Below are 72,089 nucleotides of genomic sequence, written 5' to 3'. Positions count from 1 at the left end.
ACCTTCGCCATGCAGGGTAAGATTTGCAATGTCCTCTCCTCTTGTATTCTCTAGGAGAATAGTCATAGCTTTCATCGGTAGAGGAGGAAGGTGAAGAAGAACGAGAAGAGGGTGACCTCTTTCTTGCCCTTTTCTTTCTTTGTTTCCTCTCTTCCCTTTTGGAGTGACGAGGAGAAGGACTATGGGTTAACCGTTTCCTCTTGGGAGGAGTAGGCAATCGTTTAGTCTGCCTTATTCGTGGAGCCAAATCTTCGGAGGAACTTAGGGATCCATTACTTTCTTGATCTTTGGATTCCTCCTCTCGTATGGGAGAGAGTCTTCTTTGGGGGTCTCATCAAGAGGCCTCCTAATCTCTCTCTCTCTCTCCTCTTGGAGACGAAACCCATAAGCACAAAGTTATTGAGTAACTTCGGCTTGCAAAGCGGAGTTGCCCATATCTTGTTGCAACCAAGATAATTAACAAACATGGGGGCATCATCATTAGACCTTCATGTGCAAAATCAAAGTTATCAATGTTCATTCTACTCTCTTGGTTATTGTCATCCATGTTAATTAAACTTATGTGTTTACTTAGTGTATGCTTTGGCAATTCAAAACCTTAGTTGCTACTCCTCTTAGCCTTTGAAAATAGGCACTTAAGTATCTACACCCATGGCTCGAATTGGTTAATTATAGAGAGTGGTAGAGTGGGTCTAACATAGCGAAGTTGTCGAGGGATAGCTCCTTTTGGACTTCTTATGGCTCAATAATGGTAAGCTGTAGGCAAGTCTAAGAAGACTCCATTATTAAGACCAAAGCTCCCGAGGTGTGCACCATATCCCACACAGTGGGCTCAACAAAACCGATAATAGATCCCAGTCCCACTTACCCTAATATAATTAACAAAATCAACCATTAATAGGCTACTTAAGGAACTCTCTTCTTAAGCAAGAAAAGAAAAAACCAAATGCTCTGATACCAATGTAATGTAAATCACCTATGAACTTTGAGAATAGGGGAATCAAGAGAATTAGAGTGAGCATTTTTGTGAGATTACTTTGAGAACTTGGAGGGTGAACTTAATTGATGATAGCAACATAAACGTAATACTTAATTAACTTGGCATGAACAATACTTTTGCAAGAGAGAGAGTATTAGAGAACATGACAATAGATGAGGACCGGATTTACTTGGAGCCGGTCCCCCCTCCAAAAGGCGTTTGTATTATAGATTCTCCCATCAAGAGAGACTTTGTTACAATACAATCTTTGTGTTCCTTGTGACCTTGGTGATGCTATGAAGATGGAAAGCTTCATGCATCACGAGCTTAACATAAACTTTGCAAAAATAATTAACTATCCCAAGCCTCAGTCCCAAAGCCTCAAACACCTTCGAAGGTTGAGAGAGCTAGCAGGGAATGAGGGAGGGTAGGGAAGAGGAAGAAGAAACATTCCATAGAAGAAAGAAATAGTTCCTCACTTATCATCACGCTTCTTGCTTAGCACAGCATAATAGCATAGTAATGAAGATGAAGAAGATGGCAAGATTAAGCATTGAAGCATGGCTCTTGATTGGATTTGCATTCCATAGCCAAGAGTGTTGGTGTAGGCTCTCCACTTCTCAACAAACTTGGAGAAGGAGATGGAGCTCTTGCATTTTGCACTCCACACGATGAGAGAATGTGTGTGTGTGTGTGGGGGGGGGGGGGGGGGAGAGTATACCCTCCCTCTCATGCTTGGTCCACCTCTCTCTCTCTCTCTCTCTCTCTCTCTTTTATTATTTTATTATTTCATTTGGACATGTGTCCTCTTTTTCCACTTTGAGAGAAAGAACTTAATTATTTATTTTTATGTATATAAATTCTCATTGAACCCCTTTAAAACCTAACCAATAGCATTCAAACACATCATGAGGGTCACATGTGGAGGATCATTTGAACGTGTATCGTTGTGCTTAATAAGTCATTTGGTTGAATGGAATACTTCAAGGCCTTAATCAATCAAGCATGGCACGTTCATGTCTCTTGAGATTTATCTTTGAATTGAATACTTCAAGAACTTTAATCATTTAAGCATGTGAGAAACACCTCAAGCTTTTGGGTAAAGTTCCCATTAAAACTTAGCAAGCCAACAAGCACCTCATGCTTGGGTAGAATTTCCACCTCAAGGTCGGTCCTAGCTTGTTGCCTAAGGTTAAAGGACTTTTAAACACTAACTTTTGGAGGTCTTTAATGAAGCTAACTCTATGGTTTTTAAGCTCCATTAGGTAGCATTTCTCTTTGATAGACCATCTCTCATTTGGACCCCTTTGTCATTGGCCCCGTGTTGAGATAGATCCATAAGCACATGTCTATATTCTAACCCTTGTTCCCATTTATTATCCCACATTGAATGATCAGTTTAATATGAGAAAATCATTTGGGTTGGTTAGATATTAGATTTTATGACATTTCAGAGCGGGTTTTTCCCTCGAGCACGCTTAGCTCTTGGATAGTGCTTTCCAATTGACGTGTTTACCAATCGATGAGGTAGTGTATGTTAGTTTTCTAGCGGTTTTTCTCAAAGGTTGCATAGTCTTTGCAGTACAACTTATGCGGCACATGTAGTGCTCATGTACAACCATGTTGAGCATTATAGAGAGCTTGTTTGCATAGTTTGGTGTAGTTTCATGCTATGTATGCATTATGCGGACACAATTTGAGCTAGTCATAGCTCACAGGTAGCAGGTTTGCACGTTTATATGTGTTTTTGGATAGGTATACGTCCATAGAGACACTTGATCAAGAGTGATCTCTTTTGCCAGGGTTTTGATAGTGCTATGTATGCCATTCGTGGATTTTTCTATTGAGACACTGAGTGTCTATTGTCATGCGTATTATTTCGTCAGATTTTTGGGTTTTTGCTCAGTTCTCAATGAAACTCTGTCGGATTTCTCCCAAACTCTCGCCATGGTCTATGCGTATTTGCAATTTACTCTCTAATTGTTTAGTGGTCGAGTTGACTCCCACTCCGGTAGTTATCTGCAATTTTTTGGCTTGCGGATTGCGTTGAGTTTTGACTCATTTTGCAAAGGAAATTCTGTTTGTTTTTCTGCATCTTCTCACCATAAACATTTGCAGTGTTATGCCATCTTGTATAGTGGTCGATATATTATTCCCACTTTGACAGTGATCAAGTGTTTACTCTCACTTTGATAGGTTTTGTCAGCTTGGACACAGTTTGGTTTTCTTGTACCCACTCTCGCTGGAGTGAGGATTACATATGCTTCGGTGGCTACAGACTTTGCTAGTCAAAAGTTTCATAGGTTTTTATAGATTTTTGCAAGTAATTTCTGTTGTGGGATGCGTTTGAGCTAGTTCACTCTCTACTTGCGTATATGGTTATATGCTTTATGCTCGGTTGAGTAGTTTGTCTCAGTTTATGCTTGCAGATAACATATTATGGAATTGTTTTATACGTATGTGAGAATCGATTTTGATGGGATTGGTCATGGTTTTCATGGTTTTGTAGTGGTCGAGTGATCTCCCACTTTGTTTCCATTTTGGCATTCATTTATGGTAGCAGACATGTGTGACAGTGAGAGACGATGGTCTCATTCTTGCCGATACGTACCTTGTTGGCATTGTAGTAACACAGGTCACATTAGGCGTATGAGACAATAGTGGAGATCTATGCATGGTGCACATGAGGTTTTGACACATGCTAGAGCAGTGGATTCATATGCCAATGGCAGTGATGTCACATTTTCCTTTAGTGTTCCTCTTGATTACATGTCTTTGAGCAGTGACACTTCTCCACGTTGGTTGCTAGATGAGGATGCACTTTTTTATGTCACACCGCATCGTGACTGGTTTGGCACATTCTCTAGTGGGAGTTTTGGTTGTCTAAACTTGGCCGATGGTTCGGTGTTTGACATTGCAAGTGCAAGAGATGTTTTTTTGTCTTTGCCGAGTGGTGCATCATACACGCTACGGCATGTGTGCTTTGTTCCTCAGTTGAGATAGAGCTTGATCTCAGTGAGACAGTTAGTAGACTTTGGTTGTCAGATACTACTTAGAAAGCAGTCTTTCTAGATGCATTGTGGTTCATTAGTGATTGCCAAAGAAGCCCGCAGCGGCCTGATATATCCTATACATGTGTCTGAGGTTCAAGACGGCGTAGTCTTGATTTTGTTGATGCATGCTTTGAGCGAGAGTCAAGACGTGTCTCCTTCACAGATGAGCTCCACCATACTCATGAGACAGAGCTTTAGTTGTGTAGGATGTACCTATAGACTCTATAGAGACAGAGATAGAGCGATAGTGCTCTAGTGAGACACACCAAAGGTTGTCAGAGTTTGTGCAGGCAGAGGTAGAGCAGGTCTGCTCCCTAGAGACACAGATAGAGCTGATAGATATGGAGTTCTTTGATATGTTCATGTTAGAGGCTGATGAGTTGGTACCAGGGACGCAAAATTTTGCCTATGGGCGAGAGGAAAGAAGCTTTCCCAGTGTCGGTGTTGACACATTCATGCGCAATGGGTAGTCCTTATGATGTAGTGATTGCAGATAATACAGGGGAGGAGAGTATAGCCAGGTTTGTGCAGATTTTGTCAACGTTCCGGTGTCTCATGTTCGACTTTTTAGTGTCAAGGCCCGACCTAGCAACTACAGTGGGAGCATTTGTAGCAAGGGTTGTCAGTCGTGTGATGATTGAAACTAGCATGATCCATAGTAGAGTTTTGCAGACCATACAGAGTAGTCTACGGGATTTACATGTAGACTCTAGGGTGGGTACACACGCTCACCTACCACTAGAGCCGATACGACTGCGTGTAGATAGACAGAGTGATCCAGTGGGCATAGGTTGAGAGAGTCTCTCACCTAGTTTCTTGTACATACTAGTAGTTTAGCTAGTAGGCCTCCTTTATCAATGCATCGCCTTTAAGTGGGAGTTTGTTGGGGTAAAGACGTTGCACCTTTGCCTGAGGTCAGACGTCCAGTGTTCGGCCACACATCCACGTGTGTACATACCCTTATTCATTGTATATGAAGAATAAGGAGCTCCTCACTCATAAGCTCCATAGGTTGCTCCACCCACACCATCTCGTGCTCCTCCCCTTCCCTGCACGCACTGCACCACGCATGCATGCATCTACGCGCACACACAATAATCTATGCCTTTTTGTTGTGCATAACCCTTTGCAACAAGTCGAGCCTTATAGAGATCAATCTCACCATTCGGCTTGCGTTTCAACTTGTAAACCCACTTTGTATCAATGGCCTTTTTTCCATGAGGCAAATCACATAAATTCCATGTGTCATTTTCTATAAGTGCATCATATTCTTATTGCATGGCAGCCTTTTGTGCTTCATCAAAAGATAGAGGTTCCTCAACATCACATAAGCTAGACACAACCAAAGCATAACAATCTGATGCATAAGATGCATGGCGAGAACCTGAACGAGAATGACTAGACAAAGGTGCAGCATCCAATTTACTATCACGCAAAGTATGCACCATCCATTTTGGCATACCTCTAGCCTGCTCATTCTCAGCCATTTCCTCATCAAGTACATCATGTACATCTGCATTAGTAATAGGCTGATCTGTAACATTCTCAGAAGCCCCCATAGGCTGTATGTTTGCCTCCTTGGAATTTACATTGGAACTTCCACCACTGAAAAGAGGCAACGAAGTGTCATAAATGTCTTGTGAGCTTACATTACTATCTCTAGAACATGACAGCAAGGGATAAACAGACTCTTCCACAAATACAACATCCCATGAGACCAAGATACGCTTTGTTTGGGGATGATACAACATGTAACCTTTTCTTTTAGCACTATAACCAACAAAAATATGGTTGATAGCTTTATCATCAAATTTCCTACGCTAAAGTTGTGGCACCAAAGCATATGCCAAACAACCAAAAACATGCATGTGCTCAATCAAATCTTTCTATCATGCCATGCTTCATATGGAGTCATTGACAGCAAAGCTTTTGTAGGACACCTGTTAAGTACATAAGTGGCATACATGATGGCCTCAAGCCAAAATGAATGGGGAAAAGCTTGACTTTTGACCATACATCTTTCCATTTTTGCAAGTGACTTGTTTTTTCTCTCAGCAATACCATTTTGTTGAGGTTTATACGGCACTGTGCATTGGTGTTTTATCCCACGACTAGCCAAAAATGCATTAAATTCATGAGACATATACTCCACCCCTCAATCAGAACGGAGAGTGCCCATAGTACATTTTGAGGCATTTTCAGCCATAGCCAAAAACTGTTTGAAGCACATAAATACTTTGGACTTATCTTTAAGCGAATACATTCAAGCATGCCTGGATTAATCATCAATGAAAGTCATGAAGTAAAGGTAATTGCCCAAGGACGGAGTTTGCATGGGTCCACAAAAATCACTATGCACAATCTGCAACTTGCATGTGGCCCTAACTGAACCATCCTTTGATAAATTTGAACGTTCCATCTTACCCAAAATACAGCCTTCACTAACATGTTTGACAGTGCTTCAAGAGGTCGCAATGAAGCAACCATATCAGATTTTTTGCAAATACAACAAACTGGCAAAATTCAAATGCCCAAAACGTGCATACCAAAGTTTTGCATTTGAAATAGCCTTAGAATCTACAACTGTATTTTCAAAATTCTGCCACACTTGTCGTACAAAGTGAGCTTATACAGCCCACGACATAAAAGCCAGATGCAACAATTTTATCTCACCAAAACTAAGATCATGTATTATACATCTGTCATCCACAAATTTGACTACAAGACCAAGTCTAGCAAGTGTAGGTACAAACAAAAGGTTCTTCTTGATCCCAGGTACGTACAATACATCAACAAGTGTGAAAGAACTATCATTTGCAGCATATAGCACAATTTTTTCAACTCCCTTCACTGGATAAGAGGCATCATTGGCACAAGTGACTGGATTCCCATGAGGGACATCCTTGAGAGAGGTAAAAAAGTCACGATGAGAGGTAATGTGCTTTGTAGCACCACTGTCAAAGTACCACACATGAGCATCTGTAGCAACTGACAAACATGAATCATGTACAGAAGGATCATAAGTGCACTCTACAGTAAAGTCCCATTTTGCATCAACACTAGCATCATAATTTCCTTTCATAGAAGACTCAACAATAGCTACATTTGTAGTGGAGCCAGTATTTGTAGTGAAACCGGCCTCTTTCTTCTTAGCCTCTTTTACCTTCAACTTAGGACATTGCTTGATCAAGTGATCATTAGCTTTACAATAATGGCAATGCATATTCTTTTTTCCCTTATCACTAGAATTCCCATACGAATTGTTGCCAACAGAAGCATTAGGAACATGTGATTTATCACTCACAAAAGAACCATGAGAAGTGGCTACATTGTTGTTACCACCTTTTCTTTGAGGAACAATAAAGGCATGTTCAACTGTAAGCTGTCTAGTCCTATTTTTTCTGTAAAGTGACTCTTGCAACATCAATGTGCATAATGCATCAAACTTGACAACTTCTGGATTTCCTTGAATCGTGAGTCTCCAAGTACTAGCAAAAGTCTGGTAAGAATCTGGCAAAGCATCAAGAACAGTCTGCACAAGGGAAATGTCTGAAATGACTTCACCTGCAAATACAAGTTGCTCACTTATATCCTTGACACCTACAAGGAAAGTGTTCATATCATCTTCCTCATGCATAATCTTTGACTCTAGCTCTTTACGCAACAATGAAATTTTTGCCTCATAGCGACTTGCATAAAGACCAGCCAGAATATCCCAAGCCTATTTTGCAGATTTTGATGAGCGAATGTGAGGAATAATAGTGCACTTCACAGACAATGCAATCAATTCATGAGCCTGCGCATCTTTTACATCCCAATAAGCTTGCTCAACCGTAGGTAAAGCACCTCTCGCAGCAACAATCCCACCACCAAAACCTGCAACATCCTCAACATCGCCTACATCCTCAGAACCAAGACGTACATCAATGCCCTGCACAATATTCTAGACACCCTTTGACACAAGGACATGTTGCATCATATAAGCCCACATAGGGTAATTGTCCCCATCCAATCCATCCTCACAACAGTAAACATTTTGAACACATCTGTGTTGTTGTCAGCCATGGCAAATGCTGCACCTGATGTGAAAACTGTCCGCAAAGAGGATAAACGAAGCAGGAACAACATGTTCTATATAGTACAAATCGTAGAAGACTGTAAGGGACTTGTTATACAGAAAAATGCACTGACAAAGATTTTGCACAAAATGACAAAATAGCATGCGCAATACTGTCTATAATGGAAACATAGGTTGAAATGAGCCCAAATCAAAAATCTGAGCAGACCGAGCTCTACAATCTCTCCCAAGTATTTGTCAACCTGTTGACGCTTGCCAAAGCTTACAAAAATCAAAAAAAAGTAAGCAGGCATGTGCTGGAGCTGTTGGCGACTAAGCCCAGGAGGGACGCAACCTGCTTCAATACCAATTTTTGGAATTAGGGTTGCAGGAAAACGTACACATCTTGGAGAAGACAAAGGAAGCTCAAGGCACACAATAGAGAGTGTCTTACTTAGTTTGCAGTGGAAAGATAAGACATCCCTAGAGTGATAGGCATATATACAATGCACGAGGGAAAAAACCTCCTAGTGAGGAAAAAAATGCCTCGGCGGTCCTAAGTGTGTTCACACACATCACTACCACATGTATATGGTAACACAAAAACCGCAAAGGAGACACAAAAAATCTCTTTTAATTGGCAAAGATTAATCCAAATCCAAGAAGTTTTTGGGAGTAGACTATTGACAATATATGTAACCAATAGGCCAAATTCCAGGTTTAGATCTGATGGAACATGGATCGTGATCCATGTACCTTTTCTGAGTTTTTGGACAAAAAGTATACCAGCTTGTAATAGAGGTCATAGTGACCGATACTTCCTAAAGCTAGGTAGCCAAAAGAGTTCAAAAAGTGACTCAAAAGAGGAAAAAACACCTAAAGACCAAAATCGCCAAGACAGACCTAGGGTTTGACTTCTGAGTAAATTAAACTAATCCAAACCACACAAAAAGCATATATCTAAGTTCAAGGTACCAAGGGCAAGTTGTGTGTCAAGTTTCATCACATTTTGTCATAAAGGTGCGTGATCATGATCCATGTTCCTTCGTCACAAATTGACACGACTAGATTTACACCACAACTAGAACTAGTCACAAAAAACCCATTGTTTTTTTCAAAATTGAATGTGGACTTGATTTGAGGATTTTGTCCGATTCCAGATCTTCACTAACAGAGTGGCTGTAAACTCATAGGCACCAAGTGTTTTTTGTGCAGATGGCAAGGGCTAGAGAGTCTAGCTTGTAGTGATTCCTATTCAGGGATTTGGAAGCAACCAAAGAGGTAACAAGTCAAGTTTTTGCAATAGTGTTTTTCTTGATGTATTTACGATCAAGCAGATTACATCAAAATAGAAACCCTGTTGTAGGAGACGAGGTTAGACACATTTCCACCTAAGAGAGTGTGAATCGGGGGCCATTGCCGACCTTAGAGTCAATTCTTGAGAAAAGCTTGTCTGAAACCTCTTCAGAGAGATCTTATACCTACATGACAAAGGGTTTCAAAGGTGTGAGTTTCAAAGAGGGAACCAATATAGGAGCATGACCATCCCAACCCGCACCAACCACGAAACTATTGCACTTGAATATCGATTTGAAAATAAACAGAGAACAAAAATTTACAAAGATGGTATGGATTGCTACTGCATAAAGTAAAAGAAAGACCTAGTGAGTTCAAGGACATAGTGTATGTGGAGTATAGTGGTGATCGATAGTTTGATGACAAGGGTGCAATATATCTTGTGCAAAATCCCTACATTGTGGACAAAATGGGATTGACAAGAACTAAAGATAAAGTTGACATAGAGCCTGAAGACGCGCCTCCAAAGCTGGATGTTCCTAATGCGAAGCTAAGGCATATGAACGAGATGACTCAAGTCAAAACGGATAACACTCATGTGGGGTTGTACAAGTACAACAATAGAGAGCAGATGCTCTATTATAAGTGCAACAAGCCCTACATTGGAGAGTTATCGGAGCAAAAAAGCTTGTATTGTTTAATATACATACAAGGTAGACATACCCATGTAATCATGCTTGATGAGTATGGGCGGAGATACTTTGTTGTAGACCGTAAAGAGCTAGAGAGATATACATACTTTGGAGGACCGCTGTCGTGCTGTGACACGTACATAGTGGGAACGCATGCTACAAGATCTATCTTGTATTTTTTTTAGATACATAATTATATTTCCTATAGTGTACATATGCATATTTAAGTATAATAATAAGCCTTCTATCTCATCCTATTATTTTTCTCAAGGGTAACATATCCTTACTTTACCATCAGAAAATACTATGGGAAAAGCATCAATAGCTCCGCCTCTTTAACTTGGGGCAAAAAGCATTGATTCTTTATTTCTACTATTTCATTATCATCTCACACCCTAGCTAGATCCTATATCTAGGGTAAACTCCAATATATATATATATTCTATGTATTTTTTATACTTTTCTTATATTTCTTTTTAAATAGCTACAAGGAGAGAATCAAATCCTAGTGGGACAATAGGTGGCATGATTTCAAAGATACACTTATTTCAATGCATTACTGCAAGCATGATTACAAAACTTTGTCAAGGAGCAATGTCATGCTTTCATATAGCATGAGGTGTCCTTTGGAATTAAATGAAAGTCTAGGCTAAGGAGACCACATGAAGACTTTTGCTGCCATAAATGGACCCTATTTTGGTGAATTTTTTACACAAGGTTCCAATCTGAATTGGAAAACAATTTTAAAATAAAAATCGTAGCTAATGAGCTGAAGTTTTTGCCCATATTTTTACTTTTTTATTTGGAGCCACGGTTGAGGAGATATGATCAAAATACTGGACCCCAGTCTGCCCACATCATGCAGGAACAGCTCATTTCCAACTTTTCCAATTTCTGTTCACATTGGCTCCTCTCTTCTTGTGTAAACCCTTGGGGGTTCCCTTCACCTATAAAAGGGGACCTCTTCTTCCTTGAAAGGAACTCAAGCATTCAAGCCATTGATGAGAGGAATTCTCGAGGGAGTGAGTAGTAATGCCTAATTGTACTTAGCCATTAACATAAGCCCAAGCCTACACTTTCTCCTAGAGGGAGACTAGCCATTCTTGCAACAAGCTAACCTTGGAAGATCAACTCTAATCAAAGAAGGTATTGCACTTGGTGTATCAATCAAAGTGGAATTATCCACTCTTCTTCTCTCTCCCATCAATAATGGTGCCGAAGGGTTTCAAGTAAGATGTGTTTTACATTGATGTTTTCTTGATTTCTTGTTGTTTTCATTTTCATCTCTAATCCAACATATATATATATATATATATATATATATATATATATATATATATATATATGTATCTAATCTCATCTCCTTAACCAAACCTATCTCTCTCATTCTTAGTAATTCAACCTCTCTAGGTTCTCTTTGCTACAGGTACATCTCTCCCCACAGTATCCTTATTGCCTACGGGCAAGAATAGGGCTTGGGAGGGAAACTTCTCATCTCTTCACTTCTCTCATATCTACATTTCTCACATACTATCCTAGATGAATAACCCACATGATGATCATTTCTATCACTTTCACTCTGTACGATCTATTAGAATTAACGTATGGATTAGCCGTAAAATACACTTTCAACAACGTATAGTGTTTCTCTTCGGCCCTGAAAGGCTCAATGAAATACTTCTATCACCGGATCCCATCATACTACCTCTCATAGACTATAATTTTTCTTTTGATGTAAGCGTAGTTATCTTGCTATGAACCAAGAGGATTTGTACACACAATTAATCCCAATCACTAGACAAAATATCTATATTATGGTAAGCACAAAACTACAATTCCAAAGAACAATTCGTAGCCTATTTGGTCAGCCAAGATTGAATGCCATTAACTCATCCATTAACCCTTTCATATTACCCATGATACGATATGACCATAGCCTTGATGTTTTCATCTTCGTATTGTTTTGACATTCTCTTTTGCGTTCTTTCTTTGTGTGTGTGTGAGTGCAAGAGAGAAAGAGTGAGTCTTCTTTGATTGCACTTCTTTCCAAACCCTAGTCTTCATGGCATCTATGGTTTAACTCCTTCATATAGTTTTTGTTGAGTTCTCTCACAAACTCTCACAGCCATAAGCCCGGTGCTTTCCTGGCAAGACCGCAAATTTCTCGACATATTTTTGGTGAACCCGACGCGAATCTGCTAGGGTGAGAGTTTGTGGGTAACCATGGGTGATCATGTTGAGCAACAGGGTATGCATTTTGACCCAGCAACAATGCAAATGTTTCAAGCATTTGCAATGTTCATGCAACAACAACATGCTACTGAAAGAAGGGAGATTTCAGCAACGAAGGCCATACAAGCGGTCGTCAACAGAATGGATCAGTTCAATGGCAAAGATGTAACCAAGTACTTACGCGAGTATGTGAAGGAGATGGAGCTGCATCGTGTGTCAGAAGGTGAGATGATTCAAAGCTTTGAGCTAGTTGTTGCTCCAAAAATTAGGGAGCATGTTAGGGCAATTAAAGATGGGCATGGGAGAAATTGGGAAGAACTCAAAGTAGCTTTAAAGGAGGAATATTTCATGGAGGACTCGGAGAGAGTGACCAAAAGAACATTCTTAGAATGGGTAGTCAAGCCAAAGCAAGGACTATCAATAACAGAGTTACTTAGGGAATTTGAGCAGCGCTATGCACAACTCACTAGGACAGAAAGGGCCACACTAGATGCAGAGAAGACAAATCTTTTCTTACAAGCTGCAGGTAAAGAGTTTCAAGAAAATTTGGAGCTTCTTCTTGAAGATAAAGATGCTGAGCAAGGACTAAAGACCGACTGGAATGAGGTTGAAGGTGCTGTTTCACTGCTTGCCAAACGACAAAGAAGAAGGGACAAGATGGTAGTAAACACTACAAGTCCTTCCACCTCAACTTCTGACAAAATGGTAAAGCCTACTTTTATCGCTCCTAAGTTTGATGAGTCCATGCTAGATGAGCTTGTGAAGGAATGCGTGACTTGAAGGTGAAGTTTGCAAAGCTTGAAGAAAAAGGCCAACCATCAGGGCCACTTCCTAGGCAAAGACAACAGCCCAAAGAAGGGTTTGTTAATAGATGTATTTGGTGTGATAGTACAGACCATGTAAGAAGGGATTGTGATGATTTTAGTGATGCTTTGTCAAAAGATGTTGTCTTTTTTAAGGATGGTAAAATCCACTTAAGAGAGACAGGTCTACCCTTGAGAACTAACTTTGGGAAGGGGGGAATGCAAACCTTAGTTGAAGATATGGCAACCAAGCATGCCACCTCTTCAGTTGAGGCAGCTACTTATGGAGTAAAAATTGAACATTTTTGTGATGAAGAGGTGAGTGACCATCATGGTCAAATTTGGCCAAATGTCATGCAATTAGCTAAAAAGGGAAAGCTTACAAAAGAGATTCTACATGAAGCAGGTGATTGCATACGTCTAGAAACAGGATGGAATGATCCAGTGGACTCATTGTCAGTGCATGCCTACATTACAAAATGCCAACAAAATGAGGCAATTGTAGAAGAGAAGCACAGACGTGAGAATGCTGATGAAGGACCATCAAAAAGAGCTTCTAGAAGTGGGGGAAGAAGCAACTCAATGCCTTCTCAAACACCCTCAACACAAGGAGCATCTCCACCTGAAGTACTCATGGAGGAGTCTACAACAGGAAAGAAGAAAGATCCAACGAAAGGTAAGACAAAAGGCCCAACTTATAAAATACAATCTGATATTGAGGTTGCTACATATTTAAAGAAAGTCTTGGAGGAAAGGATCTTGAATAGCAAGATTGAGTTTACTCTGGGAGAAGTTCTTGGCATTGCAAAGCGTGAATTCCATGAGGAGATCATTGACATCATCAAGAGAAAGAGGCAAACCCTTGCTGAAGTTTCTTGTCCACAGGTTGAAGGGGAAACCTCAAAGACACAAGGGATGCAACTGCAAAATAAGGAGAATGATGGAGCTGTGGTAGGATGCTACCAATCTAGTGGGAGAGTGAAGCAAGTGTATTTCTCAAATGATGATGAAGAAGTTGAAGATATTCCTAGGAGTTACTATTCACGAAGTCATTGGGCAAGGGCTACTACAGAAACTTTGGTCAAGGTAGGTGATCTTGAAGAGCCATTTGTTGCCTTGATTGACCATGGTTCAGAAATAAACATAATGTCAAAGAGTCTCTACAACAAGTGCAAATGGCCGATGGACACAGATCATGGCTGGATGGTAAAAGTGGCAAACAATTCATCCGGTGAATTGTATGCAGCATGTCCAGGTGTGAAGGTAACAATAGGTGATGTAAAGATTGACCAAAACTTCTTTGTACAGGATACATCTTCATATCATCTCATCCTTGGACAACCCTACATTGTGGGAGTTCCAATGGAAACAAAGGTAATGGACGATGGTTCAGCATATGCTAGAATACGTAGCAAAGATGGTAAACGAGCTGTCCAATTTCTCACAGTCTGTGTAAACCATGAAAGAAATCGTGACAACCTCAGAGAACATCCTCTACCAAAGGTAAGCAAAGAGTTTCATGATCATAGAGAAATGATGGGTTTTGGCCAAGTACCATTGTAAAGCGGGATTGCAGTGGTACAGAAAGAAAAAGGGTCTCGCTTGATCCAAAAATAGGTGAAACTTTCTCGATGAGCTCCTTGGTAACAAGGAATGGATCAGTATGTTTTACAAAACTTGAAGATTTGAAGAGATATGAGAGGCAATATGTGCATAATGTACAAATACGCATGAAAAAGAGTGGGTTGCTAAAGCGTTTGTGTGAACAAGTTTCTTTTGTAGATACTATGGGTAAGCTTGATGCTATAATGAGGTCTAGTTTGCATCTTGAAAATGAAGTTGTGGAAGTTTGCTCTATGGAAATGTATCAAGTAATAGAAGCCTTTAAAGAAAGCCAAACAGTTGGCCCAGAAGTCCATGTTGAAACTAAATACAAGAGTGTAGCAAAGAAGGTGAAACCAGTAGCTTCACCCTTAACACCCAACAACAAGGAAAAGATTGAACAGGCTTCTTTACAACCAAGTTTGCGGAATCCTAAAAAGATCGGGCATACCTTCACAAAGGAGTCCTTTCAAGAGTTGCAAATTGGTTGCGAGGAGTTTCTAACACAGGAGGAGACAAAGTGCTTCAAAGAAATGCTTTCAAAGCATGGTAAGGCTTTTGCATTTGAGCCACATGAGATAGGATGTGTTGATCCTTATATTGTAGCTCCTATGGTAATTTTCACAATACTTCATAATAAAGGTTTTCTTCAACGTTGGATAGTAATAGTGCCACTTTTTAGTTGCATCTTTCAACATCTCAGGGAAGTACTCTCCCAATTTTCTTCATCAGTATGCTTGAGGTCAACATATTGTTCAAAGGCTTGGGAACATCAGGGTCATTCTTCTTGCTACCTTTGAATATTGAAAAAGAAATCTTCAGGTCATTGACCTTCTCTCGCCATTTGGGTGTGATCTGATAATTTGCATTTTTCTCCGTTACTGTTTCAAGCTCTTTTTTCTTTGCAAAGTTTGTCATCGACTTAGAATTTTCATGTGTGTGCCTCCTTGAAACGCTAGCACCGATTGTAACCTTAGCTTTGCCTCTCTTGAAAGAATGTCGGGCACTGTCTAAATGAGAGTGTGTAACAGACTTGGACACTCCAATTCAAGATTCTACCACGACACAGCAGAGATTCACTTCATAACAGTTCACACTTCAACGATGATTTGACACTGGCCCAACGGAGTTTCGTCCCTAGAGATATTGGCCCCAAAGACTAGCGCCCCTTTTGATATTTCTTTTTGTATTAATATGCTGCCAAAGTACAATGGTTGGGTCTCACTTTCAGACTCTACGTCCAGATGCTCTGAGAAGTGAGAGACCAACTTCACTTATAAAGAGTTACAAGGGATGTCAAAAGCAGAGCACCAAAAACTATGAATAAAAAGCTTTGTAAAAATAAAGCATCAAGGCTCTCTCTCTCTCTCTCTCTCTCTCTCTCTCTCTCTCTCTCTCTCTCTCTCTCTCTCTCTCTCTCTCTCTCTCTCTCTCTCTCTCTCTCTCTCTCTCTCTCTCTCTCTCTCTCTCTCTCTCTCTCACACACACGTAAATTAAAGCTAGCAATTGCGTAGCCAAAAACAGCTCAAAAGCTGACATCCATACGTGCTGCCACGTGGCTGCCTGCCTGATTTTCCACCACAAAACGCGCCGCAGATTCCAATGCATATTTCATCGTAGATTTTGGAGGTTTGTACGATAGTGCCACGCCAGCATACAGCCTGCATTTGTAGTGGTCCATTTCCAAGGGAGAGTATATGTGTGTGTATTGGGCAGCCACATCACCGGTTTGTGACATACTCTGTCATAATAATCAATATCTAATTCTCCTAAATAATTTTCTCATGTTAAACTGATCATTTAATATGGGGAACTGCCAGGGGAGAAAAAGCTGGAATAATGGTTAAGCTAGCAGACCGGCCACAGTAGGGATCCAAAGGGGGGGGCATCTGCAAAAGAGCAATGTGCAACAATGGGCTTAAAAGACTCTAAGGTTCATCCCATTAAGACTTCCAAAATGCTAAGGTTCCAAAATTCAAAGGTTGTGTCCAAAGGTCAAAGCCTAGGGAAATTGGATGCTTTGTGTGTGTCCCAAAAGTCTTTGTCAAGCCCTACATAGGAGGGGGCGAGCCCAAGAAGTAGGGGATGAGAGAGAAACTCACACACACACACACACACACACACACACACACAAGCTCCCTTTACACAAAGGGAATGAGGGACACACTACATAGGAGGGGGCGAGCCCAAGAAGTAGGGGATGAGAGAGAAACTCACACTCACACACACACACACAAGCTCCCTTTACACAAAGGGAATGAGGGACACATGTCAGCTCCCTAGCCTAGATGCCCACAAGGTGTATTCAATTTCTATTGGATGGCCTTGGAGGTAGAGTAAATCTAGTTTAATTAATTTAAAAACACTTAATAAAAGACCCAATAATAATTAAGCTCTCTAGAAGACTATTGGACAGTACCCCAAGGGGTCCAATGAGCATTCAGCAGCCCAATGGCTTGCCTGATTCCTATTGGCCAGGAGGCAAAAGGGTCTAATGAGAGTTTAGTTGCATTTATTAATAACGTAAAGCTCTCACAAAAGGGGAAAGGGGGACACATGTCAGAAGGCTATCACTTATGCTGCTTAATTTCCATTGGCTGAGGCTGGGGAGGTCAGATAGGGCTGTAGCATGAGCAATTAGTAAGGGGGGTCGACCAAGAGAGAGAGGGGGCTGATTTTTCAAAGGCATTATTGCATTACAGACTCACACAATCTCAAGTGTGGAGCGAAAAGACTCTCTCTCTTCTCAAGCTCTAATGGAAAGCTTATCACCTACTCCAAGCTTGTGAGAAGGGAGGCCTACACCAACAACTCTTGGCTTTGTGATGCAAATTTAACCAAGAGCCAAGCTTCAATGCATGCTCATCTCCTCTACCATGCTAATTACTAAGCTAAGCTATGCTAATATGAGTGATTATGTGAGGAGATGTACATATTTCTTGTAAGACTACTCCTTCTTCCTCTCAATCTACTCTCATACTCCGCTAGCTCTCACCATCTTCGAAGGTGTGTGAGGTCTTGGGTCTGAGACCGTGAGGGAATCGATGTTGTCTTTGATAAGTGTTTTGCTTGGTGCATGAAGTTTCCATCTTCATTGCACTAGCTAGTATTGAAGGAACACAAAGAATTGTATTGTAAAATGTCTCTCTTGATGGGAGAAACCATAATACAAAGCCTTTTGGAGGGGGGACCGGCTCCATGTAAATCCGGTCCTCAAATGTTGTCAATCTCTCTCTTTTGAAGTATTGTTCATGCTATCTAACTAGGTGTTATGTTTTTTGTTGCTCTCTCCACCCAAGCACTCTCGCTACACACAAGTTACTAGACCATTAAATGTTACATTGGTATCAGAGCACAAGGTTTCTCTTTTTTTGCTCAAGAAGGGAGGTCCTCAAGCTAGCTATAAATGGTTGGTACTATTAATTGCGTGTGAGTAAGTAGAATAGGGAATTTTCAGCCTTGCAGTGCGCCTACCTTTGTGCAGTTAATGGGGCATCACCGTCGAGAGCTATGGTCTTAATAGTGGAGTCCTACAGGGCTTGCCTATGGCTTAACCACTATTGAGCTATTAGAAGCCTGACAGGAGCCGGTGTTGTTTTGGTGTTGAACGACCCTCTCTTCTATTCCTTGCAATTATGGTATTCGAGCCACGGGTATAGTAGCTTGAGTGCTTTTTCTAAAGGGGTAAAGAGGAGTAGCAACTAGGGCTTGAAGTACCAAAGTACACCTAAAAATTTTACACCTTAAAGTTGTTAGAATGGTTGACAATAGTAAAGAGAGTGAAATTAATGTTGATAACTTTGATTTTGCTAATGAGCAGGCTACTAATGATGCCCCGATGCTTGTTAACTATCTTGTTTATAGGCTTCAACAAGCCATATTCAAAGTGAAGTGCAACGACAGCTTCGTGCTCATGGGATCCTCCAAGCTCCCCACCATGATGAGAGAACACCTAGGAAGCCTCCTTGTGAGACTTCCAAAAGAGGTCTCTCTCCGATTCGGGAAGAAGAAGAGGATCCATATGAAGGGCTCAAAAATTTTCTCCTTGATGATGCATCTCCTTCTCAAAGGAGAACTCAAGAGCCTCCACCGAAGGAACGAGAAAGAAGTGAGTCTCCCACCACCTCGGCGGAGATGGCTCCATGAAGACGGCGGGCTAAACGCTCTTCATCACCTCCAAAACGGAGAAGACCATCTCATACTTCTACACACCATACTTCAAAGAGGGATGACAAAACTGAAGAGAAGAAAAAGGCGAGAAAGAGGACACCCTCTTCTCCATCTTCTTCATCCTCTTCCTCTTATGAAAGTGATGGTGAAGACAATGAAGATCAAGGCAAAAAAAAGGTGAGAAAGAGGTCACCCTCTTCTCCATCTTCCTCAAATTCTTCATCTTCTGAAGAAAGTGATGGTGCAACCTTTGAACCATCAAAAAGAAGAGGCCATAGGAAATCGTATGCCGCGTGGAAAACGTCATCCAAGCTCAAGAAGTTCAAAGACAGAGGGAAGAGCATCTCTTTCCTTACCTATGATGGCACTTTTGGTGCTACAGACAAAGTCGTGGCCTTTGTCCAACAATTCGATGCGGCGTTTGGAGATGAGGCTTCATAGAGTCCTCTAAGCTACGCCATGTAGCTATGCACTTTCAAAAGTCCGCTAGGCAATGGTGGTCTAGCCTACGGGCCAGCGGTGAAGCTCTATGAACATGGAAAACTTTAATAGCTTCCATTATGAAGCAGTTTTTGGCCACCAATGCCAAAGACAAAGTACTCACCGAATGGCGAAGCTTGAAGCTCTCTCCCTATGAATCCATTCACAAATATGTAGACAAGTTTTGGGACCTACAACTTAAAGCCATTGTCTTCAAAAAGTTGGATTTTGGAGAGCAAAAGCAACAATTTTATGTGGGCTTAACTGAAGAAATGGTGGAGTATGTCAACTCCCAAAGGCCACGCACCATATCGGCGGTTATACACCATACTATGGTGGCCTCTTGAATCAATTTCCAAACGGGGGCTAAAAGAAATTCTAAGCCCGCGGAAAACAAGGGTTCCAATGAGCCTAAGGGGAAGGACATAATGTTTGGGCAAAAGAAAATATACGCAATCAAAAGGAATTAGAGTTATCCAATTTTCTCAAGGGATTTCAAGATGTCGTTATTGACGACATCCCTTGTGAGCTACCTCCTAAACAAGGCAATGATGACCATGCAATTGAACTTCTTCCAGGAAGTTCACCACCTACCTAACACACCTCCTTATAGAGTTTCTCAAGCTCAACAAGAGGAGATTATGCGGCAAGTGCATGAATTAGTTGAGAAGGGCATGGTTAGGCCTAGCTCATCTCCATTTTGTTCTCCAGTGCTACTAGTGCAAAAGAAAGACGGAACATATCATATGTGTGTCGACTATAGAGCACTAAATAGGATCACTATCAAGAATAGGTTTCCCGTTCCACGGGTAGAAGACCTATTTGATAAGCTACAAGGGTCCACCTACTTCAGTAGGATTGACCTAAAAATTGGCTATCATCAAATAAGGATAGTTGATAAAGACATTGTAAAGACCGCATTTTGCAATATGTTTGATCTTTACGAATACATTGTCATGCCTTTTGGCTTGAGCAATGCACCAGCCACATTCAACCGCTTGATGGAGAAGCTATTCAGGCCTCATCGAACCTTTACTGGAGTGTTCTTTGATAATATCATCATCTACTCTAATTCATTAGACGAACACAAGCAACACCTCCAGGTAATATTTCAAGTTCTAAGAGAGAATAAACCTTATGTTAATCGAAAGAAAAGTGAATTTTTCTTACAAGAGATTTAGTATTTAGGTCACATTATCTCTCAAGATGGCATCCAAATGGATCCATCAAAGTTAGAGATAATAAAAGGATGGCCTAAACCAAGGAATCTTCATGAATTAAGAAGCTTTATAGGTATGTGTGTATACTATAGACGCTTCATAGAAAAGTTCTCACTAATAGCAGGACCATTACATGACCTAACAAAGAAAAAAGTTAGGTACACATGGTCTGCCAAGGAGAACAATGCTTTCGAAAAGCTTTAAAAAAAGCTTATCTCTCAACCTGCACTTACACTACCGGGTCTCTCAAAAGCCATTTGAAGTCCAATGTGATGCTTGTGGTGATTGCCTTGGAGCTGTTTTGCTCCAAGAAGGGCACGCCATAGGCTATGAAAGTCGAAGCTCGACACTGTTGAGCAAGCTCTAGGCATATATGAAAAGGAACTCCTCACAGTTCTACATGCCTTAGACTCATGGAAGCACTATTTATTGGAGACTCCTTTCATTCTGCGAACGGATCACCAAAGTCTTAAGTACTTCATGACGCAGACCAATCTCTCCAACAAACAAATGAGGTGAGCAAAGTTTCTTTCGCAATTTCATTTTCATATTGCTCACATTGTTGGCAATCATATAATCAAGTAGCTGATGCACTCTCAAGACGGCCGAGAGTGAATGCGGTTTCCATAGCAACTCACAATGATCTATCTTCTATGATAGATGAGTATGCTATTGATCCCGATTTTAGAGATGTGATTTCAGCCCTTGCACTAGGGAAGAAAGAGGAACCATTTACTTCACAAGATAGTTATCTTCTCTATGGCAATAGACTATGCGTTAATAGCTCACTACGTGAGAAAGTAATGTATGAATCCCATGCTCCTCCTTATTGTTGGGGTATAGGCGCCTGTGCCTTGCCCGGCCGCCCAGAGTCTGGGCGCCCACTGACTTGTATACCTTATACATAGCATAAGTGTATAGGGGGCTGCTCACTCTATTGAGTCTCCCCACCCACATCGTGTGTGTCTTCTTCTCTCTCTCTCACTCTCTGTCTGTGATGCTCCCCGATCCCCTTCAATTGGTATCAGAGCTATGGTGACCGCGGAGAGCACGACGGCTTTGAGAGCTTTGAGGCGATAGCTCGCTCTCTCTCGACGGTAGAGAGATTAAGAAAGCAGAAGACTTTGTGAGAATGCAATGGGCGCTTGTGAGCTCAGTTGAGAGTGATGTATGCTCTTGTGGAAGCTCAGAAAGGAGTGTGGAAGATTGTGTGTAAGTGAAGGTGCTGCCCTAAAACTGTGTGCGCAGCAGCACTATTTTCAGATTCGTATTTCTCCTTGTAGAATGCAGATCTGAGTATTCTGTCGTGCTGCCCATCCGTTTCGACGTAGTCTACAACTTTGCAGAAGAAACTTTTTGCAAATTCCTCACCGTTTTGCTGTTATTCAGCTCAGACTGACTGTATACAGAAATTCCAGATTTTCTGTTGTCGCATTGTGTGCGAGTTTGATGCACTTTTAGAAGCACGGGAGATGCTTGAAGTTGAGTGCATAAATTCTGAGCTGAAGATGCAATTGCAGCTTGTGTTAAGCTTGTGGTTTGAGGGTTTTTGGTAGACTTGGGCAACGAAGTACGGAGGCGTTTACACACCACCGAAGCGGTCTCTTGAGAGACGCAGTTTTTTGGAGCACATAGGTGGAGCCTCTTTCACTGGTTTTCACAGGATACTTTGGCAGTGATTTTGTGCTTGGATTCATGGTCTTTGTGGATGGTTTGCATATGATTATGGCGCATGGTTGATGCCCATTATACATGCATTTTGGCGAGCACTTTCAAGTGCCGGTGAGCTCTCTTGAGAGCATTGTTTTCACATTGATCAAGTTTCCGGATTGCAAATCTTTTGGCCCTTGCTTATGCGCGATCACTCCGTTGATGTACATTGAGTGCGGATTGCCATTGTATGTGAAAATGTGGAGCCATTTTGGCATTTCTACTCATTGGCATTGAGTAGTGTTATGGTTTATGGTAGAGATTGTACTTGAGTTTTTTGCTCAGTTTTCAGGGGAAATTCTGTCGGATTTTTCTCAGATTCTCGCCATAGTTTGTGATCGAGTGTTTACTCTCACTTTGACAGGTTTTGTCAGTTTGGACACAGTTTTGTGTTTTTGTATCCACTCTCGCAAGAGTGAGGAGTTGTGTATCTTTCTTTGCTTGAGACAGTGGTTTGCTCTCGGGTGGGAGAGTCTTGTGATCTCGAGCATTGTTTGCCATAGTTTTGCAGAGCTTATGCATGTATGTTGAGTGTAGTTTGATGCGCATTGATTGCTCATTGTATTGAGCTTGCAGGACAATGGTTATTTTGTGTTGATAACCATTGTGCGTCGAAACTCTGGCGAAATTTTCCCAGGAGTTTTATGCGTATCATTTATGCGATCTAGGTAGAGATTGCAGGTTGCACTCAGCATTTGCGTGCAGTGTTCTCTGTAGGTGGGAGATTTGTGCGTGTGTATGCATCAATACCGCACAGTGTGGGCTTGGTGATTAGCTCACAGATTGCAGTGTAATACTAGAGCATGCGAGGCTTGTATTGACATTGCGGGAGCTCTATTTTGGAGTGTGTCTCACAGGTTTTTCATTGTGTTTCTGGCCATATTGGTAGACAGTTTCCAGGTGTTGTTGGTGAGGTGGTTTTGCTTTCTAGTTTGTTACATTGTGCTCATGGCAGAGACAGGTGATCGATCAGATTGTGACCTCTCACAAATGTGCATGTTTGATGGGTCAGACTTTGCGGCATGAAGAGAGTGTATGCTTGATGCATTGACACAGCGAGGGTTGCATCGACCATTGAGTGGTGATGTAGGTAGACCTTCAAACATGTCTGACGATCAGTGGCAGGAGCTAGAGGAGATGGCACTATCTACACTCTCTTTGCACCTTGCAGAATCTGTATATGCTCTTGTTATGTATGAGACTACTTCGAGAGCACTTTGGCGCAGATTACATGATATGTATGATAGATCTGAATCATCACGGACTCGTGTGAGACATGTACATTCACGAGCACGTCGACAGGTGACATGTTGGTATTGTGGTCATTCTGGACACGTTAGGCGTCGTTGTTTTCGTCGTATGCGACATCGTAGGAGACATGGCAGTCTCAGAGATGTATGTAGTGATGCCATGGACTCAGTTGCTTTGACAGTTGAGGCACATGTAGTGTCGGAGTATACTAGTGACGGGGATGTCACTTTTACCTCGAGTTATGCACGAGATGCTATACATGTGGATAGTGCACTCCCTTCGAAGTGGTTGCTAGACGCAGATGCTATGTTTCATGTCACGCCGCATCGTGCATGGTTTTGTAGCTATTCTAGCGGGATGCTTGGCAGTGTACGTTTGACCGATGGATCGGTGCATGCGATAGCAGGTGCAGGAGATGTGAGACTGTCATTACCGAGTGGTACATCTTACTTGTTCCGACATGTGCGCTATGTACCAGATTTGACAGTGAGTTTGATCTCGATTGGTCAGCTTAGAGATTGTGGATGTCAGATTTCGCTACGAGAGCGAGATTTTGTGATGCATTTGGGTTCGCTAGTGATTACGAGAGGTGCCAGGAGTGGTACAGGTTAACCATTGCATGTGGATCACGCGAGAGATGGTGTTGTCTCTATGATCACGTAGCCAGGTAGAGAGCGAGAGAGTAGGCGAGTCTCTTTTGCTTGTGGGTTGCAGGGTGCTTTGCATGGAGTGCAGAGTAGTGAGCTCGTTGTGCACACAGTTGGGGCACGACTTGAGCAGTCACACAGAGAGGTGACAGAGTCAGACATGCATGCTTTGCTAGTGACTGAGCAAAGAGGAGAGTCAGTTGTGCGAGATACTTCTATGCAGGATAGACAGGTAGAGCGGTCTTGCTCTAGTGAGTCACGACAGGAGGACATTGTGCAAGAGTCTATGCATACGGAGTTAGAGCATGAGAGCTCTAGTGAGTCACAATAGATTGAGTGGTCATATTTGCAATGGATGATTGTAGAGGAGACTGAGACGTCAGCGATTATGCAATCATTCCTTTCTATCCTCGACAGTGAGCATGGGGATATAGTTGTGCAGGATATGTCTTCCAGCAGACACCTAGAGCACCTAGTTTGCTCTGAGGTTGCACGACAGGTTGATGCGTCTTTTGCAGACAGTCAGGAGATGCATGTGGCTGACACGCCTTGTCAGTCAGAGATGCCTATTGCCAAGGATATATATGTTGATGCATGCTCCGTAGAGCTAGCAGGGCCCGCTAGCATTGCATCGGCATTCGGTGGTCTCATGTATGAGATGCTGATCTTGAGACCAGATATCGCAGCTGCAGTGGGAGCATTTGCAGTTGGGGTTGTCAGTCGTTTTTTGACTGATGATGGCATAGTGCACGAGGGAGATATGCAGGTATTGCGTACATACTTGTAGTACGTGTGCGGTACGTCTGGTGGTGTATGGACTTACACGGGAGCAGGACAGCCGGATGCACACGATCACAGCCAACCAGTGGGCATCGATTGAGAGCGGTTTTCTCTCGCCTTTTGTAGTCTTTAGACTAGGTTCTCTTGCTTAAAGGCACAGTCGCCTTTAAGTGGGAGGTTGTTGGGGTATAGGCACCTGTGCGTTGCCCGGCCGCCCAGAGTCTGGGCGCCCACTGACTTGTATACCTTATACATAGCATAAGTGTATAGGGGGCTGCTCACTCTATTGAGTCTCCCCACCCACATCATGTGTGTCTTCTTCTCTCTCTCTCACTCTCCGTTTGTGGTGCTCCCCGATCCCCTTCACTTATGCAGGGCATAGAGGGATTCAATCTACCCTAAAGGGGATTGAAACATATTTCTATTGGCCTACCATGAAAGCAAACATACAAGAGTATGTTTTTAAATGTGTGGTATGCCAAAAGACGAAGTTTGATAGAGGGAAGCAACCTGGATTGCTTCAATCTTTGTCAATCCCTAATTCACCATGGGAGATCATATCCATGGATTTTATCTTTGGATTTCCTAAGTCTATCCATGGGAATACGGGAATATGGACGATAGTAGACATGTTCAGTAAACAAACTCATTTTATACCTGTCAAAAAGACTATCAAAGCCCATCAAATGGCAACCCTCTTCATTTCACAAATCTTCAAGTACCATGGCTTGCCAATGTCCATAGTGTCGGATAGAGATCCTAGAATGACCAGTAATTTCTGGAAGGGTCTCTTTAAGAATTTAGGAACAAGGCTAAATTTCTCTTTGGCCTATCACTCGCAAACGGATGGCCAAAGTGAAATAGCTAACCTAACAATTCTCGATCTACTAAAAGCCTATGTAACGGAAGTAGATCAAAGATCCCAATGGGAGAAATACTTACCCTTAGTGGAGTATGCCTACAATAATACTGTACATACTTCCACGGGAAAAGCACCTTTTGAGGTAATTGAGGGAAGATCAAAAAGTCCCTTGCTGCCTAAGGTACAGAGGAAGATCTTCGCTGCAGATGAGTATAGCCGAGACCTACAAGAATCTTTCCAAAAGATTAAGGATGCTATCTCTATCTCACAGCAAAGGCAAAAGGCTACTGCTGACAAGCACAGAAGAGCCCAAGCCTTTAAAGAAAATGATTGGGTCTTACTCAAATTTCCCAAGGCTCGATTAAGGCACACGACGGGCAAGAATCCTACAGGACACCAAAAGTGCTATGCCAAGATAGCAAAAAGGTACTATGGTCCCTTCCAGATTCTTAGGCCAATCAATGAGATGGCCTATCAACTCAAGTTGCCCAACCACTGGCTCATACACAATGCTTTCCATGTGAGACTACTAAAGCCTTACAAAGGAGAGCCACCACAAGAACCAACAATTGAAGACCCATCGGAGATCGAGGACCAAGAGAGGTGTTGCAGCACGAGTCCATTATCCGACATGAAGACAAGGTACTAAGAGGCGGTAAGACTATCCGGACGATATGTTATTAAGTTTAAGAATTATCCTTTTGAAGATGCTAGATGGATGCAAGGCATACAATCAAAGGATAACCTAAACCTTGTCAATGCTTACAATGATTCCCTAGAGTAAGCAAATGTACAAATGTTTAAAATGAACAAAGTTTTTGTCTTATAAGACTCTCTTTTTCTTTATTGTGCACAAAAATGAAGTAGTATGCATGCTTAGATCAAGTTTGCCGAGACCACGTCTCCCAAACACCAAGTAGAGCTTGTCACTCTACTATGGAAGATTGATAGGACTAATGTGCAGACATGCTTGCGGCAACTTAGGCTCTCAAGCACCAAATGGACTACTCATCCATTCTAGAACGATGTCGTAGGGTAACATAGGGATCCTCTACCCGCTAGGAAAAAGGACTAATGATTATGCTTTATCTTCTCTACTCCATAGTCGAAGACGGCTATGATTTCAAGAGAGAAGTAATGTCATAATAATCAATATCTAATTCTCCTAAATGATTTTCTCATGTTAAACTGATCATTTAATATGGCGAAGTGCCAGGGGAGAAAAAGCTAGAATATTGGTTAAGCTAGCAGACCGGCCATAGTAGGGATCCAAAGGAGGGAAAATAGGGATCCAAAGGGGGGGCCATCTACGAAAGAGCAATGTGCAACAATAGGCTTAAAAGACCCTAAGGTTCAGCCCATTAAGACTTCCAAAATGCTAAGGTTCCAAAATTCAAAGGTTGTGTCCAAAGGTCAAAGCCTAGGGAAATTGGATGCTTTGTGTGTGTCCCAAAAGTCTTTGTCAAGCCCTACATAGAAGGGGGCGAGCCCAAGAAGTAGGGGATTCGAGAGAAACTCACATACACACACACACAAGCTCCCTTCACACAAAGGGAATGAGGGACACATGCCAGCTCCCTAGCCTAGATGCCCACAAGGTGTATTCAATTTCTATTGGATGGCCTTGGAGGTGGACCAATGAGAATTAGGCTAGAATAAATCTAGTTTAATTAATTTAAAAACACTTAATAAAAGAACCAATAAGAATTAAGCTCTCTAGAAGACTATTGGACAGTCTCCCAAGGGATCCAATGAGCATTTAGCAGCCCAATGGCTTGCCTAATTCCTATTGGCCAGGAGGCAAAGGGGTCCAATGAGAGTTTAGTTGTATTTATTAATTACCTAAAGCTCTCACAAAAGAGGAAAGGGGGACACATGTCAGAAGGCTATCACTTATGCTGCTTAATTTCCATTGGCTGAGGCAGGGGAGGTCCAATAGGGCTGATTTTTCAAAGGCATTATTGCATTACACACTCACACAATCCCATGTGTGGAGCAAAAAGACTCTCTCTCTCTCTTCTCAAGCTTTAATGGAAAGCTTATCACCTACTCCAAGCTTGTGAGAAGGGAGGCCTACACCAACAACTCTTGGCTTTGTGATGCAAATCCAACCAAGAGCCAAGCTTCAATGCATGCTCATCTCCTCTACCATGCTAATTACTAAGCTAAGCTATGCTAATATGAGTAATTATGTGAGGAGATGTACATCTTTCTTGTAAGACTACTCCTTCTTCCTCTCAATCTACTCTCATACCCCGCTAGCTCTCACCATCTTTGAAGGTGTGTGAGGTCTTGGGTCTGAGGCCGTGGGGGAATTGATGTTGTGTTTGATAAGTGTTTTGCTTGGTGCATGAAGTTTCCATCTTCATTGCACTAGCTAGTATTGAAGGAACACAAAGAATTGTATTGTAAAATGTCTCTCTTGATGGGAGAAACCATAATACAAAGCCTTTTGGAAGGGGGACCGGCTCCATGGAAATCCAGTCCTCAACTATTGTCAATTGCTTAATTTCTCTCTCTTTTGAAGTATTGTTCATGCTATCTAACTAGGTGTTATGTTTTTTGTTGCTCTCTCCACCAAGCACTCTTGTTATTCTCATTAGGAATCTATTCTAATGAAATGCTCACTATGTTCATGCTATTTTCCGCTATACACAAGTTACTAGACCATTAAATGTTACATACTCTTCTCTTGAAAGCATTGTAATCGCCCTCAATTACGCCTGCAAAACAGATAGAAGCTATAAATTTTCTTAGCAGACACTGACTGTTAGTACTGACGCACTAGGAACACAATCTAGCACATGTACCAAATCGACAGGCACATCACACGAAATCATAGGACATCACATGACAAATCACATTCACAAATTCTCTCGGACCATGATTTATTGGCAATGCAATTAGCAATCACATCTAGATCCACTCAGGACCTCATTAGATGCTCGATTGACTAATCCCTATTGCAAACATGTTTATCAAGATCATCAGACCAAAATGTTGCATTCATTTCGTCAATCAATTCCTGCACTTAAACAAGTCAAGAACAAATCAATATCTTATTATCGAGAATTCCAGTTCATAAAGTCATTACAGCAAAATACTGTCAGCTCACAGTATCCCTGAAACTCAAAGAGACATCAATGACTTTAGTATCAAAAATCGAGGCAATCCATTGACAAAGGAGTGGAGCGACTCCCCTCTTGTGCATACCCGTTGCACCAGATTCCACCCAAGCTGAATCCGGGGTTCCATTTAGAATAGACTATGCTAATCGAAATGCTTCAAGATAAAGATTCACAATCTGAGGAGTATCATTCGTGCTTAGGAAGGGTGGAACCTTCGTAGCACCTCAGAATCTCAAATGGCACCTTCCCCGTCGAAGAGTGTATTGTGTTATTGTAGGCAAATTCCACCAAAGGTAAATGCTTTTCCCATTGAGTCTTCTAATCTGAGATGTAAGACTTCAATAAATCTAGTACCACTGAATTGGCAATCTCATATTGCCCATCAGTCTGCGAGTGGAAAGATGACAAGAACTACAACCGCCTGTTCTGCCAATGTTCTCCCAAATAGCCTTCAAAAACAAACTAGTAAATCTGGGGTCCATGTTGAAGACAATCGTCTTGGGCATGCCATGTAATATGAAGATCTGGGCCACAAACAGTCTCGCTAAGTGATCCGGCTTGACTATTTTCTTCACTGGAATGAAATGAGCTTGCTTGCTAAATCTGTCAATAACAATCCAAATACCATCGTGACCACTTTGTGTTCTCGGGAGATCAAAAATAAAATCCATTGCAATACTTTCCCAGGGGCGGGTGGGTATGGGTAAAGGTTGTAACAATCCCTGTGCTTTATGCCTGTCAAGCTTGACCTTCTGGCATACCAAGCAACTGTGTACAAAATCATCCACATTCTTCTTGAGTCTCAACCAAAAGAAGTATCTCTCTACCGCTTTCAAGGTGGTAGCTATGCCGCGATGACCCGTAAAAGGTGGATAGTGGCATTCGGTCATAATCTTTTCTCTCAATGGTTGTGTAACGCACAACATGGTTTTCCGCATCAAGTAGCCATCCCGAATGGAATATCCCGCTACTGTCTCCCCATTCCGTATCCGAGTGAAAATATCTACAAAAACTATATCCGTGGCATACTGATCGACCATATCCTTGAAGCTCCTATGATGTATGCCATAAATAGCCAAAACCAAAGGCTTCCGAGACAAAACATATGCCACCAAATTCTTTTGGTGACAAGATGTTCGCCCATCGCATCTGCTTTTCCGATAGTTGCTTCTGTGACAAGAAGTAGCGTAAACTCTGATGATCTGTAAAGACAGTAAAATCCGCTCAGAGTAGTTATTGTCGCCACTGAGTAAGAGCATGGATAACCGCCAAAATCTCTTTCTCATAAATCTTTACTGTCAATTCCGGCATTGAGAACAATCGGCTCTCGTAGGCAATGACATGGCCTTCTTGCATTAAGACCGCACCCAGACTACGACCACAAGCATCACAATATACTTCAAATGACTTCTGCAAGTCTGACAAAGTCAAAACTGGTCTTGTAGTCAATTTCTCTTTCAAAGTTTGAAAGGCAGTCATCTCTGTGGGTCCCCACGAGAAAGGGACTCCTTTCTGTGTCAAAATATGCAAAGGGGAAGCAACCTCTGCAAACTTTCTAATGAACCGCCTGTAGTACGAACACAAGCCCAAGAAGCTTCTAACTTCATGGACATTCTTCAAATCGGGCCAATCACGGATAGTCTCTATCTTGGCCGGGTCCATTTGCACTCCTGCTGCTGACACAATGTGTCCCAAAAAGTGTATCTCTGGTAGGAAAATTTTACTTTTCTTTGCATTAATCACCAACTTGTGATCTCGTAATGCCTGAAAGACCTATAGCAGATGTTCTCTATGTTTTGTCTCATCCTTGAGAAAACAATGATGTCGTCAAAGAAAGTGCCAACAAATAGTCTGTACTCACGAAAAATCATGTCCATCATCCGGTCGCGGGAGCATTGGTTAGGCCAAAAAGCATCACCAAAAACTCAAATAACCCAAAAGTCATATGAAAAGCTGTCTTGTAAACGCGATTCAGATCTGATGATATCCACTCTTCAAATCGATCCTGCTAAAGCACGAGGATCCATATAGTCGGTCAAGAATATCATCGATCCTAGGAATCAAAAATCTATCCTTGATGGTGATTTTGTTGAGAGCTCTATAATCGATGCACATTCTCCAAGATCCGTCTTTCTTCAAAACCAACAACACTGGAGAGCAATACGGTGAAGTACTAGGCTGGACAAGACCCTTTTCCAAGAGGTCTTTCACTTGGTTCATAAATTCTTCATTCTGGGCTCGACTCACATGGTAAGGTGGCTGGTTCGATAGTGTGCTTCTAGGTATTAGATCAATGGTATGATCCTCAAGACGAGGGGGTGGTAACTCGCCTCTGCTGGCAGGCCCTCTAAAAAGCAATCAGCATGAGTGTGGAGAAAACCTTGGCGTTCTTTATCGAGTTCTGACATATTTTTCTATTCTGATCACTCAAATCTCTCAAAAAGATCGATTAAACAAACAGAATGGATTTCATTAATTTTGAAACGGCCAAAGCTGATACAATAGGGACATACTCGCCCTTAAGTTTTACATCAAGTACAATGGTTATGCCCTTCTCTGTAGTCAAAGTCGCTTTTCTCGCCCGATAGTTGACCACGGCGTTGTTCTTATGATACCAGGGAATTCCCAGGAGGACATCACAACCTTCGAAGGGCATCATGTAGAAGTCCTCGTGTCCCAAATACCCCTGACAATGCAACCAAAGTTTTCCAATGACAGGTGTAATGGCTACGTCCCTGCCGGGTGCTGCTAGAACTGCCTCTGCTAGTGGTCCCATCCGATCGGGTGTGATCTCGAGCCACGCCGCCAATTCAGGTGAAATGAAGTTGGCCTTGGCTCCTCCATCAAAGAAAATCAAGGCTACTTCGTCTTTCACTTTGCCCCAAGCTCGGCAAAGTTCTCTACTCTCATCAATCGTGCTTGGGTTAGTACCCATGCAATCTGGAACCAGTCCTGCTTTCATCTTGCCTTTTTGTCCACGTTCCTCAGCTGCTTTCGAACCCTCGGGCCTGTCTTTGTTGTTCTGTTCTTTCGGTGCCTTTTTAGGGCACTTCACGGAGATATGCCCAGTTTCCCCGCATCCAAAGCACTTCCCTCTTTGATGTAGAGAGCTCTCTCACGAAGAGTAAGCTTGGGTCGTGCATCCTTTTCTTTCTTTTCTGGGTTTCTCTTCTTCTTTCTACTTTCATTGTTCGAAGTCTGTTCGTCTTTGCGTCATGATTTCATATGTGGGGTAGGTCAAACTGCCTGAGTAAATGGCAAAACCCCATTTGCATGACTCATCAATTCCTGAATGGAATCTGACTTTTGCTCTAAGCAGTGATCTTGGATCTCTGTAGGAAGTCCCAAGGTAAACCGCTCAATCTGTTCTTTGAACGAGATCTCCTTAAATGAAGAGGCTGGTAGAAAAGAGCTCCAGAATCTCTCGCAATATGCGTCCGATGAATCTCACTTGGTCATCCGAAGATGGTTCCAAGCAGTTCGTATATCACGTTCGTACTCCCAAGTCAACCAAGAAGAAATAAAAAGCCTTTTAAATTTCAGCCATTTAACTGGAGCTTTCTTGTTCAATAGAAGTGTGGACCACCAAGTTTGAGCATTTCCCCTGAAGTAAAAAGTAGCCCTCCGAATCTTGGAGTGCTCTAATGAGTAACGCCCTCCAGAGAAAGCTATGTCAAACTGTTGTATGAAGGCCAAAGCCTTCGAAGCATCTCGAAAACCAGAAAACATGTCAAATTTAATTGACTGTCCACCTTCTTTAAAATCTCGGACTTTCTTGCTTTTATCTTCCAGAAAGTCATATTGGTTGGCTTTGTAAAAAATCTTCTTCCTTGCATAAAATCTGCGGTCATCGGAGTCCGAACTATCCAAAGACGAGTCCTTTGTAGAATTGTCCGAAATTGTGCGAGATTTAGACTTCTTTGCCTTTTTCTTGCCCTTTCCGAAGCGTTTCTTTTTGCTTCGCTTTTTTCCCTTTCTGTCTTCTTCAATTGAATCGGATGAGCTAGAAGAACTCTCAAAAGAAGAAGAACTAGGTAATCCTTCAAACCGCACACGCTTCTTTTGCTTTCTTGCCGAGGCAAAAGTAGATTGACGATCCAAATAACCCGAGAAGTCAGTTCCTTTCTTTTGCTTTTTGTCGTGCTTTTCAGTTTTGTTCTACGTGTCAAAAAGCTTAGAAATCCGTGCATCAACCACCTCTTCTAATTCTTGCTCAGTATACATCCTTAGGAGGCTTCTTGAGTCCCGGCTTGGGGAGTGGTTCTGTGGTTTGCTGCCATTGTGCATACACCTCGTCGAAGGAGGTCTGGGTCATAAATTTTGTAAATTTCGGGTCCTTCGCAAAGTTTAACATCATCTTTCCAACATCGTCGATCAATCGTCGAAGCTCCATCTCTTCAAGCTCCGCCGGAGTAGGCCGAGGTGGGCCATACTCCTCACATGAATCCTCTTCGTGATCTCTTCCCGCATCTCCGGATACAGAGGAAGTCGACTGATCTCTGTCTGAATCCATAAGTGCCGCATAAAAAGGATCGGATTTCCCGGTAGAAGAGAAATTGGCCGCGCTCTGATACCACTGTAATAGACTTGGACACTCCAAGTCAAGATTCTACCGTGACACAGCAGAGATTCACTTCAAAACAGTTCACATTTCACAATTGATTCGACACTAGCCCGGTGGAGTTTTGTGCCTAGAGATATTGGCCCCAAAGACTGGCGCCCCTTTCGATATTTCTTTTGTGTTATAAAGCATCAAGGCTCTCTCTCTCTCTCTCTCTCTCTCTCTCTCTCTCGCGTAAAATAAAGCAAGCAATTGTGTAGCCAAAAACAGCCCAAAGGCTGTCGTCCGTACGTGCCTGCCTGTCCGCTTTTCCTGCCGCAAAACGTGCCACAGATTTCGGAGGTCCGTACGACAGTGCCACGTCAGCATCCATACAGCTTGCATTTTGGGGGGTCCATTGCCAAGGGAGAGTATGTGTGTACTGGGCAGCCACGTCACCAGTTTGTGACAGAGTGTCTCTCTGACCTCTCTGAATGCCCCCTCCTTGAATACTCAAACTATTCCGAACTTTGGTGTGCTTCAGCTTCTTTGATGCTTGGGTCCGCTTATGTGTCCTCAGCCAGAGAGTGTGATTGAAGATCATCAGACTCCTACTCTGATCCTTCAGCAGGAAGTATGACTCTAGTGGTTCTCCTTCCTCGTGTTGGACTTCATATAGACATTGTCAATAACTAACTCTATGAGTCCAAACTTGGGAGATTGGCTCTGCAAAGAGCTTTAACGAACCACCGTGATTGCCAAAATGGATAAACTGGAGCTTGACAGCTATTCTAGAGTTAGACTCAAGAGTGGACAAGAAATCTGAGTATCAGATGAGCTGATAATAATAATTTGAAACCACGATTGTGAGGGGATAAGATCAACGCAATTACTTTGTTGCATCGTTCATCCACCCCGAGATCCACCCCAAGGTATATAGTGTAGGGGGACACATCCCGCCTCGAGAAATATTGAAGTCCGTAAAAGTTTTCTTTGATCTTTTTTTTATGTAACTCTTATGGGGTTTTCAATAATTCCTATGGAAAGAGACTGTTGAACTATACCTTGCCCTTAATATTTCAAAAAAATTATGCTTTTTCAATGGTTATTGACTTTATTAAAACAAAGCCTTGCATATGAAATGTCAAAGGTTGAGCATCTCCTAGTGTTAAGCATGTGTCCCTCAAGTGGGCCTTCAAAAGTATTGGAGACTAAAGAAAGTCATTTGATTTTTGGAAGTGTAAGGCTGCGATAGGATGTGACATACATCTACCCTTCTTAAAGACACTTTTTTTCGTTGTATGAAGGTCAAAGCTTTCATGAATCTGCCATTAGACGGGCTTGTCTAAAAAATTCCATCTCTAGAGAAGGGAAGTAAAATAGGGGAGAATGTTTTGACCTGCACAGAGCCTTCTTATATTCTTTACCAAACATGTTGCTTGGACGTGCAATTTTTGTGGTATTTGATCGTACAATGGCAAAATGAAATTATGGCAAGGGTACTACTTCCTAGTGCCCGTCTTTTGAAAGAATAGGGAGCCCTTCAAATCCTAACACCGGCACTGTGGGATCTTCATGTGATTAAAACTATTTGTCAAAATTCAATTTCTTTTTTCAGTTTTGTGATTACTTAATGTCGGATGGCAGCCAGCTCAGCCTGCGTAAGTTGTCGTCGGCTTCATCTTCAGCAGCGTGCGCCACCTCAACGGATAGAATCTCTTCCACCTCAGCATCTAGAAAGTCTCCAATCAGCTGCAATCAAACTGCAGCACGTCAGCACAGGGAAAGTGATGAGATGCTGACCCCTCAGCGTGCGTAATGCAGATTCTGAGCTCTGCACTGTCATGTGAACACTACGACTGATCAGAGCCTGACTCAGTGCAGTTGATCCTCCTTCCTCAAAAATCATGTTGCCTCTGTTGGGCCCCCTCCCCCGGACCCTTGACGGTCAGGAATGGACACTTAGTGTCCATTCACTCATATTACCTGCTCCCCCATGGCTCCCAGCCTCTGCCGTTCGCCAAGGGGTCGCAGGTATTATGAGGAATGGACACTAAGTGTCCATTCCCTACCCCTTAAACGCTTAAATTTTCAATGTGATATCCTTGCCACTTCTTTTCTACAAGGAACATTTTATTCCTAATGCCTTCCCTCGAACATAGGAACTTTCCAGACTCGCAAAGGGCAAAATTGTAAGGTAACATAGAAATTTTTGAAAGGCTTGTTGTAAGTAGTGATATCTTTTCAGCAACACCTTGTTTAAAGGCTTTGATGATGAAGATCCACGGCTAGAGATTGCTAATGCTCCTTCCCTTGAGCTAAAATTATGCTTTTTCTCTGCTAGAGAATGCTTTTTCTCTCATGCTTTGATTATGAAGATCCATGGCTCCTCCCCTTGAGCTAGAATGTGCCTCTCTTCTGCTTTTTCTCTTGCCTCTACAGATTTTCCTCCGCCGAGGATTCATCACATCCTACATATGTGGAGTAAGGTTCTTTGCTTCTAGAATGGCAACTAGGTAAAGCCTCCAGGGTAGCTCAAATTTTCACCCATGAAAAATCGGCACAGCATCACAAACAGTAATATGCCCGACACCCCAGTTGAACTGATGTGTACGTCTTTTTCTTTTTTTAAGGCAGGAGCCACTTGCTTTGGAATGGAGACCCTGTATGTACATCCCACTTATGAAAGAGAGCAATATACACTATGCAAAACCTCTCCATCCTAAGGATCTTTCTTTTCACATGGCTGCTCTGTTGATAAGTGCTCGCAGCATTATAATCTCGGACAAGCAAATATTTTCGAGACAAAAATCTAGGAGCTCTGGCAACTTTGATGTGTTTTTGTGTCGGCACTATTTCGAAAAATACAGTGACTCCAAAATTAGTTGTTGAATATGTGTAGTGTAAATCATGCATTTTTTCAGTAGTCTGCTTTTCCTTATTGAGGTAAAACCAAAAAGTACTGCTTAACTACAAAAAAAAGCTAGAAACCTAAATCTCCGCAAAGTCAAAACTCAGGCCTTTACATTGGTAAATCCATATTCTCAACTTAACTCATTCTGAGTGAATCGCATGTTCCAGCAAGCCTCTTGTAGGTAGACATTTCAGGTACATTGGCCAGATAAAAAGGCAGTATCAGTTGAAAGAAGGGGACGCTACGTCTAGAGACGATGTGAAGAACTAACTGCAGAGCTACAAAGGATATACAATAATGCATACAAAAGAGATGTATGCGTTCATTTAATGGTAAACATATGCAACACATGCCTCTTCGAACATCTCCTTCGATTTTGGAGAGGCAGGCAGCCTCAAAACTTATGCAATCCTGCAATACTGCAGCGGGTGTAATATGTATTCATCCAAACCATTATCCCAGGGGCAATGTTGCTGGCCCAGTGGAAGCAGCAGTTCGTTGAGCCCGCTGTGATTCATCCTTATACATAAGCTTCATATCTTTCTTTGATGCTCTTGCAGATCGCTTTTCCTCTTTGATAGCCACCTGCATGGATGAAAATCACTCTCAATATCAAAAAAAGGTAGTGGAATTCCTAAGATTCATCAGTACTAGCCTTGTAATCGAGAAAAGCAAGTAGCCTCTCCACAAAGAACTCTCTCCATATTCTCTCCGTATGTACCATTCATAAATCCTTCCGAAACAAAGTTTGACAGACCCATTGACATCTCTACCCACAACAAAACACAGTCGATAAAAGCCTTCACGTTGCTATTCATGATCAAAGGCAGCACGAGTGTTGACTACATGCAAACCTTCCCTTTTGGATGTACTAAAAAGTACCGAGCATTTGGTACCCTGCTCCCTTCTTAGCCGTTGATAGCAAAATATTAAGAAAGCACTTCAACCAAAAAAGCCTACATTTAGCCGTTGATAACAAAATATTAAGAAAGTACTTCAACCAGAAACATACTCCGTATAACCACACTGTGGACCTTCAGCGTAGAATTCATGCATAAGCCTCGACACGCTACTTGTGGTAGGATGTGAAGTCATTCGAAATTGGATCACTTTCCAAATTGGACCAAACCAAAATAGCATTTTACCAATATTCTGTACAACACATTCACCACAAGGACATGCAAACTAGTACAAACAATTAATTAATGACTGCAAACTTGAAGATAAGCTTACCTTTCGAGCCTTCTTCTCGTCCTTGGTTTCCTCCGTCCTTTTTCTAACTAAGTTCACTGTTTTCCCTTGATTGGGGCATTTGTTCTTTCCTTCAACTTGGGAGCTACCTCTTTTTGGAAGATAATCAAGAGGAATCTGTTGCTTTCCTTTCAGCCGAATCACAGATTGATAGTCTTCAGTCCACCTTGCGCTCTTGCTTGAAACTTTTGGGAATGAACAAATCTTGCCTGGGTGATTATCAAGGTTTGAGTATGTGGTTACTATGCTTTCGCAATCCCACCTAGCTTCATCAGAATCAGAATCACTTGCAAGAACAAAATCTTTCTCCTCATCTGAAGAGACACTCTCGTTTAACTTTGTAGAAGCCAGGATGATGTCTTTGTCTGCACTAGGCATGCATAATGAGAAACTTTCATTTGCTTTGTCAGCACTCTGTGTAGCCTGTGGGTGTCCAATACTATCCACAGTGCAGCTGTTTAATTCTGCTGGTGTCTGATACTTATCCTGCATAAAGGTGCTGTTGACCAAAAAATCTGACATAACATTGTTGAACTTGGATATATGAGCAGGCCCACGTGCAGAGAGATCATCATCATCTAGTTCACCAATTTCATCATCATCGTACTCTTTGAGTGCAAGCTGCAAAAAACACAACCATGATACCATGTTAGAATTCTCTATCAAGGTTTTGGAATTTTTTTTAACCCACAATCTCTCTCTCTCTCTCTCTCTCTCTCTCTCTCTCTCTCTCTCTCTCTGTGTGTGTGTGTGTGTGTGTGTGTGTGTGTGTGTGTGTGTACCCACTGAGCATATAGTTTCACATCTACTAGAGATAGAGCTCCATCCCCTCAGTATACTGGCACATGTATTACCCCACCTCTTATCTGATTACTTCAGCACTGTACCACCTCACCTCTAGTCTTGTATCACTTTAGTTCATTTCTTTTTCAGCACTTTTATCCTTTTTTGGATACCCAGAGGATACACACATGTACATGGTTTTGTCTCATAGGCCGAGTTCAGCCTCTAAGAGGTTAATAAAGCTTTCTTTCTCTCTCTTTTTTTTTTTTTTTTTTTTTGGAAAAATCAGGGCTGTATATTACTGAGTACAATATAATCCCCAGCGAATGCCAAAATAGCCTATCACGTGGGGTGTACAAGCTGAATGTAAGGATGAGAGCCACTATAGTGACAACTCGACTAGAACAATCTCATGGTGGTCTGTGTGATGAGTGGAGGAGAAACCACCGAGGGGGGGCATAATGCCATGTAATCTGGCCACCTGTAAGTGTGAAGAAGAGTGGAGATCGGGCCCAACGCCGAAGGAAGGCAAATCGACGAGCCTCCGCTGCTCGAGATGTACCTGAGGAAGAATCCCACTGCCAATTCAGGGTGTGAATGATGTCCAGCCAAATGGCAGTGAGGGTATCCTGAAGGAGCTGTGGAGCCGCACTGAGAATGTGAAGACAACGAGCTCTCCAAACATTCCATAGTGTAATGCTAGTGATGACTGAAAAAACTTCATCACGTGTCTGAGGATCCCCCTGCCAAGCAATCTGTGGTAACATAGCCAAAGTCTCTCTCTCTCTCTCTCTCTCTCTCTCTCTCTCTCTCTCTCTCTCTCTCTAGGCTTGGTATCCATTTGTATTACGTAATCAAATTACAGGCCCGAAGGCATTAAATTACAGCCCATGCATATATATTACCCTAATGGGTCCTACTGGCTCTTAACAAATAAAACATACGAGATACTCAAAAGATCCCCCTCCCTTTTTGTCCAAGCTCCCTCGCCCTCTACAACCTACGCGCCAGCTAGGTCTGCACCTATGGCTACAGCTGCCTTGTCGTCGCCCTTATCTCCACGGCCCTTGCCATGGCAATCTCCTCCATGGCTCCCGCCTCCTACCATGGTCTTGGTTTCCCCTCCTCTCCTCGCCCTCTTCTGCCTCCTTCCCACCCTCTTCTCTTCGTAGTCATACAACCCTGTATAAAGCTGAGTCGCCCTTTTTCCTCCTTTGCACTGCACCCTTCATGCGCAATTTCTCTGCATGCAAACAGTACAAAGATTGACACTCTGTGTTTCCATCCGTAGACCATCATCTCACACACACACAGAGCGGCACTCATGAACTGCGCTACCACGATAATTCCATGCAGATTAATTTCCAAAACTAACTCTACTTAGCACCCTTCCACTAATATTTTCTTTTTCAACCTTCCACTAATGATCGATTTTTTGATTTTTCTACAATTGGGTACCCCCTATTTGGATCTAACAATGAAAAACCCCTGAAATATTCAAAAACCACAAACCTAAGGGGTAAAACTACCCGTGATACAAGAGTTACAAAAGATGGGCGATACTACAAAAGCTAGGAGCATGCGAATATGGATAGAGAGCTAAGGTTAAAACATGCCACCCAGACTTTGTCAAGAAGGCTGAAACTCCACTAAAGAATCTCCAATATCCAACTCCGCGCCTCCAAGGCCGAGCAGAAGAAATATCACCATTGGTACCAAAAATCTAGGGGAGAGAGAGCCTACAGCCATCTACGGCACCACCTACCAACTGAAAAGAACAAACTAAAACAGACTTTTAGCACTTCAAAACCATTGAACTCAAAGAGAGAGAGAATCCACACAACAGAGACGGAGTGACAAAGTTCCACTCTCAGACGGTACTAGCCCCAAACCCTAGCGCCCCTTCCGGTATTTCTTAATATTGCTTTAACAAGGTACAAGCTCTTGGGGCTCCTCTGCAACTTTGGATGCCAAAAGGAGTCGCCTCAATACATATTTAAACTGAAACGCTAGGGTGCTTGAGCTACTACGGGTACTTGGTGCCCCTCTTGAAAGAAAAGTAATCGTCTATGATTAGACCTAGAAAACTCAATCAAGTTAGCTCAAAAACCCGAGGATCGCTCAAAGGGTCATTCAGTATTCTCATTGCATGTCAAAGGTCTTGATATTTTGGCGTAACAAAGTTAGCCATCACACCTAGACCGCATTGATCTTTAAAGGGATGTCTTGATGCACTAAGATTACATACCTAGGCAATCTCATGGTTGGCACATTACGATGTAACACAAATGATTACAGATGCAATCACAAGACATAATGGCGTAGCAAAGTTAGCCATCACATCCAAACCGTGCTAATATTTAAAGATATGTCTTGAGCAACACAAAAGATTATAGATTCAGTAAAAGACATAGACATAAACTCCCCAATGAATACTTATCTGAGAACCGAGGTCCCAAACCGTGAGAAATTCAAAGGCCACACTCTCCCTTGAATACTCCCCCCAAACACTGGCAGGTTCTTCAATTTATTCATTAATCAAGAATATTCCATCTCTTTACGAAGGTATTTACCTCTTGTAAACTCCTCTTCTAAAAGGATAAGACATAACTCTAGGTATCGAATGCATGCGATCAGGTAAGGTAGCTCCTACTCTAAGCCATCTGAGCGAATGCACTGCATGATGCGAGCTGGCCTTAATAAGTTTTAAAAAAACTACTCTAAGCCAATCTGAGCGAATGCACTGCATGATGCGAGTTGCCCTTAATAAGTTAGAAACCTGTCGCTCGCCCTCAATAGATCCTGCTGCGGGCCCCCCCTTTCCCCCTCTTCTCATCTGCGCCATCTGGGTGCTGTTCGCGTAATCTTTTTCCAGGCTGCGCCTCTCCAGAGCAGTATTTTGAGAGATTCGCCTTATCTCGGCTTTTTCAAAATGTGTCCGACATACTCCCCCCAAACATTGAAGTCTTGAGCCATGAAATTCAAAGGCCATATACAACCAAACGCCCCCCAAACTGCAACATGCGTTGTTCAGAGGTTCCATATACAACTAAACGCTCCCCAAACCACAACCTGCATCGTTCAGAGGTTTTCAATTACAACATCCACATGAATACTCCCCTAAGGATGAAGGCCCGAGCCATGAGTTATCTAGATATTCTCAATTGTACCCAAAATAAACAAAAGGATGGAAAAAAATAAATAACATTAAAAAGACAACAAAAATGATACAAAGAGTACAATGGTGCAACCAATTTTGGACTAGTGAACAATGACAACTCCAAAGAGCTATCATATCTACGACTGTTCACACGCATCACTTTGCAAAACCAAGATTAATTTAACTATACAAGCAGCGGGGGCACTACCACAAAGAAGATTGTGGAGCACAATGTTCTTGCACGAGAGAGATCGATGGCCTTAAATTGCCATTGTCAACGTCCCCAATTTTGCTTTTCTTTTGAAAATTCTGTGATTAACAACAAATGCCAAAGCTCAAAGCTCGAGATCTACTTAGGTGGTTATGATGTGCATGTCAAGTGGTCACCGAGGAAATTTTTTAACTAGACCAAGGTGGAAAGGTACGTAGTGTACGACATGTTTTAAGTACGTAGTACTACCGTACTGAATCACCTTTCAGGTACGTAATAGGTACGTACCGTTTGTAAAAAACCCATGCTTTAGTGAAAAACCCATAGACTCATAAACAAATTTACATTTCAAATTACAATGCTGAAAATGAACATATTGATAATTGGACATAAAACTCAAATGCCTCAAGCCTCAATTAGAGAGGATATGCATCTAATCTAAGTGCCTGAACATGCACGGTCTACGAACAGACTCACAAAAGTGCCAGATCACTTCCTATTCTAGACTGACTTGACTGAACTGAACCCTGGTCATGTTGTAGCTTGTCCACGGACACATAGGGTTGGATGTGTCACGTGACATGAGCACAGTTCGGAGTACTCATCTTGAGCAATGTCACGTGACACATCAGACGCTATGTGTCCATGGACAAGCTACAGCACGACAAGGGTTCCGTCACTCCAGTCAGTCTAGATTAGCAAGTATTCTGGCACTTTTTGTGAGTCTCTTCGCAGATTGTGCATGCCCAGGCACTTAGTATAGATGCATATCCTCTGGTTGCACACAGCATGATCATAAGCATTCCCATCAGAATCCTGCAGGGGAATTTTCCAGTGTATTTTACCTTTTTTCCCTATTTTTGACAATTTTCACTTATTATTTTAAGTGACTTTTGTTGGGAACTGAGTAGGGCAAATTGGGTAAGATAATATATAAGCAAACCAAGGCTAGCACTATTTGGCAGATGAGCAAGGAGAACACAGTCCCTCGGCAGCAGGTTCACCCTCTCTCTCAGCAAGACTCCTACCCCTTGGGAGATTCCTTCACAGCAGAGGCGATCCCCCATATCTAGCGTTTCCTCAGCAAGGCTTCATCACCAACAATTTCCAGCACTTGGCGTTTTCAGCCACAGCACATCGCCAAGTCTCCTCAGCACTAGCGTTTTTCATCCAAGCACTTGTCGCCACAGATCTCAGCCCTTGGGCGTTTTCAGCAGGCCTTTGTCGCCCTCTTTCCATAGTCATTTCAGCCTCACAACAGCAGCAGAATTTCAGTAATAAAGACCTACAAATCAGCGTTTTTCCATAGCGTTTTCAGCAGCAGCAGATTTCAACCATTCGCGTTTTTGGACAGCAGTACAAGAGCATCAGTTTTCAGCCCTTAGATCGGTCTCACCATCCCTGTCGTCGTCATCGATCTAGCCCAGCCTTGCATCAGTCACATGCATCCACTTTGTACCAGTTTGTGCAATCAATCGTAGACCACTCTCACCAACGAGAGTGGGGTCTTCGAGGAGGGTTTTACCATGTCTCTGGTGTCGTATTCTCTTCTCTCTCTATCTCTCGGTCTCATATACTTGCACGCACAGTGTCCATTCACTTGTTTGTGATCATTGCACTCTCTCATTAAGAACGGAAGGCTCTCCCTTCCATAAGAACAAAAAGGAACCTTGAGCACAATTCAGAGCACTCATCTTGAGCAAAGTTCAAACATTCATTCCGCTGCACCTTACAATGGTATCAGAGCTTTGGCAGTGTTCTATATCACTCAAGGAAAGAACCACAAGTATCAAAAGATTTTTTTTGCTTGTTGCGGTCGCACGAACCCAAATTCACTTGGGCGTGTCGATTCCTAATCGTGTTTTTGAAGAGTGACAGGAATCCCAGGAAAGAAGGGCTTGTCCAGCCTCCCCTTGTGCCGCTTTTCACTCATTGAGAGCGGACAATGCACTTAACGGCAGGCCAATCGACGTGAGGTGGGAAAAAGCAACCTTGGTGTGAGCGCAAGGCCGCCAAGGGGTGCGCCCGCGGAAAAGAGCACAACTCGAGTGAAGAGAAGATCCTTCTCAAACACAAGTTGCAAGCAAAAGAAGACCCTCAAGAACCCAAGAACCCAAGACCCGCAAGAACCCAAGTTCCTCGTGAACTTAAGAACCAAAGATCATAGTGCATGGTCATCACCCGAAGCGGAATGGATACTTCGCATACAAGTGGTGAGCATAGGAGTGGCGAAGAAGAGTTTTCCCCACCAGGAGGTTTTCCCAACCCTCCCCCTTCCCCCATCTACGCCACGAGTTGTACCAAATCCTATGGAGGCGATGGTCAAGTCGATGATGGAGATGATGGCACAAGAACAAGAAACGACTCGCGTTACGATGGCACAACTAGAAAGAAAAGAAGAACAGCAGGAAGCCTTGGAGCGTGAACGCCAACTCAGACAAGACACCTTTGAGCGTGAGCGTGAGCATAATCACGCGCGCTTGGCGGCCGAAGAACGACAGGCACAGCGTGCGGTACAGAGTGAACAACGCATTCAAGAGTTGGTACGACATGTTCTCACTTCGAAGTCCGAGCCAGCCAAAGATGTTGGTAGTTCCTCAAGTGGCGCAAGCCGCGATTCGGACTCCAACAACCCAGTCACAAAGAAGTTGACTTTCAGTAAGTATGATGGTAAGATAGATGCTACGGTTATTCATTCTTGGTTGCATCAATTTAATGCTTATTTTATGAAGTTCAAGTACCGCACGACCCACACATCAGAGTGGGCCGGCGAAGAGTCCCTTCCAGGATTCCGGATGCTATTGGCGATCTCCCTCGACGCCATACAGTTCGATACCAGTACCTCACTTTGAAAAGGAGGCGATGTCACGTGACACATCCAACCCTATGCGTCTGTAGACAAGCTACAGCACAACAAGGGTTCCGTCACTCCAGTCAGTCTAGATTAGCAAGTATTCTGGCACTTTTTGTGAGTCTGTTTGCAGACCGTGCATGCCCCACTTAGTATAGATGCATATCCTCTGGTTGCACATAGCATGATCATAAGCATTCCCATCAGAATCCTTCAGGGGAATTTTCCAGTGTATTTTACCTATTTTTCTTATTTTTGATAATTTTTACTTATTATTTTAAGTGACTTTTGTTGGGAACTGAGTAGGGCAAATTGGGTAAGATAATATATAAGCAAACCAAGGCTAGCACTATTTGGCAAATGAGCAAGGAGAACACAAGCCCTCAGCAGCAGGTTCACCCTCTCTCTCAGCAAGACTCCTACCCCTTTGGGCGATTCCTTCACAGCAGGCGATCCCCCATATCTAGCGTTTCCTCAGCAAGGCTTCATCGCCAACAGTTTCCAGCACTTGGCAATTTCAGCCACAGCACCATCGCCAAGTCTCCTCAGCTAGCGTTCTTCATCCAAGCACTTGTCGCCACAGATCTCAGCCCTTGGGCGTTTTCAACAGGCCTTTGTCGCCCTCTTCCATAGCCATTTCAGCCTCACAGCAACAGCAAAATTTCAGCTATAAAGACCTGCAAATCAGTGTTTTTCCATAGCGTTTTCAACAACAGCAGATTTCAGCCATTTGCGTTTTTGGACAGCAGTAGCCCTTAGATCGATCTCGCCATCCCCGTCGTCGTCATCGATCTAGCCTAGACTTGCATCAGTCACATGCATCCACTTTGTACTAGTTTGTGCAATAAGCGTAGCCCACTCTCGCCAACGAGAGTGGGGCCTTCGGAGGAGGGTTTTACAACGTCTCTGGTGTCGTATTCTCTTCTCTCTCTATCTCTCAATCTCATACACTTGCACCCACAGTGTCCATTCACTTGTTTGTGATCATTGCACTCTCTCATTAAGAATAGAAGACTCTCCCTTCCATAAGAACAAAAAGGAACCTTGAGCACAGTTTGGAGCACTCATCTTGACCAAAGTTCAAACATTCATTCCGCTGCACCTTACAAGCAAAGTTCAATATTCACTTCCGTTGCACCTTACATTGGTATCAGAGCTTTGGCAGTGTTCTGTATCACTCAAGAAAAGAACAACATAATTTTTTTTGCTTGTTGCGGTCGCACGTAACCCAAGAAGGGCTTGTCCAACCTCCCCTTGTGCCTGTTTTCACTCATTGAGAGCGGACCGTGCACTTAGCGGCCAGCCAATCGACGTGAGCTGGGAAAAAGCAACCTTGGTGTGAGCGCAAGGCCACCAAGGGGTGTGCCCGCAGAAAAGAGAAGAGCTCGGGTAAGAGAAGATCCTTCTCTAGCACAGATTGCAAGCTAAAGAAAAACCTCAAGACTCAAGAACCCAAGACCCACAAGAACCCAAGTTCCTCGTGAACTTAAGAACCCAAGACTTCAGTGTATGGTCATTACCCGAAGCGAAATGGATACTCCGCATAGAGGTGATGAGCATAGCAATGGCGAAGAAGAATTTTCCCCACCAGGAGGTTTTTCTGATCCCCCCCCTTCCCCATCTACACCAAAGATTGCACCAAATCCTATGGAGGCTTTGGTCAAGTCGATGATGGTCATGACGTTACACCAGAAGCGTAGCGCGTTACCTTGGAGCGTGAGCGGCAAGAAAAACAGGAATCCATGGATCGGGAGCGCCAAGAAAGAGAGGCATCCTTGGATCGCGAGCGTGAACAAGCGCGCTTGGTGGCCGAGGAACGAATGACTCGCGAGCGTGAACAAGCACGCTTGGTGGCCGAGGAACGAAAGAAAGAAAAGCAAAAAGAAAAGCAGCTATTGAGCGTGAGCGTGAGCATGAGCGTGAACAAGCACGCATGGCAGCCGAAGAAAGAAAGGAGACGGCCGAAGAGAGACGAGCGGCCTTGGAGTCAAAGCGAGATGCGCAGAGATACCAACGCATGAAAAAGTTGGTCCTACACGTTGACCTCGAAACCCGAGCCGGCCAAAGATGTTGGTAGTTCATCAAGTGGCGCAAGCCGAGATTCGGACACAACAACTCCGTCACAAAGAAGCTGACGTTCAGTAAGTATGACGGTAAGATGGATGCTACTATTATTCATTCTTGGTTGCGAAATTTAATGCTTACTTTGCGACAACTAAGAAGACAGAAAATAGCAAGGTTTGACGGCAGCTATGTACCTTGCCGGTGATGCCATTAATTGGTACCACATGGCAAGAGGCACAATTGACTGCACACCTAGAGGAAGCCGAGGAAGGCGCGTCCCTTTCTTTCAATTGAGCCGACTTCCAAGACAAGCTCAAGGCGCGGTTTATGCCACCACAGTACTTAGCACCGTTGAAAGAAGATTGGCGTAACCTCAAGCATAATGGTATGCCAGTCATGTCCTTTTCTAACCGTGTTTTGCAGCTCGGCACCCAATTACGCAAATCGGATAATGAGCGCAAAGAGGCTTTCATTTTTGGGTTGGACGAATATATCAAGTTTGATGTAAAAGTCTTCGACTTCGTAGACCTCAACAAGGCGGTAGCAATTGCTCTCTCCCAAGAGATGAAGCACAACAAGGGAAAGCCTTAGGAGAACAAGTCGTCTCAAAGTACCTCCCAAACTTCTCAAAACCAACAAAGCGCTAAGAAGTAAGAATGGTAACTCTTCTAACCAATCTTCCTCTAGTCTCTCAGAAAAGAACTCTTCGAATGAACCTAAGGGTAAAGCTAACACAATTGCTAAACCTAAGCTCACTCCATATGAAAAGGCAGAAAAAAGAATTTTAGGAGGATACATCACGTCGAAAGAACAAAGCATTTATTCTAAGGAAGGTCGATGTTATCATTGTCACATCAAGGGTCACATAAAAAGAACATGTCCTAAGCTTGACTCTAATGAATCTAAAGAACCCACAGAACCAACTTCCTTTGTCAATGATAAATGAGAACAGGAGTGTGACCCAAGTTTCTCACGATCATCCCATTGATGAGTCTCTCATTAAGTGTTATAGTCATGTGAAGGGTCAGCGTTTTGTCAAATTGTTTGACCCAGTAGTATGCATGATGTGATTAGTGACTCTCTTGTCGAAAGAGCCCGCTTGGAGGTTAGCAAGACATCTCCTTTCAAGATGTCGGGCTTCGCTGCCGGTATGGACTCTCTCATCACGCAAGAGTGCTTTGATGTTTTGTTCAGTATTCACAATTGTCCTTCCGCAAGAAATTTGTAGTATCTCTTCTTTCAAGATGTGATATGCTTTTAGGCATTCGATGGTTTCGTGAGCATAACCCTCTCATTGATTGGGCAACTAATACGTTCACTTTCAATGCTAAAAGTGACTCCCATTGACATTTGTGGGGAGCAGGTTGTTCATTCTTCATCTCTCAATTCTAATGTGCAGGCGAAGATTGAAAAGAATCAGGAAAAGGAGCCTCTCTCAATCTTTTCTTCTCCAAAGCACGACACACATGATTTGCATGATCAAGATGTGATTATTCACGAGCATGATGATTTGCAAGATCAAGATGTGATTATTCACGAGCATGATGATTTGCAGGATAATGATGTGATTGTTCACAAGGATGATGGTTTAGTTGATACTTTGTCTAGTAAAGCTAACCTCGTTGCAAATTCAATCAATCACGAAGAACGATCTTGGCTCTCGACTCGAGGTCCAAAGAACCCCCACAACAAGTATTATGTGTACGCATGATTAGTCAGCACGCATTGTCTGAGTGTTTCATTCGTGATGGTTTTCTGTATTTTAGTCACCGTCCTTATGTGATCCCTTTTCATAGGCATGCCATATTGCACGAGGAACACGATTCACTCATGAATGAGCACGGATGTATGTACTCTCATGTAGAGATGAAATGTTTGCACCCAAGGAATTCAATTCCATGTCTCTTCCTTCGCATGACACAGTCTCAGAAAGAGCACAAGAAGGATTGAGCATCAAGCATCCACATTTCCATTGTGATTTGCCATAGTTGATTGATCTAGATCAGAAACACGAATTTCGATTTCATTGTTTGCGTGTGTTTGATGAACGGTTTGGCACTCTGTCTATATGTTCATCTACATTGCATGCACAGCCTTTAAAGAAGACTAGTTACATGGAATGGGTATGTTCATGTTTTTGTGTTGGAAGTGGTTTCAGGAATTTTCATTCTCGAAGATTCTTGAAGAAGGTAGACGCATGACTATAGATGAAGTTGAAGCATTGAAGGAGCCACAGATGACTTTGTGTCGCTTTCGGCGCGGCCCAAAGAAGCGTTGCAGACCTTTATGAAGTTCAAGTATCGCATGACCCACGCATCGAATCGGGCCGGCGAAGAGTCCTTTCCAGGATTCCAGACGTTGTTGGCCATCTCCCTCGACGCCATACAGTTCGGTACCAGTTCCTAACTTTGAAAAGGAGGGAATGTCACGTGCACATCTAACTTTATGTGTACGTGGACAAGCTACTTCATGACTAGGGTTCAGTTTAGTTCAGTTAGCCTAGCTTAGGGAGTGTTCTGGCACTTTTGTGAGTCTATTGGCAGACCGTGCATGTCTAGGCACTTATAGTAGATGCATATCCTTTGGTTGCACACAGCATGACCATCAACATTACCATCAGGAGCATTTTACAGTACAGTAAACTTAATATCCCTATTTTAGCTATTTTTCACTTATTATTATTAAGTGACTTTTGTTGGGATACTGGGTAGGGCAATTTGACAAGCAGATATATAAGAAAACCTAGCGCTAGCACTTTCTGGCAGCAGAGGCAGCAAGAACTGAGTGTTCAACAGGCACCTTCTCAGCAAGACTTCTTGGTAGGCCAACCTAACAATTCCAGCCAACAGACCAAAGATCAAGCCTAGCGTTTTTTAGCAAGGACAGCCTAGCGTTTTGCAGACAACAGATCAAGCTTGGCGATAGCATATTTCCATAGCAGATCCATAGCGTTTTTGCATCGGAACAACAGATCAGCCCTAGCGTTTTTGGATCAGCAACACACCTAGCATTTTGCAAATCCTCCGCGACGGATTCAGCATATGCATTAGCATTTTCAGTTTTCAGTAGTTAGCAACCATACCGCAAGTCCCAAACCTCGCAAATCTCACCTTCCCGCAACAGATCTCGCTGCTCGGTCAGATCAGCCAACGTTTGCAGATTCAGCCCGGAAAGCGCAGATTTCAGCATCTGCGTTTTCAGCGCGTCGTCGTAGCATCGTCGTCATCGACATAGAGTCAGAATTCAGCAGATACAAGATTTGCAGATTTCAGCCATTAGCGTTTTCAGATTTCAGCCCGTCTCATCGTCATCCTCATCGTTGGCAAGTCCCTAGCATTGTAGAGATTTGTGCAATCAATAGTAGACCGCTCTCGCCATAGAGAGTGGGGCCTTCGGAGGAGGGTTTGACAACTCTTCTGGTGTCGTATTCTCTTCTCTCTTTATCTCTCAGTCTCAGTACTTTCATGCACAGAGTTTACCCACTTTGTTTGTGATCATTTGCACTCTCTCACTAAAGAAACGGAAGGCTCTCCCTTCCGTAAGTAAAAGGAACCCTTGAGCACAATTCAGAGCACTCATCTAAGCAAAATTCAACATTCATTTCCGTTGCACCTTACAAAAATAAATGGTAGTGAACAAAAGGTTATAGTATGTGTTTACGCCAGCAGTCGTACGCCGAAATCAGTTACCTCTTTGGGTTGCCCCAAAGATTGGTAATTCCGCATGAGCCTCATGTTAGCTCTACAAAACACCAACTTCTCCAATTGAGAAGCGCTAAGGCGATTCCGAATCTTCGTGTGAATGAGCAAGAGCTCCAACTGCGCTCACATGCTCCAGTCGAGCAATTCTGCGCACGGAATTAAGTAAGTGGAATTTATGGTCGCATTATAATATAAAGATGAAAAAGTATAATGTTAAATGGACTCTTACCTGAGAAAGAACATGAAGAGCCTGGCATGAGAGATAATAAGAGTGCCACCACGTCAAAGGAAACTTTGTGGCTTCCTTCCTCGAGGCTATTGCCCTCGTAAAAGAAGCGCCAATGCTGTTCATGTAGTTGGTGAACTTCCTGTCTATCTGAAGCTGATCGTCCTCTGAAAACATGAGTCCAATACACTTAGATTGTTTTGTGCTGAGGAAGGTATCACTCCATAGCTCTGGCGACCTGCAGAGAGGATGAACCATGGCGGCCATCGCATGGATGGGATGGCTCATGAAAGTCCATCGTCTCTCCCCACACTCCAATATATCGGATCGGCTGAAAATTGAGTTGTGTATAGCAATTAGAGTCCATAGTGTACACTCAATCATTGCTAGATAGTATCATAGTAGTACATAAAGGGGGAACCTCTTATCGATCAGCAGTCAACAAGAAGCATTTGGAGATATGGCCTTTCATCTACAAAAACAGATGAAAGACTAGACCCAAGGTCGATCCCTCTATATCCGTAAGTTGAAGGACGTACACAAGCTCAAGTGCCACTGCATATGCCGTCATTTTAAATCCACAACTGTCTGAAGGAGTGGATCTCTAAGCTTGTAGAGCCTCTGCAAAACCAAGTAAATGTACGTAAACCTGGTTTTGGAAGGTCGCACCATATCCAAAGTGCTATGGCTGCAAAAAATAGTAAGAGCCTGATGCTTTTTGCGGAAGAACGTGGTGACCTTTGTAGCATCTGCAACTATGGGTTGCACCCATGAAAGTTTCCCAATATCCTCCCTTAGCAAATCTAAACAATGTGCAACACATGCAGTCCAGACTATGCCGGGAAACTCTTCTTCCCATTGCCTTGCAAATTGCCACATTATCTGTCACCACTTGCACAACATTCTCCTTGCCAACCTCCTCTATCGCTGCTTTGATGTGACCATATATAAACTCAGTTGTGATCTTCTCTCCTGCTTTTCTTGCATCCACAACACGCAAGAAATAGGTGTACAAACAAGGGAGAATATTTATTATGTGGCGTCTGCGAATGTCGGCCCACTCATCTGAGATAATGGTGCATCCAAACTCCTGCCATCCTGCTGTCACTAGAGTAAGTGCCTTTTCAATTAAGGTCTTCTGCTCACCTAACATGGTCGTCCCCATCTTGGTGTAATCAAGACCAGTCCATGTGTCAGTAGGCCCAACCTGTGCAATTGCTTTTACCATTCTTTTCTATTGATCTGTGCGCAAAACATTGAAAGATATGTTGCACTCAATAAGAGTGCGACATATCTCCATCTCTGCCACCCTCTGACGCTCTTTAGTCCAAGCTTACGAAGAGATACGACTAGGCAAAGTGGTCTGCTTTGGTTTGTCAAATGTACCTGTATCACGTGGCAGGAGGTCATCATCATCGTCAACGGTCACCAACACGTGCCCTCTTCCTGCCAACACGGGGTTGCGTGGAAGCCGAACCTTCCCCGACATGTGTCTGCGTACCCAGACTCTCCAAGTCTCCAACAAAAGCCGTGTAAAGCATCATGCATGCTGGGAGTACCTTGCACTGTAGGTGCACCACCTGGAAAATACTCCTCAATGAGTTGCTCCCTCAAACGCTTTGGTATTTTTTCACATGCACCAATCTGATTAGTGCACCCAATGCCGGTCAAGTGCCTCTTGACTCGCGTTATGGTACTGGTGTGCTGGACCCCGCGATACTTGCATTGCCATAAGCATGTGTGGGAACCTTGCAAGGAGGCGGTCGTGATTACGCTTAACACATTAGTGTGGAGCTGCCAGTTGGGGTTGGTCTTACGCGGCATGATGAATTTCTGCGAAGAGTGCAAACACATGAGGAATAGAGGGAGGGGGGTCGCAAAGAGTACGCGCAACGTAGGAAGAAAGAGTGGAAGGAGCAAGAAAGAGAGCGAAGCTTACCTTTCTAGGCGGGAAAGGCTCGGGTACAAGTCTAGGTACAAGTCTCTGTACTCCTGTCTGTGAACTTCTCTGCAATCTGCCGCTCTCTAGAAATCTGAAATCGTTACGTGCAATAAGTATTAAGCATGCAACCCTTGGCTATTAGCCTTCCAGACCACCCAAAAGCCCAAAATGGCTCGCGTTCCGGTTCCACATCCTATCGCTACCAATTCGCCCAAATTGGATTGCTCCCACCGTACTGAACCGTACGATACGTACGGCCAGTACCATACGGTTGTACCGTACAAAAAGATTCCGTATGTACATACGGATGCAACCTTGAACTAGACCCTTCCAAAACATTTATTGGTAAGACCTTGCCTCACCCCTTCTTCATGTAATAGGTCAGCATGTGAAGAAGGAGCTTAACAAAGGGGACAAAGTTGAAGGGAAAGCTTGTGTGAAGGCTTTGGAAATCTTGGACATATGAGCCAAGATGCCTTCCACGGACCATTCCTGAGATCATTGATGCAACCGTGCAAGAACAAGTTATAAAAATCAAGACAGATTCGGATGAGGACAAAGACTAAGCAAGTAGTGACCATTGTCTACTACAAAGCAGTGTAAAACTCAAACGGGAAGCCTGACGAACAATGCTTTTAGTCTCGACAATTTGATCATGTTGCGTCTCATAAGTAGTAACACATGGTTAAGATAGACACCCAATAGCAACTCAATGAGATATGCATGCTCTTAATGTTGTTTTGAGTAAAAATAAATTACTTGTCCAATGGATGCTCCTTTGGTTTCAAACGAAAATACTGAAGTATTTCATGGTAAAGGCAAGGAAAAAATACATGAGAAGGGAGCTTTTGAGCTACAATAGTATCAGCCTACAACCACACTACAAGTAGGGATGGAGCTAGTTAGACCTATATAGCATGATCATTCACCTGATGCATTAAGTATTGCATTCTTTGCATTCTAAGCCTAAAAGATAGAGCTTCCCTCCGCCTCTTGAAGATTTGAGGCTTCGTTTTTTAGCCTAGTCTTGTCCTTGTCGTTTTGCTTTCATTGTCCAGAAAAAACAGATAAAATATTCTGATTGGTCTCATAGGCTGACTTCGGCCTCTAGTGGGCATTTAAAACCCAACCTTTCTTTCTTTCTCTCTATCTTTTTCTCTTTTGAACATAAAAACCCAGGAGACAATATCTTAAATGCTTGAAAGCTTGTTTAATCTGCATTTCAAGAAAAGAAATATTACCAGCTCAAACTGCTCGTCAAGAAAGCGGGTTGATCTTTCACGTCGATCATCATCATGATCCTTCTCATAATCATCATCTTCAGAATTTTCTTCAGCATCCAGATATTGATTGTTGATTTTGGAAGGTTGATGATCATCTTCTTCTGAGGCACTTTCCTCAAGAGAGAAGTCATCTACACCCTCATTGGCTAAAACGACAAAATCATCCTCAAGTTCATCACCAGACACGAGAGAAATATCATCTTCCTTGTCAAGCAAGGCAGCTACATCAGAATCAACAACTTTTGATACAGGACCCCGTAATCTACGTGCACCTCCACTGGCACATAGAGCATTGCTTTCACTCTCTTCTGCAGAGGAGGGCACTTGTACCTTTGATGCATCAAAAGCCTGCTTGCAACAAAGCTCAATGTCAAAATGATCATCAATGACACAAAACCGGAAATATTGTCCTGAAACCTTACATACACATCTGATGACAAAAGGCATACTTTTATATCAGGCCGCAATGTATCAAGGCGCACACGATTGGAGGGCACAAAGGAGCCAATGCGACCTGAGGGTCCAACATCTCGAACATGCTGCAGGTAATTATAGCCGTCATCCGGGAATCCGAGCTCAAGCATCTCTTGACGTAAGTCCTCAGAGATGCGGCCAGCACCTCTACCCGGTCCATCGTGCTCCCTTTCATCGACATCTTCGTCGCTTCCAGGGTCGAAGCCCGGCACAAAGGAATCTCCTCCATCCACGCGCACAAACACTCTGTCTGTTCCCTCCCCATCGGTAGCAGACGAGGACTCTTTGAATACAAGCCGGTAGGTCGCGGACTGCTTTTTGTGAATGAACTTCTTCTTCCCCATTTCTGCTCCTCTGTGCACAAACGGCGACCTAATGCTTTTCAAAATTCGAGTCCTAATTCACCGACTGTAAGCAACGAGGAAGGGATCACGACTTTAATTGCAACGAGCTCACACACACACACACACATTGTATCTTTCTCATTTCTCTATTCTCGCACACGTTCAATAAAGGGAAAATTACCAAAATACCCCTCTAATTTGTGGAAATTCCCAAAATACCCCTCAAATTTCAAAAAATTCCCAAAATTCCTTTGTATCTATTTTGATTGGATTGTTCAAGATTTTCTAATCTTTATTCCTTTTTGACAATTGAGCATGTAATTTGTCATAAATTACCTCGCAAAAAAGGGAATTATGTCTAGAATTTAATGAAGCAATTCATCTCTAAAGCCTACATAACCAACTCAAAATTCTGATTTTATCATCTATATTGATAAAGAATCAGTCTTCTTATGAAAAGCTACAATTTTTTTCTATCTTTGAAGAAATTTAACAAGGGGTATTTTGGAACTTTTGAAAAATTTGAAGGGCATTTTGAGAATTTATGACAAAATATTGGGAGTACTTTGTGAATTTTTGAAATTTGAGGGGTATTTTGGGAATTTTCGCAAATTAGAGGGGTATTTTGGTAATTTCCCCTTTAATAAAAGATATTACTATACTAGATTCTATGCGATACCCACCCCAATTTCATGTGTGCACCCAGACCTAGTCGGCTCCACGTCATCACCCTTGCCTACCCGTATTTGGCTCTATTTGCATGCCACGCCAACCCTCCACGGTGTAATCCTCTCAGTAGGGAGCTCGAGAGACATACAGAGAGAGAGGGACTGAGTCGGAGAGAGAGAGAGAGAGGGGGGGGGGGGGGGGACTTTCATCGCAGCAAGTTAGGCGTGATCACGAGACGACTCTATTGTGCATCACTGCTCATCCCTTTGGACTCCAGCAAGCTAGGCGGTACATGCCACTGCCTGTAGGACTCCAGCAACAACAGGGACAAAGAATCTCCTTTGAACACTGCGCTCAACATGTGTGTGTGTGTGTGTGTGTGTTTGTGTGTGTGTGTGCACACGAGAGAGAGAGAGAGATCCCCTTCACCCCAGGCCCTGGATGTCCACCACACCACCGCCATAAAAACAACTCAAAAGAGAGAGAGAGATCCCCTTCACCCCAAGCCCTGGATATCCACCACACCGCCGCCATAAAAACAACGAGAGAGAGAGAGAGAAGCTGAGGGGACTCTCTTTCGAAGACCACTGCTCATCGTAGCAAGCTAGGCGTGCTCACGAGACGACTCTGTTGAGTAGTGGCTTTGGACTATAGCAAGCTAGGCGGTACCTGCCTCTGCCTGGTGCAGGACTCCAGCAACAAGAGGGACAAAGACTCTCCTACAAACACTACTCTCAACATGTGTGTGTGTGTGTGTGTGTGTGTGTGTGTGTGTGTGTGTGTGTGTGTGTGTGTGTGTGTGTGTGTGTGTGTGTGTGAGAGAGAGAGAGAGAGAGAGAGAGACCCTTCACCCCAGGCCCTGGATATCCACCGCACCACTGCCATAAAAACAACTCCAAAGAGAGAGAGAGAGAGAGAGAGAGAGAGAGAGAGAGAGAGAGAGAGAGATCCAGATGCTTTTGTCGTGGAGCTAGAAGAACCTAGGAAGACAGAGAGAGATCAAGAAAGACAGATCCCATGTCGGCAGGCCAGTAATTTGATCTCTGCATAGTGTCAGAAATTACAAAGAAATTGTCCGCTATGCAGAGATCAAATAATTTAAAAATGTAATCATATGCACTAAAAGCAATGGCATGACATGGGAGGGTGTGTGTAAAAAACCTTTTTATATTGTTTACCCGTGTCATAATTTACAAAGAAACTCCCTACTAAGCAGAGGTCAAGTAACTTTATTAAGGAAAAATTGTACAGCATTTTGTTTGTATTTCGGACAAAATTTCAAAAAAATCCAATAACGGCCATCTCAAAAGAGACCCTGTAATGGAAATGGCCTATGAACTTTGAGAGTAGCGGAATTACGAAATTAGGTGAAGCACTTTTGTGAGATTACTTTGTGAACATAGCGGGTGAACTTAATTGATGGTAGCAACATAAACATGGTACTTAGTTAACTTGGCATGAACGATACTTTTGCAAGAGAGAGAGAGTTTAGAGAACCTGACAATAGTTGAGGACCGAATTCCTACGGATCCGGTCCCCCCTCCAATAGGCATTTGTATTATAGTTTCTCCCATCAAGAAAGACTTGGTACAATACAATCTTTCTGCTCCTTGTGACCTAGGTGATGCAATGAAGATGGAAAGCTTCATGCATCACAAGCATAACATAAACTTTGTAGAAAGCATTAACTATCCCAAGGCCTCAAACACCTTCGAAGGTGGAGAGAGCTAGCGGGGAATGAGGATAGGGAAGAGGAAGAAGAAACATTCCATAGGAGAAAGAAATAGTTCCTCACTTATCATCACTCTTCTTGCTAGCATACATAATAGTATAGTAATGAAGATGGAGAAGATGGCAAGCTTAAGTATTGAAGCATGGGTCTTGGTTCGATTTGCATTCCATAGCCAAGAGTGTTGATAGAGACTCTCACTTCTCACAAGCTTGGAGAAGGAGGTGGAGTTCCTCCACTTTCACCAAGTGAGAATGAATCCACAAAACGAGTGCGTGTGTGGTGTATATCCCTCCAGCACCCCCCTTGCTTGCTTGGGGCGAGTTGTAGCTTTTACACATGTTTCAAGCTCATTGGACCCCTCTCCCCCCTAGCCAATCACATGCAACATGCATTCAAGTACATGGGTAGTCTTTGGATAAGTGTCCTCCTTACCCCTTAGAGAGAGAGAGCTTGAAAATATCTAGATATTTGTTGGATGGAACTATAAGCTCATTGGACCCCTCTTTAGCCCAACCAATAGCATTCAAGCACACCATGTGGTTAAGCATAGGGAGGGTCTGACATGTGTCCCATGTGCCCTTTGAGAAAAGGGGTGCCCTTTGGGTGAGTGGAAGGTTAAGTCAAAGATTTCCCTAACTTTGGGACTTTCATGCATAGGAAGCTTCTCAAACACCTTCCTCATTAAGTTTGTAGGGTCTTTTTTTTACTCAAGCTGTGACGCCCCAGTTTCTGGGCGCGTCGGGGAGGGGGCCCGGCGGGGATTCATACCCGCACGCGGCCGAGGGAACTTCTGTCTTCAAGGGGCCCGGCGGGGATTTAGACCCGCGCGCGGCCGAGGGGACTTCTACCTTCAAGGGCCCGGCGGGGATTTATACCCGCGCGCGGCCGAGGGACCAAGGTGTTGCTTCAAGGGGTCCTGGCACGGACGGCACCGGCTCAGGAGGGCCCGGCTCGGGTCAAGTTGCCTTCTCGGGGGCCCGGCTCGGACGGGACCGGCTCGGGCGTGGTTGCGTTCCATGGGTCGACGGCCGTTTGCGTTTCGCGGGTCTTCGCGGGTCTCGCGTCTCGGGTCCCTAGCCCCACGTAGCCTCAGGCTCCGCCGCACCGCCGACGGGTCATAGCGTGCCCCGGGGAACCTTGCGTGGAGTCCCCACGGTGCGCGAGTGCGTGGAGTGAGGCTAACGTGTCTAGGTGGGGGGTCCCCTCCCGTGGCCGGTCTTCGGGAGGCTCATACCCCTTATATACACCCCCGTTTGAAGAGAGTTCGACGACCGCGTCGAACGTGGGAAAAGAGTGCTCGGCTATGCATGAGGCCGTGGGGACAAAGGGGTGCATATAAGTGCAAGTGATCAAAAACTGTTCCCAAAATGCAAGTAAGTCGGCATGCTTTGTTTTTGTCATTTTTGAAATGAGTGAGTGAGTATTTTTGGGGTTTTGGCAGAAGGCTGAAAAAGTATGCTTTGAACACCCAAGTAGAATTCCCCGTACTTGAGCGTTCCCCGAATAGGTAACCCGATGTGCGCGGAGCCACCTGCTACGTTGGTCCGCGCGGAGGCTTCTTGAAAGCCGAATCTGAAGTAGCGTTCCGTCGCAATGCAGCACTTGCGAGTTGGTCCCTGTTTGGACGTCGTTTGGAGGGCATAGCTCGGGGCCCTGTGGTCTCTTTGTAGACTTGAATGGGTCTTCAGCTCAGCATGGGCCACAAAAGTGGCCGGGGCGCGACGAACACCGTTGGCTTGGTTCGTCGCGTTTTTGGTGATTCTCTGTTTTTGTCATAAAGAGCCCTGTCTGGCTCGCATCTGCCTTTTCTTCATGTGGAGAGCCCTGTCTGGCTCGTATCTTTGCTTTTTGTGTCATGGCGGTGCCCGGCTCGGATCGGGGCCGGCGCGGGTCACGGGTGACGGCCCGTTGTTTGGACGCGTCACGAAGAGCCCTGTCTGGCTCGCATCGTTCCTTTTCTTCATGGAGGTGCCCGGCTCGGGTCGGGGCCGGCGCGGGTCACGAGTGACGGCCCGGTGTTCAGGGAACGCGTCACGGTGCGGAGGGCGTGTGGTTGCTTTCTGGAGCTCTCTTCACCAGGATTTTGACGACCCGGGCCATTGCGGTTGGAGTCGTCGTGAGTATCGTGCGCGTCGGGCACGTTAGTCTTCGGCTTGTCTTCCAGGAGCTCGTTCTGGAGCTCTGATACCAAGTGTGACGCCCCAGTTTCTAGGCGCGTCGGGGAGGGGGCCCGGCGGGGATTCATACCCGCACGCGGCCGAGGGAACTTCTGTCTTCAAGGGGCCCGGCGGGGATTTAGACCCGCGCGCGGCCGAGGGGACTTCTACCTTCAAGGGCCCGGCGGGGATTTATACCCGCGCGCGGCCGAGGGACCAAGGTGTTGCTTCAAGGGGTCCTGGCACGGACGGCACCGGCTCAGGAGGGCCCGGCTCGGACGGGACCGGCTCGGGTCAAGTTGCCTTCTCGGGGGCCCGGCTCGGACGGGACCGGCTCGGGCGTGGTTGCGTTCCATGGGTCGACGGCCGTTTGCGTTTCGCGGGTCTTCGCGGGTCTCGCGTCTCGGGTCCCTAGCCCCACGTAGCCTCAGGCTCCGCCGCACCGCCGACGGGTCATAGCGTGCCCCGGGGAACCTTGCGTGGAGTCCCCACGGTGCGCGAGTGCGTGGAGTGAGGCTAACGTGTCTAGGTGGGGGGTCCCCTCCCGTGGCCGGTCTTCGGGAGGCTCATACCCCTTATACAAGCACCTTACCCCCGCATGCATGGGAAGCTTCTCAAGCACCTTCCTCATTAAGTTTGTAGGGTCTCTTTTTGACTCAAGCACCTTACCCCCCATGCATGGGAATCTTCTCAAGCACCTTCCTCATATATTGTACATTTTATTATTCAAGTGCTCCTTATGAGCTTTGGCCATTTATGACTGGCCAGCCAGTTTGTAATCGCTTTGACCATTTAAGAAATCTATAAATCAAATACGTGCAAGAGGGTCTTTTAGGCTCCATTAGTTAACCTTTCTCTTTGATAGACCATCTCTCATTTGGACCCCTTTGCCATTGGCCCCGTGTTGAGATAGATCCGTAAGCACATGTCTATATTCTAACCCTTGTTCCCATTTATTATCCCACATTAAATGATCAGTTTAATATGAGAAAATCATTTGGGTTGGTTAGATATTAGATTTAATGACAGACCCTCCATTGAGGATTAAGACTATCATTATGATGAGAAACCTAGCTTCATGTTTTCAAAGTAGAAGAAAACTCAAAACCAATTATCCCATGCTTTTTCAACCCCAAGCCATAACCTCTTGCTAAAAAGTACTTTCTTACAATTACTTTATATTCTCATAAAAAAAGTATAAAGCAATGTTAAGAAACCTGAACAGAGCATCCATAAAATTCAATAACCAACATGTTGCTCAAGATCCAGCATCCACCACCATGCTGGTCAAAATCCCAAGTGTGTGTCTCCAAGATGAAAATGGACCATCAGAATCGGACAACAATAATCATTCATATCCTATCAAAGTGCATGTGTGTGTCTTATTATGTAGTCAGATCCATGAATTTAGCATAGATGTCTAAATCCCTATGTACAGCTAGCATACAAAGTATGCACTTGTTTATGCATACCAAGAATAGCCACGGCATTTTGCCCCCCTTTCCATATGTGTGCTTATTAAGAATTTGGAAAAAAATTGCTAGCATTTCGTTGGTATATTGACCATATTTTCCAAAAAAACCAGTTATGGCCATCTCTTCAGAGATCCTCACATAAGGTTTTACGACGTGTGACCAAAAAGCATGAACATCTTAACTGATAAGTATCAATTACTTACATCTTACCTTCATATGTAGACATGGCCAAATAGAGATCAAAATGATAGTTATAGAAAACATCAATTTTCATGAAGTTTTAGTTGACTCATGTTCTAGTCAATTGTCAAAACATGGATCTCGTGATCTTTCTCTAGTTCAATTGAGCAGGAAAAACAATGTTATGGAAAAACTTCCGATACTGAGTAGGTGTAGATGCACCTACCTGTATTTAGCTTCACTACACAACAGTCGTTGAATATCTCCTCCCAACCATGAGGGCCATCAGCTGAACCACAAAGGTTTCTCCACTGAGTACGTGTGTGTGTGTGTGAGACAGAAGTGGGTCCACTTGTAGCTATGCATCTAGTTGATTAAGCATTCGAATTGAACAAGGGCACTCTGATACATCAAATGCACGTAGACCTCTTTGGCCTCCATCACTATTGCACATAAGCTCGCATGTGTGTGTGTGTGTGTGTGTGTGTGTGTGTGTGTGTGTGTGTGTGTGAGAGAGAGAGAGAGAGAGAGAGAGAGAGAGAGAGAGAAGGAGAGAGCTATTGCTAGCATATGAGCAACTGCTGATGAGAAAGGAGGGAGTCGTGTCTGATGAGTCAGAAGCAAACTTTGCTAGGGGGCATATGCACGATATTGCACACTGACGCCGATCAAACGAGTGAGCAAGGGTGAGCAAGGGTGGTTTAGCACGAAGATAAGGTGTGGCGAGCAACGAGCAGCTCAAACATCCACACATTCAACATGTGGGTAAGTGTAGTTATTCATAATGTTCGGGTGTGTAGATAAGTGTGAGGGTAGGTGTAAAACATGGGTGGCCTTATTGCAAACTACAAAACAAAGTAAGCCAGCTGGAGTGGGAGGCCAACATAGAGGAGTGCATGTGTGGACATTAAGATAGATAAAGGCCAACAAGTAGCAACTCGGCTAAACCCATTAGGGAGAGAGCCAAGTACTAATATTAGCAGCAGAGCCAGTTCAAGTGAGCAAGCTACTGAATTAAGGAAAAGTCCAATGAGGTATTTTTTGTCGGTATTGATGAATTAAATCTCCTCATATCATATAAACAGTGTTTCTTACCACTATGAAGTTGATGGATGTTGAAAACAAAACTCGATAAGGAAGTCCTAGAGAATTAATGATGTGGGCTTGCAACTACATACGAGTTGTGTGTATGTGTGTTCCAGTAACAATATAGCATAAACACCAAAGAATCCTTTCAAATTACAAAAGACACTAGAAACTATGTCAATGAAAAGGTGGTATAATTCCCATTCATAATACAGAACAGACTTTATACACAAGTACAAGAGAATCAAGAGCCTGAAGATAAATAAGTCTGCCATCTTCAAGCCAAGGAACTTTGAAAACCATAGTTAAGAAGGTAACCCTCACCGACACCCATGAAAACAACACAACATTTAGTTAGCATTGGCATCGTATGCACATGATGCATGGGTATCCCACATGTTATAGATGTCACACAACTAGATTGCTTTCAAAGATAAATAATAAGAAAGGTCAAGTTAATCATATATTCAGAGAGAATCATTTACAAAGGGAAGAACCATATGAAGTCCCTTATGCTTTACAAGCTCTCATAAGATAAGGCCCAAGACGAGTTTTATGAGGCATTTTAGCCTCGAAGTGGGCCATATATACCTATTTCTGGACTTTACAGATTTGGCATTAATGGCCGCTATTTTTTGTGGGTCAGCCAGTGCTTATACATGCAGTCAGTCTCTATACTTTGGCGTTGCTTGTAACATAAAAAAGACCTTAAGTAAATAAGTCCTACACCCCCTTAGTCAGAGTTGAAAACCAAATGTAAGGTAATAAGTATGAGTACTAATACCCTAATTCATAGTCCATATAGAAGTGTTATTCCATATTTCCTCGTATGTTCCAAAGGCCAGGAGCGTATGCCGCCAAGGTCCATAATAATGATGCAATAAGCAGCCACTTACGGCCACAAGAATCAGCCCATATTCAACCATATCAACCATATACCCTAACCCAACATACCCATGTCAGAGCCATACACGGCCACCTTTAATCATAACCAAGTTTCCAACCAACCATACTCGGCCCATATGAGCAATCCTACCAAAATTTTAAATACACAATACTAAAATGGAAAGAGAGGTAAGCTTGATAAAACCAACCCATAGGCTCAACAACAGAAGTACACCGCCACGACAACCTTACAGAAATTACAGGTCACAGTCTTACACCCCCAAGTATATCGGTCCCATCACAAAGGGTCATTCACCAAGTATTTTAAGAGGACCACCAATCATTGCCCCCCCTTTAAAAAAAACCCACAATCACTACATCCAATTATCCAGTAAATGAAAGAGGATACCACCTTCCAATGCTTTATTTACATGCCTATGACAAACCACATACGGCCTCATGAGCAGCCATATTTACCATATTCCACAACCATAACCATATTCAGGCACCATCCAACTTTACCAACCATTCAATCCGCCCATTTAAGCCATTTTGCCCAAGATCAATAAACATAACAGCATGGACCGTATCTGCACCAGAATATAGCTCGATAACCAACCCGGAGGTACATCCACCATAGTATAACCGCCACGGCAGCCTTACAAGACCATATAGGCTGTTATCTTTACACCCCATAGGTGGGTTAACCCCACTATATAGGAACATACATCAGAAATTTAAGTAGAATGTTTATCCTTACACCCCCCTTTATAAAAATGACTTCCAAGGTCACAATTATCCAGTATTTGAAAGAGGTTACAACCTATCAATGTTAATTTACATGCTTATGAAAAACCGTAGAAATGTATTGACAGACATCCCTAACCTCAAAAGAAAGTTATAACCCAAATCTGTAGATATCGAAAGGGAGCACATGCACATGCATATGTTAAGCCATTTAAAAGCCATTCCTAACTCACAAGGTGAGTAAAAAAATGACAAGTGCAGTAAATACAAAACGATTCAGCATAAGTTGCCATTCAAGTACCTCTATTGGCATATGCATGAGGAATACCAACTAGTGAATTACAACCCCTCAAACGGTACGAACAACAGTCCATTTTGATGCCAAAAATCACCTGAGATTGAGTCAGAGTGGCCAGCTCCACAATGGCCTGCTTATCCTTGCCCTTTGCCATAGATCCAATACTTAACACTACCTCTTTGTAGGTAAAGACATACACAATGCTAATGCACAGACTACTACAACCAAGTACACACACACCACCAATCCTAAGTGAGCATGTACAGCTCACCCTTTTATAGGGTTTGGAGCATGTAGCACCTTCCTTCACAGTCGTAAGGCGGGCCCGACTTCAAGAGGTGAATGATGTAGCAGCACTGCCACGTATATATATATATATATATATATATATATATATAGAGAGAGAGAGAGAGAGAGAGAGAGAGGAGCTAGTGGCCACATTCCACCAGCACAATAAGGCAGGCCCATCATCAAGAGGCAGGTGTAAACAACAACACCGCCTCGTACAATGAGGGGGGAGGGAGAGAGCAAGAGTGAGCGATAGGGAGAATGAGATAGCACTTAGTGGTGCAGTAGCGCAGACCCGTCAGGAGGGAGCTACCATGGAGTTAAGCGGAGCATGACAGGGTATACAGAACCAGGAAACCCGCCAAATGCTCATAACCCCTATCAACTACAAGGGTTAGGTACCATTAAGGTACCACCCTCTAGTGAATTCAAGCCATTATTCACCCAATGTTTCCAGACCTAGCCAATCATACTAAGACTATAGCAAGGCAATACGTCCACCCCAATTAACACCAAGGTTTAGATACCATTAGGTAGCACTTACTAAATATATTTTTGTGTGAATTCAAGACGGCTATACACCAAGGGCACCCCCCGCCAACAATCCCAGCACAATATACCAAGGAAATGGTAACGTGCCATAACTAGCCATGTGTGTGTGTGTGTGTGTGTGTGTGTGTGTGTTTTGATGTTTTTAAACTGATACATATACACAAAAGAACATAACAATTCAAAAGACATTTGGCTTTAACACCATATTAGTGAATTTGGGAATATGTCAATTCTCACTTTCAAAACAAGCTTAAGATTTGACCACATGGACAAATCTTAGCCAAAGTTTTGAGATCATGGCTCAAAAGAGTTTTTCAAGTACTACCTTGTGGATGGCTTTGGCCTTGAAAAACAATTTGAGATTTGTTCCTATGGACAAATCTTCAAGACATTGGTAATTATCAATTTGGCTTTAAAGTCTCAAACTCTCTAATATGGTGTTCTTTAGAGAAAGGACAAGGATTAGCACAAATACGACTAAGTCTCTTATTCACTTTTGTACATCATAGTGAGAATGAGGTATCATTCTAGTGATTTGTATATAAGATAGTCAAGAACAACTGATACTAAGGTTCCAGAGGCCGAGTTCGACGGTGACAGATAGCAGCAAAGCCAAAAAGATCCTAAGTAAAGATAGAGTCCTAATCTGCATCCATATAAACAAGACAATAGATTTGTTAGCCTTGAATAGATATTACAAGTGTCAATGAACCCTATCAGTTCTTATCTATGTCCTACTTAAAACCTTTTTACCTTATACCTACCATCCAATTAGTGTAAAATATCTGCAAGTATCCATTCTCAAAACAATTGATATCAAGCTATCACTTTTTTTTTGTAATTAGACGGCCATTACCCCTCCTGATTAAGTGTAAAGTGTTTCACTTCTTAGTTCCCTTTAATTTGTTTTAATTTGTGATATGAAGGTCATCACTTTTATAAAAGGTAATAAACATAGGCTAAATCATTCCCAATCATTATTACAAGCCAGGTAGGTATGCTAACCCTTAGTTTATTGGTTGGGAGTGTAAAGGTACTACTGACATGTCCTAAGGCAAGCAATGAAAAATTATGTGCTCTTTGGAGATGAAGCAGTTGCATTGGTCCCAGAAGAAACACCAGGGTTATGTACTCAGTTAAAGTCCAAAGACTACCAAGCAAGACAACTCCATATCAATTGGATAATATGAACCATCATTTACTCAAAAAAACCCAAGAAATTAGCACCAACGAGAAGGAGCCAAACATTGCTCGATAAATTTCATGGAATATAACCAATTTGGAATGATCACAACTGGTTTTAGCACAACTTTTTGAGAAAAATATTAACCAACACACCATATTGATCATAATGCTAATAAAAAAGGTAAACCAGTTTTCCCACAGCCAGTAGATCATCACAGAATTTCAGCGTTTTGAAATAGTATCAACTTAGAGTAGCAAAATCAGAAAAATAAAATATCGGCACCAACTTGAGAGTTCTCACACTTCTCTATAATTTCCATAGTGTAGAGAGCAAGCCGACGGACACAGTGTTGGAGTGATGCGATGAACGAGAGCTGGCACATAGAGTATAGGGAAGTGCCATGCCCTGAGGACATGGTCAGTCCACAAAGGGGGGTAAACCCAAAGCTTTAAGGATAACTTTAAACTTCTCACGAGACAATGCCTTTGTGAAAAGATCTGCAATGTTGTTCTGTGTTGGCACATAAGCCAAGCTGAAGGACATAGTGGTAATGCACCTCAATGTGCTTTGTGCGAACATGAAAAATTGGGTTCCTCGCAACTGCCAATGCTCTCTAACTGTTAGTGTAGATAGTGTTGGCAGTGTCCTGTCCAACACCCAAATCAGCCCATAAGGCGTTTGAGCCATACACACTCAACCGTAGCTGTGAAGACTACCGTGTACTCAACCTCACAAATGGAAGTGGCCATAGTAGGTTTCTTCTTGCTCAACCATGATATGCCAAGCATGAAACAAAAACCACTTGTGGACACTTGTGTGTCAAAACAACCAGCCCAATTTGAGTTTGAAAAAGCATGTAAGTCTGGCGGCAATGATCCCCCCTTGGGATTAAAAAAGCCAAGATGTAAAGTGCCACTCAAGTAGCAAAAAATCCTCTTGTCAGCCTACCAATGCTTGGACCCTAGGCTATGCATAAATCTGCTGACCTGTGAGATTACAAAATAAATATTTGGTTTCATGTTGCATACATAAATGAGGCAGCCAATAGTAGTTTGGTAAAGAGTGACATCAGCAAAATCATCAGCATCATGAAGACTCATTTTCAAACCTGTTTCCATGGGAGTGGCAATAGATTTGCAATCCTCAAGTCCAAACTTACATAGCAATGTCTCTATGTAGCTTTTCTAACACAAAGCAATACCATCATCACACTGCTTAAATTGTATACCCAAGTAATGATGCAACATCCCCAAATCTTTCATCTTGAAAGTAGCATTCAAATAAGCCTTAAATTCAACAATATGGCTCTCATTTGGTCCAAAGATTAGCAAATCATCCACACAGAGAACGACAATGAGAAGTACATCACCCTCACGCTTTACATACAATATGCTTTATGTCGGGCTGTTATGAAAGCCTCGTTTGACCAAATGAGTGTCAGCCTTCTCATACCAAGCACGAGGAGAATGCCTCAACCCATACAAAGCTTTCTTACATTTGCACACTTTCTCTTTGTGCCCTTTAATGATAAAACTGCACGGCTGTGTTACATAAACTTCCTAAATATGTAACCATTCAAGAAAGCACTAACAATGTCTGACTGATGTACATCTTGACCAAAATGAGCTACCACTGCACATAGAAAATGCATAGTAGTCATATGACAAGTGGGAGCAAAAGTCTCTTCATAAACTATGCCTTTTTGTTGTGCATAACCTTTTGCAACAAGTCGAGCCTTATAGCGATCAATCTCACCATCCGCCTTGCGTTTCAACTTGTAAACCCACTTCGTACCAATGGCCTTTTTGTCAGGAGGCAAATCACATAAAATCCATGTGTCATTTTCTATAAGTGCATCATATTCTGATTGGATGGTAGCCATCAAATTTTCTTAAATATGTGCTTCATTAAAAGACAGTGGTTCTTGAACATCATGTAAGCTAGACACAATCAAAGCATAACAATCTAATGCATAAGATGCATGGCGAGAACCTGAACGAGTACGACTAGACAAAAATGCATCCAATTTACTATCATGCAAAGTATGCACTAGCCATTTAGGCATACCTCTAACCTGCTCATTCTTAGCCCTTTTCTCATCAAGTACATCATGTACATTTGCATCAGAAATAGCCTGATATGTAACATTTTCAAAAACCCCCACAGGCTGTACATTTGCCTCATTGGAATTTACATTCGAACTTCCACCACCGAAAAGAGGAACAAAGTGTCATAAATGTCACGTGAGCTTATATCACTGTCTCTAGTACATGACAACGAGGGTTGAATAGAATCTTCACAAACACAACATCCCGTGAGACCAAGATACTATTTATTTGCAAATGATACAACCTGCAACCTTTGATTTCAGCACTCTAACCAACAAAAATACATTTGACAGCCTTATCATCCAATCTCCTGCGCTGTGTTTGTGGCACCAAAGCATATGTCAAACAGTCAAAAACATGCATGTGCTCAATAGAAGGTTTTCTATCATGCCATGCTTCATATGGATATACTACAAAGCTTTTGTAGGACACCTGTTTAGTACATAAGGGGCACACATGATGGCCTCAAGCCAAAACGAATGCGACAAAGCTTGACTCTTAACCATACATCGTGCCATTTCCATAAGTGACCTATTTTTCCTCTCAGCAACACCATTTTGTTGAGGCATATAAGCTCGGGGGGTTCACTGTTTAGTAACCCCCTATATAACGTGCGTTCGTGGGGTATTAAAAAAACCCCTCTTTTAACATGTCTAAAAGAATAAAATGACCCCTTATTTTAGAAGATTTTTTCAAAATTGAATATAAAAACCCCTTATTTTAATCTATCCCTGTTAAATTGCCTTTTTTTTATATTTTAAAACCCCTCCTATCAAATTCACATTATACATTAACATGATTACATAGTGCACCCCCCGAGCATAAAGGGCAATGTACAATGAAAGTCACAAAGTAAAGGTAATTGCCCAAGGACGGAGTTTGCATGGGTCCACAAACATCATTATGCACAAGCTGCAACCTGCATGTGGCCCTAACTGAACCATCCATTGGAAACTTCGAACGCTGCATCTTACCCAAAATATAGCCTTCACAAACATGTTTGAGAGGTGCTTCAAGAGGCGGCAAAGGAGCAACCATATCTGATTTCTGCAAACGGAGCAAATTGGCAAAATTCAGATGCCCAAAAACGTGCATGCTAAAGTTTTGCATCTAAAATAGCCTTAGAATCCACAACTGCATTTGCAAAAAATATCCCACACTTGTCATATAAAGTGAGCTTATATAGCCCACGTCACAAAATGTCAGATGCAACAATTTCATCACTGAAACTGAGATCATGTATTGTACATTTGTCATCCACAAATTTGACTACAAGTCCAAGTCTAGCAAGTGCAGATACAGACAAAAGATTCTTCTTTAGCCCAGGAACATAAAGTGCATCAACAAGTGTGAAATAATTGCCATTTGCAGTAGTAAGCACAATCCTTCAAACTCCCTTGACCGGATAAGAGGCATTGTTGGCACAAGTGACAGAATTCCCATGAGGGACATCCTCGAGAGAGGTAAACAAGTCACGATGAGAGGTAATGTGCTTTGTAGCACCACTGTCAAAGTACCACACTTGAGCGTCTACAGCAATTGACAAACATGCATCATGGACAGAAGGATCATAAGTGCACTTTGCACCAAAAGCCCATTCCACATCAACATCAGCATCACAGTATCCTTTCAAAGACGACTCAACAATAGTTGTATTTGTAGTTGAACCAACATTAGTAGTGGAACCAGCCTCTTTCTTCTTAGCCTCTTTGGCCTTCAACTTAGGACACTTCTTGATCAAATGATCATTAGCTTTACAATAATGGCAACACGTCTTCTTTTTGCCTTTATCACCATAATTCCTAGACGAATTGTTGCTAGCAGACGCATTAGGAACAAGCGATTTATCACTCACACAAGAACCATGAGAAGTGGCTACGCATTAGGAACAAGCAATTTATCACTCACACAAGAACCATGAGAAGTGGCTACGCATTAGGAACAAGCAATTTATCACTCACACAAGAACCATGAGAAGTGGCTAAGGTGAACATGTAGGTACTTTCGAATCTAATTTGGTGATGGGTGGCACCAACCGTGGTTTCTACCACTTGGTGCTTTGGTGAGTTGTGACCATATCTTTGGGTTCCTGGCTCTTTGTTGGTCATTATGGTGCTATGCATGCTTCATTTGGACACCTCACGTGTGTATGTAGTGATCATAAGTCATTGTGAGGTGTCTGGAGTTTATACCATGCAGGGCTGCTGTTTCAACTTTTGGACTCCAAATACTTCAAATATTGTGCTCTGATCATATCTTGATTTCCAACATAGTGATGACCATATGTTGACCTCTGTTCCTTTGCTTTCAAGCTTTTCCTCTGCGTTTACTTTGTCTCCTGGGCTGTCATTTGGTTTTGTGTATCTGTGTTTGCTTCCTCCTTTTCTTTTTTCTTTCTTTTCTCTCTTTTCTTTTTCTCTCGTGTGTGTGTGAATTACATGTGTGTGTGAATTACATGCGTGTTTGATGTACATCCCCCTCTCTTGTTTAGGTTATATAGTCGTGGTGGGTGGAGATGTTGATCTTGCTGACTTGTGGATAGGTTAGCATGCCCACTGCTGCTCTTGATATTTGAATGAATGACTCTCCCCTTCCATATCTGAATCTTTGTTAGCTCCTTTTTGTTGCATCTTTACCTGTTTATGCTTCTCGAGCTGTTGAAGTCCTTGTAGACTCCATGGACTTAGATTGTTGCTAAGAGGTTAGTTTGTCGTATCTGCAAAAGAGTTGTAAGCCTTATGCAGCATGCAGTGGTCGAGTGGGTGACTTGCTCTCTTTTAATTGTACTTATAACCGTAGCATGAGTTGAAAGAATTCAAGCTGCATGCGGTAACAATAGTTTTGTTGGTTTCCTTTGGGGCCACTTCTTTGTGATCACTAGTTGTTTTGCTGTTGATGCTCGTTTGGGAACCCATACTTGTCCCTGCTTCATCTGGGTTTGAAGAGACTTCTTCAGGATCCACCTTGTCTTTGTGTGAGTCGGCAACGGTTTTTGCTTCAGCACTTGTAGGCTTGGTTGCGGATGGGATTCAAACTTCGAGAGTTGATTCTTTAATCATTTCAAAATCCAAATGAACAACTGACCTCTTTGTGCTTGAATCAACTTCTTTGGAACCCCAAACCCCAAACCATAAGATTCTCCATTGTCACTTTTTGTCGAGCTGTTATCATCATCAAGGTTGATATCCGGTGCTTTCCCTATGTGGTTTAGTTGGTTTTTAAAAGTTACTATTTGTTTGCTCTTGGATTGTTGTTTCTAGAAGGACCCTTCTAGCCACTTGATGACATGGTCTTCTTCTTCTTGGATGAGTCTTTTCTTCCTGTATAGGAGGCACGCATGAGGGTGCTTGTTGTGGTTGCGTCACCATCAAGGACTTCAAAATCTTTAGATGCACTTTATTCTTGTAGCAGTGACATTGGTTCCTGGGTCTTTGATTTGGACAATCATGAACTCGTGCATTAGTTAAGGTTTCGTTTATGTCACCTGTTGGGTTGTCCAAATTTTTGTTGTCTGCATCCTCTTGAAGCTCCAAGTATTCTACAGAGTCATAGAACTCGTCTTCTTCTTTGTCTTTTGATTCGTGACATTCCTTTGTTTGCTCTTCATCTCTGGAACTTGTTGATGCCTGGTTCTCTTCATTTTCTTGGATCAGACTCTAAGGAATGATATCAAAGCCATCTTTACACAAAACTTTGTTGTTGGACCGTCTTGATCAGCGCACACATCTACTGTAGCCAAGATGTGTTCCCATCCTAGTGGCTCTAATGCTTCTTCAGGAAATTGTTTTGGGACATAGTCCTTATCCTCCATAGCTCTCTCTAGGATACATTCCTCTCGTTTCAAGCTTCTACAATTTGAGGCTCCACACATCCATAGTTGCTTGGACTTACCCAACCATGTTGGAAATTCAGATCCTGCTAATGTAGCTAAATCAAACTCTTTAACAGGTGTTCTTGTGACATCCTTATAGCTATGGTCTTTCAGGTTTATTTTGGTTGTGGTTTCCAAGATTCTCATATA

General features: G+C 42.9%; 1 protein-coding gene across 1 annotated transcript; it reads right to left on the bottom strand.

The window, feature by feature from the left end:
- Positions 1-36,506: 36,506 nt before the first annotated feature.
- Positions 36,507-54,813, bottom strand: LOC147418598 (Low temperature viability protein). Its single transcript, XM_086506763.1, has 4 exons — positions 54,338-54,813; positions 53,847-54,236; positions 37,650-38,288; positions 36,507-37,001 (listed from the first exon to the last, which is right to left on the bottom strand). Exons 1-4 carry the CDS (start codon positions 54,704-54,706, stop codon positions 36,870-36,872), a joined length of 1,530 nt encoding a protein of 509 aa, XP_086362889.1. The 5' UTR covers positions 54,707-54,813; the 3' UTR covers positions 36,507-36,869.
- Between the last annotated feature and the right edge of the window lie 17,276 nt (positions 54,814-72,089).

This window comes from Adiantum capillus-veneris, chromosome 30 (assembly GCF_014529385.1).
Source record: "Adiantum capillus-veneris isolate H3 chromosome 30, ASM1452938v2, whole genome shotgun sequence".
Lineage (NCBI taxonomy): Eukaryota > Viridiplantae > Streptophyta > Polypodiopsida > Polypodiales > Pteridaceae > Adiantum > Adiantum capillus-veneris.
The sequence above is the reverse complement of the archived record's forward strand: the minus strand, read 5'-3'. Positions and strand labels throughout refer to the sequence as shown.

Excerpts from the sequence above, each read along its gene's own strand:
- LOC147418598 (XM_086506763.1), bottom strand. The coding sequence starts at position 54,706 with ATGGGGAAGAAGAAGTTCATTCACAAAAAGCAGTCCGCGACCTACCGG. Across the intron at positions 38,289-53,846 it reads TTGACGAGCAGTTTGAGCTG|CTTGCACTCAAAGAGTACGA; the intron begins GTAATATTTCTT and ends TGTTTTTTGCAG. Across the intron at positions 37,002-37,649 it reads ACGAGAAGAAGGCTCGAAAG|GTGGCTATCAAAGAGGAAAA; the intron begins GTAAGCTTATCT and ends TCATCCATGCAG.